General features: G+C 52.8%; 2 long non-coding RNA genes and 3 pseudogenes across 3 annotated transcripts; 3 read left to right on the top strand and 2 right to left on the bottom strand.

The window, feature by feature from the left end:
- The first annotated feature begins 2,290 nt into the window (after window positions 1–2,290).
- On the top strand, window positions 2,291–7,865 carry LOC140695486 (protein sprouty homolog 2-like; annotated as a pseudogene).
- Window positions 7,866–15,199: 7,334 nt separating this feature from the next.
- LOC140695481 (uncharacterized) lies at window positions 15,200–22,005 on the top strand. Of its 2 annotated transcripts, none has more exons than XR_012071161.1 (3): window positions 15,200–15,270; window positions 19,043–19,204; window positions 21,912–22,005. It is a non-coding gene; the product is annotated as an uncharacterized lncRNA (long non-coding RNA). The 2 variants fall into 2 exon arrangements; XR_012071162.1 differs by lacking the exon at window positions 15,200–15,270 and adding an exon at window positions 17,130–17,203.
- Window positions 22,006–41,307: 19,302 nt separating this feature from the next.
- LOC140695485 (protein sprouty homolog 2-like) lies at window positions 41,308–46,882 on the bottom strand (annotated as a pseudogene).
- Window positions 46,883–56,879: 9,997 nt separating this feature from the next.
- Window positions 56,880–69,456, top strand: LOC140695482 (uncharacterized). Its single transcript, XR_012071163.1, has 2 exons — window positions 56,880–58,522; window positions 69,195–69,456. It is a non-coding gene; the product is annotated as an uncharacterized lncRNA (long non-coding RNA).
- Window positions 66,359–69,174, bottom strand: LOC102541968 (olfactory receptor 9G19-like; annotated as a pseudogene).
- Window positions 69,457–70,508: the final 1,052 nt, after the last annotated feature.

Below are 70,508 nucleotides of genomic sequence, written 5' to 3'. Positions count from 1 at the left end.
TGAGGTATCGCTGATCATGTGATGTTCCCTCTGCTCCGGGAGGTGTTGAAGAAAGTGGTTCCCTCTCAATGTCTGGGATTCACCCAGTCCCAGAAAAACAGCCCTGGCAATGAGCACATGGCACCACCATCCATGCCACTATCACTCAGCTGAACAGTGTGGCCAACTGCATCATCACCCCTACCACAAGGACTGAGTGTGGTGGCCCAGGAGCAAGCCTGGGTGGTGGAGCACTGGGTCAAGGCGGCCAGGGTATGGGATGGACCATCCAGTGGAGCCTGTCTCTGGAATCTCGGGAATGGCCTCTTCTCCTCTGCCTGCTTTCTGGATGGAAGTCTGCGATCCAGGCCCCTGCACAGTCCCAGGTCCATCCTGCCGGGGCCGTGCTGACCTTGACTCCCAGCTCTCAGTGGGTGGATGCTTCCTACCTGTCTCCTTCCTTGGGCTGAGCTAACTTCATTCCTGTGGATTTTCAACATCCTGCTGTCTGTCTTACGTATTGTGTGCCTTCTAGGTCCTCCCTGGGCTCTCTGGGGGTGTGTCTCATCCAGGGCAAATTGAGACAGTGAGGGGACTAAAGCAAGAGCAAGCAGGGCAGCAGCTTCCCACCTCCAAGCCTGCTATGTTCCCCTCCCCAAGGGTTCCAGTCCTCAGGAAATTTTGCTCCCTGAATGCAGTCCTCTCTGCTCTGCCTCAAATCACTCTCCGAAGGAGACATGGGGCAGTTTCTACGTGGGTGGGTGTCTCTCCACAGGAAGTTCAAAGTCAACGTGGGGTCACTTATTTGTCTGCCATCCCCAACCCCAGGCAGCTGGCACCTCCTGGGGGAAACAAATTTGACAGGCATGATCTGGGTTGGGGGCCAAGTCTCTAAGCCCCCTTGGGAAATAGGCCATCATTCCTACTGCTTTAGGAATTTATTTTCTTAAACGCCCCAGGGGCTGCAGTCAAATTGGAGAATTTCTAGTGTTCTCTTTATACCAACAGAGCCCTGCCCAGCTGAAACTCAAACTGGTGAAAACAGATCTTCTCAGTAGAAATGGAAATGGAGGCCCCAGGTGACCAACCCCAGGGCTCCATCCCCAGCCCCACAGCACCTTCCTGCCCAGAGAATCCCAGTGAGACCCTCATCCAGGCAGTCTGAACACTCCATGTTCTCAAGTAAAAGGGATTTGCCCTTTAACTCCTCATGCACACATTTTCTCTGAACTTCTCCTTCCTTCTTCCCCTTCCCCTTAGGAAGAGCTTCTGGAAATGTGAAGATCCGTGTAGCAAAGCCGATTCCTGGAGCAGGGGTCTGCTCATCGAGGTAGCGTGGAGGCCTGAGGTCTGGAGGGGGGAGGGTCAAGGAGGGAAGGGGACGGGGTGGGATGTGGTTTTCAGTTGCTCACTAAAGCGTCTGAAAAATCCCCATCTTCTCTGGATCAGCAGGACGAGGGATGTGTTCTGCCCACAGAAAGGTGGAGGGGCAGGAGGCCCGGGGAATGTGGTGTGTCCGTGCTACTCCAGGAGGGGGCACTCGGATGGCAGCGCTAGCGGGTCTCTGGCTCCCATTCTAGTCCCTCCCGCTGGCACGTGGCTTCTTCCAGGCTCCTGGGTGGACGGGGTGGGTAGGGGGAACTTTCTTCTCTGACCAGCCCCATCTGTCCTCAGGAGCCCAGGTCCTTGCTGCCCATTCTGTCTTCACTGCACCTCCGAGGGGAGGGCGCCCTTCTCATCCCAAGGATGAGCACTGCAGGGGCCCTATGGTCTAGGTGTGCATATTGCCGCCCAGTCCTGGGTCCTAGAGGCTGGACCGGAGACAGGTATGTGTGCATTCTGTGACTCCACACTGCGCCCAACTCACCATCAGTGCTGGTCAGTCACGGTCAGGAGTCTCACCCTGGTCCCCAGTCAGCAACGACCCAGGCCCCGGGTGGCCCATGAGAAATGTCTGGGAACTGATGGGAGCTTAGTTGATCCTTCCTGAATGACTTCAGAAGCTTCATGTGAAAGAGGAAGCAAAGTGTCCTGTCCCCTCCGACCTTGTGAGTCAGAGGTGGTGCCTCAGGGGTCACGTTCCTGAGTGCATGAAGAAAGCCTGCTGTGCAGGGGGTGTTCTGAGCTGTTCCCGGGGAGGGCAAGGCTTCAGCATGGCCTTGTTTCCAGCCTGGGTGGCTGAGACTGCAGGGATCCTGGGGCAGGCAGGGGCCGCAACCTGGCCTCCAAGGCCCATGTCCCCTCCATCCACAGCTCCACCCAGATGGGGGCCCGTCACCGCTTGGGAGCCCGAAGGGCACAACTCCCACCGATGGCGGAGCTGGGCTGGGGGAGGGACGCTGCCCCAGGGCCTCTGGCTGAGAAGGGGTTATGGCCTCTCCTCTGTGGGCCCCTGAAGCACCCCACTGCCCCTCGGCGGGCCTCTGCCTCCTCAGCCGGGAAATGGAGGGAGGATGACCCCGTGGGGCCAGCCTCACAGAGCGGCGATGAGGAGAAAGGTAGGAGGGTGCGGGGCTTTCTGTTCTGCTTCAGCAGGAGGTGAGGATAAAAGTGACATGGCCCTGAGACCTCAGGAGAACCTGGCGGGTAAGTGGGCGTCCAGTACTTGCCAGGTGAGGAAACAGGCTCCGGGGGGCTAGGCCGCAGCCCCAAGTCACACACCCAGTGCGTGCCAGCGCTGGGATTGTTCTGGAATCAGAGCATGCTGGAGGGCACGTAGCACAGCTACCAGTGCCCGGGTCAGGTGTCAGGGTCTGCGGTCGGGGGGCTTGGGGAACCGGGTGAGGGGGGCAGGCTCAATGGCTCTGTCCTCCACTCCGGCAAGAGCAGCCTCCAAGCCCAGCGCCCTGGGGCGGGGCCTCCAGAGCCCGGGAGAGGCTGCGGGAGGGGGTGAGCGCCCTGCAGGGGAGGGGCTGCAGGGTCACAGGAGGGCGCTACCCCCAGCTGGAGGCCCCCAAATCAAGGGAGGAGGGGCCTCCCTCCTCCAGCCCCGCCTCCCACTGCCACGTTAGCTAAGATCCTCCTTCCAAGTGACTGCCAGGAAGGCCTGGAAAAGCTGATGCAGGTAGACTTGGTGATGGGAGTAGCCAAGGTTCAAACACCCTGTGATTTGCTGACACAAGTCTTGGGGGTTGACTAGGAGCCAGGGTTCTTGTAGGGCGAGGGGTGTGGAGATCGAGGAGGCTAGTAAGAGTCCCAGACTTCTCCACCTGCAAACAGTGGGGTGGACCCAGAGCTGAGGGTGAGGGGTTTTCACGGAAGGGTCTGTGGGGCCCTGAGATCAGAACCCAGGTTCATCCTCTCCCTCAGCAAAAACATCACCGACCTGGTGATGCTGGACCCAGTGTGGAGGGTGATCTGGATGTGAGTCTGGGGGCTGAGCAGGGGGACCAGGGTCAAGGCCTGGGAAGAGAGAGGCCACACACCAAGGCCTGGGCTGTCAGCATTCAGCAGACCTTTTGTGAGACCCTCATGGCCGGTCCTGTGAGCTGGGGTGTCAGGCCCATTTTAGGGGTGAGGAAAAGGAGGCTCCACATACAACAGTGGTCCAAGTTCCCTGGGCTGGTGGAGCCACAGAACTGGCAAACCACAGAGCTGCAGGGTGTTTTGTTGGAGCTGGACTCAGCCTCTCCCACAGGGGCTTCCATAGGGTGAGAGTGAAATGGGGCCTCGCAGAGTCCAACATCACATAAGTGGCGGAACAGTCCCCTCCTGCCCCAGGCTTCAGCTTCCCTGTGTGTCAGCAGAGAGGGTTCTGCTACAAGCTCCCCAAGACTCAGCCCCAATGTCTTCCCTCCTTTGGTGCCAAGATTTGGTTTGGATCTAAGTCCTGATTTCTGTGCATGCCCGGCCCCCTCCTGGGGCCTGGTCACAGGGCAGCATGAGAAGGAATGGGCATGGGGGCTGGCAATGACAGCAGGGCTCTTCCTGCTGGGCTTCGGCTGCCTGCCTTCCAGGGGCGTGAGTCTCTCCCACGTGTACATGCTATTAAACTTTTGTTTGATTTTCCCCTGTTAACCTCTTTCATGTCAATGTAATTCTTAGACTGGCCAGAAGAACCAAGAAGAATAGAGCAAAACTTCTTCCTCCCCAACAGTCCACAGTGAGGACGAGCTGCAACTTCCCTGGCTAAGCACACCTCACTCACAGCTGCTGCAGGTGGAGAGCCTGGGGCGACTGACAAAAGCCAGCAGTAGGTGAGATTCTTACCAGGTCAATCCCCTGAGTCTCTGCCTGCAGAGTCTTTTGGAAATGAGAAAGGTAAGAATTTTCCTCTTCTAGAATTCTATTAGCAGGAGAAAATATTTGTAGGGTTAGCTCCTTGGGCTCAACAGTTCTTGGTTTGAAATTCAGTGAATTACTCTTGGTTTGTGGATCTTTTCCCAACCAGACATTGTCACTAGTTTTCTTTATCTCTGTCTTCTGTGTCATTTGTCATAAGGAGAACAACCGCTGGTCAAATTAGACTTTCTTTTTGTCTGTCCAGTGTCTTGAGAGCTTGGCCTGTTGGCCAGTGAGGAAACTCCCTGATCTCTCCCACTCAGGAGGGGCATGCGCAGTGTGAATTTGGAGACCAGCTGAACAGACTGGAACTCCAAGCCTCCTCCTGGTCAGTCTGCACCAGTTCTCAAGGGAGCTGGCCATAAGGTGTCCCAGTCCACGAGGGGCCTCTGTTGTCTCAACCTTCGCTGCTTTGTTACTGATATAACAAAGTTCTTTACTTTCTCAGACTTTCTAGGGAATGAACTTTTGGATCATGGGGGCTACATCATGTTTGCCGTCAACAAGGATACCTCCTGCACCCACGGTAGACTGGAAAGTCCCCGCTGGGTCTTTCTGCAAATAGGCTCTTAAGATATTATTCTTCAATGGCCAATGATGGATCCTTTGAGTTGGAAAAACTTCTAAATTGCTAATTTTTTAGAAAGCTCTCATCACTGACAGCTAGTTTATTAGCACTAATGGAAAGACCAAATTTAAAAGTGGATACAACGAAATGGAACAGCTAACCTGTAGAACAGCCTTAGTTAAAAAAAAAAAAAAAAGGAAAAGAAAAAAGAATAGAAAAATAAAGTTTTGAAAGGCCTTACTGAATCTGCAGTCTCAGCTTCCCCAAGTGGGTTTTTCAGATGCTATTTAAAAACTTAGACTAATGTCAGGCACAATTTATTATTTTTTGTCATTGATACGTCTTGATTTATGCAATAAAGCACTAATTATTTCACTGCTCAGGTTAAGTTTTTCTGAACCTTGGCTTTCCTTTGATAAAAATGACTTTCCCTCTTCCCTGAAAAATGAGAACATATCCTGTACCCCTCAGAACCAAGGGTCCTTCCGAGTTGATACGACCCCCACGGAGAGAAAGTGAAAAGCACGCTCAGCGCCTGAGGACCACGGCTCTTCAGTTGCGCCATCGCCCACGGGCGCTTTCAGGAGCTGCAGTGACTGAAGGCCTCGGGACAACATCTAGCCTGGGAGGAGTTTCTCGAGACGCAGGAATAAGGAAAAGCCTCTTCTTCCTCAACGTGATGCTTAAATACTGTCACTGCCTGTCAATACAGGCAAGGGCTTCCAGTGCCAAAGTGCTTTAGAAGTGATGCCTGAACTTGGCCTCCTCACCCCGATGACTGAACTGAGGCTTGAGGGCAGAGTTTTGGGTGAAGCAGAAAAGACTGCTTTATTTCTTTGCCAGGCAAAGGAGCTCACAGTGGGCTAATGCCTCCAAGACTGTGGGCCTGCCAGGGAGAGAAGGAAGGGTGCTTGAATTCAAGGAGTGGCACTGGTTTCCTTAGAGATCACATTCTGGGTGACAAATTGTTGCAAAATTGTCCTTGCTTTTGCTGAAGCAGCTCTTCCTTCCACTGGGCATGTCATTATGGGCACATGGTTGACCTCTGGCTTTGGGAATCTTCTAATATTCTTGTGCTTAGAACAAAGGGTGTGCAGGAAGGGAGGCTGTGGAAAAGCGCTAGAAAAAAAAAGTGTGCAGTTTAAAGTCAGGCTGGTATATGTCTCTAATATCTATGCAGACTGAGACCCAGGGCCTCCTTCTGCAGCACCGGCACAGGCCAGGACCTGCATCTCAAGCAGCAAAACACAAAGAAACCACAAGAGACTACAAACGAGTGCCTGTGTGTGCAGTTGCAGTGAGTTATGAACAGTAAGAGACAGAAAACAGAAACCCAATTGCCACTTCTGAGGTGTCGGGGGCAAAAGCACACAGCCCCACCAGGGGGCTGGGCAGACCACCCAGCCACCCCTCCTCTCCAGCCTCACCCTGGTGGGCCAGAGCAGGAAAAACGCCATCTGAACCCTTGAACACCTAAGCAGTTACAAATACCAGATGGTCGCCAATGACAATATTCCCCACTGCGAATTCCTTCCATATCTATGGAAAGTGGGAAGTGGACGCCATTCTCCCCAAACTGCTTCCTAATGAACTGGGGTTTCATCTGGGTTTTTTTCTGATGGAAAAAATGCACGTGTTCATGCCATTTAGAAAGGGGTCATGTTAGAGATTGTACCGTAGTTTGACAAAGGTAGGATACGTAGCACATCAAAAGCTAAAAAACATCTAAAACCCTGGAATAACATTGATGAGCACAAGCAATAGCTGAAATATTCCTGAAATCATAGAGCACAGCTTTTAGGAATTGAAAACAAACTTGGAAACCAATGAGGGACGTCAGAGCGAACTTCAGGGGCATTTGTGTCAGCGCCGTCAACATTCTGAATCCAGGTTTTCACGTCATCAAGAAGGGAAGGGGCATTTCCAGATTCATCAGGGATGTGAACACAGTGCGTGGCAGGAGTAATCACACTGCTTTCTCCCTGAGAAGCCGGCAGTATGTCTAATGCCCCCTGGCTCTGAAAAGCTGTCTTCCACACTAGGGGGAACTCCGTGCTCAACAGTGTAAAACTCTGCTGGCTATCATTCGGGGCTTTTGTGTGAAGTTAGCCAAGGCCTCTACGTGCAGGGTCACCTTCTCCAATCCTATATTAGGGACAAAGAAGTTGAGTAGACAATCAAACCAGAGCAGCGTGAGGACAAGCCCCAGCAGCAGCCCTTCTGAGAAGAGGCTGCTGGGTCATCCTTCTCCTTGGAGTAACCAGGCGCAGCCCAGATCAGAGCTCAGGCCAGGTGAGCTTAAGCCACTGAGCAAGGAAGACTCGGGGCTGCACACCTACGGGCGTGAGGACTGCGGCAAGTGTAAATGTGAGGAGTGCACCCACCCAAGGCCTGCCATCAGCTTGGATCTGCAACAAGCAGTCCCTGCACTTGGCCCAGAATGTGACTGACTGGGACCTGTGTCTGCATGTGAAAGGTCTCATCTCTCACTTTTCCAATGATGATGAGGACGACTTGTGTCCCTGCTGCCAGTCTCACCACTGTACACACTGGTCGGCCACAGGCGTCATCTCCCTCTTCTTGTCCTGACCATGGTGTTACCTTTCCGCCTAGGGTTGCCCCAGATTGTGCCAGGGGTGTTACGATCTGGTGAACAATTCTTAATGACACTGTAAACATTCACATAGGTTGCTGCAAAACTCCCACTGTTTTTTCCAGACACAATGTGCTGTATCTCTGTTTACACAACACCACCTGTGTCTGAGAAAACCAACCTATGCCCCACTACATGACACAGTCACAAAACACCACACCACTATGTTGCACATTGGGAAGCGTGTGAACCGATCAGCACATTTTCAGCCTGTGTCTTGCCCCACAGAAGCCTTCGCTGCAAGACCCTCACTTCCCTTGGACCCCATGCACACCACACAGTCACAGTAAAACTTAACTTTTACTTTCCAGGCTTCCTGACAAACCGTTCAGTGCAAAGAATATCTATGTGAAGATCCACCACTCTGTAAAAAAGAATATTTTAAGAGGCTATTTTAAATTTGATCTTGTTGGAACTTTTTATAAGGGACCTCAATTTAAACTTTAAAAGGCCTCCCAAGGTCAGGAAAGCCACGCCACCAGCCCTCACCTGCAGTACCTGCAGGCCCAGGTGGATTTTTCTCTTCCTGAGTTCCAAAATACCTTGAGGTTCCTGCAGCTGCCATGAAGTGGCCTTCCTCATTCACTTGGAAAGGTTGCTAGGAACCTAAGAGTTTCCTGGAGGTCTCAGGTAGAAGGAAAAGATAAATGCTTCAATTCTGTCCACAAAGGTGTAATTTACCAAGTTCCTGTAAGCCATAACTAGCTTCAGGGGAAGATTACCTCATATCTGGAAAATAAAGATTAAAAGCCAGGAATAGTTCAGATAAAACCAAAAATTGGAACTATATTCATCAGTTTACTCCATTTCATGTAACTAATATTTCGTTAACAGTTTTATGAAATAAAAAATTCCATTAGATTTCTTTAATTTCTTACCCAGCCCAGTGGTGTGATCTGAAAATCAGAAACCTGTACTTATCAAAAAGTGCTTTCCATAAACCTTTCGGAAAGGAGGCGTTTTGCAAGGGCATCAGAGTAAAAGCCTAACTGTCTATGAGTGACAGAAGGCTCAGGAAGGCATGGTTACAGACCTGATTACAATGCAGCTGATAAAGAAACTTGGTTAATGCTGTGACATACATTTTAAGACAATAACTGGAATTATGATTGATAATATTTTATCAGGACATACCAAATTTTAGGTATTCCATATAACTTCTAGACTCTTTATGCTAATAACATTCACAGGTACCATATAATGTAAGATATTTTGTCATCACTCATTCAATAATGCTTCCTATGTAATTTAACCTATCAAATGAATGCAATCAGTTTGGGATCTCTTTTGGGGATGCTCCAGGGGCTCTTTGAAGCATTCCAAAGTTAGGTGGAGGTCAAAGAAAGTTAGTTAATATTTGATAATTGGGAAGTTTGTCAGAGTTTTAAAATACTTGGTCAGATAAGATCGTAGATCATTGCAAAACAATTCTTATTTGTTTAACCAGAATGACAATAAAATATTTCAAGAGCAGCTAGGGAACAGATTGCCTAAAGACAAAGAAATTCACATACTCTGTTATCAGAAGCCACTCAACAGTTTAAGAAATCTTTCTTTCACTAACAGAGAGTAAAAACAAATGCAACCTTGCATCTGTCTACTCTTAACAAAATCCGTTTACCTAATTACATTTAGTCAAGCCTTAGATTTTCTTAGAAAATCCCGACCATGTACAAAATTGTTTTCTCAGTGTGTCTTTTCCACAAACCTCCTTCAACTTTCTGTATCCATATTGTTTTGTCCCTTATTTTTTTCTGTTCAGAAACAACGAACTCAAGGAGAAAATCATCTTTTTTCTTTTTCCTTTTAACAAAAATCATTTCCATTCCTCACACCTTTATTTACTGAAAACATACTTCCAATTTTTTTCTTACACACTGAAGGGCATACATACGGCATGCGGTATTACAGTAAAATACCACCTTTCCCCTAGTCATGGGTCTGTACCTCGTGTTGAACCAAGCAATCAACATTCTTCCCAAGGGACTGTGATGAAACAGAAATGATGTCACCCATTTTGATCTCTAAGCAAAAGACACGAAGCAGACCTCAGTCAGCAGATGGAAGCCTCAGAAACCAGAAAGAGCAGAAGCTGAAACTGAACTACAGAAATCCAGAATGGGTTCCATGTCCCACTAAGCCCGTGATCACTACCCAGGTGGCACCTTCCAGACCAGGAATTCCAGTTAAGGGGTTCCACCAGATTGAGAATCCCTTTTCCAGAGTCTTACCCAGACATGGGCCCGGAGCCCTGCTGTGCACCCCTAGGGACTTTCGCTAATTCTGGCTGAGGGGTCGTGACTTCTCTGATGTTGCTTTTCTTCTTCTCCACATAACTTCAGTGCAGCAGGAAGTCTAAGCTGGTGCAGGTGAGGGAAAAGGGTGTTTCCCCAAATCAATAGTGGCTTCAGCAGATGCCTGGGTGGTCCCTCCTCCATTCTCCACTCCGTTCCCATAGTCCCTACCACCAGAGACAGAAAAGTATGACCCTGATGAAAGGAATTGGAGAATATGCAAATAAATTGAAAGACATCTCAGGTTCATTGGTTGGAAGAACTATTATTGTTAAGAAATATTTCTACTACTCAGAGCGATATGTATATTCAATGTAATGCCTGTCAAAACTCCAAGGGCATAGTTCCCTTAAACAGAAACACAATTATGCAATTGAAACTTGGGTTTGAACAAATTAATAGAGCGTCAAAGTGTTCAAAAACGCAATAATTAAACTTTCAACTTTGTAAGTTAAAAGAAAATAAAGATAAACACAAGTGAATTAGGTTTGAATCATTTAAAATAAAGTAAATTTTAATAAACATGTAAACATAATTAGGAATTAAGAATGAAATGAAGAATGATTATTTTATTAATAACAATTTTAAAAAGCAAAACTTTCAGGGAAGTAAAATAAAAAAGGACAATTCAGACTTCATTCTCATTCAGGATGTAAAAATTTAGAAGTTTTAACTCTAGCTAACAACAAATGAAAAACTAAGTAAACAAACAAAATCAATGACTCCTGTTGGAAGCCTCAGAGAACTGAGGTTACAGGTCCCATTGCCACCCCCAAACTGGAGAGACAGACAGATGGACACAAAGACATCCACTGACCAGAGTAGAAATGCACAAGCAGAAACCTCCATGGACCCCAGGCAGGAAACCCGAACCGTAGCTGACAAACTGCTGGAGGCGCAGTGCTCCAGTCTGAGAGTTAAAAACGGCAGGGGCCGCAGTTCCAGGAGGCCCCCCAACTTTTGTTCAGGATTCCTACCAGGTTTTCACATTGACAGTTGGAGACAATGTGCCTCACTTCCAGCAGGGGAAACAGAAAGCAACTATTTTGAAATAGGCCCACAACATTTCATTCTTCTCAATGAGGGCTGCCCTCAAGAGACAATGAACAGACCATGAACAACTGGGGACTGAGCAGAGCATAACTGCCCTGAAATACGCAAGTCCAGCCCTCCCTGGAGAAACCATATAAATGTAACAGATGTAAGAAAAGCAGTAGCCAGAGAGCCAATCTTTATGCATACCAAAGAACTCACATGATAGAGAAACTTAATGTTCACAACCAATGTAAAAAAGCTCTCATTGATCATAAGAACATATTCTCATTGCTGAGCAGACAGGTCTATAACGACTCTGGGTGAGCCTTCATTCAAGCTCCAGCCCTGGGTGCACACAAGAAAATGATAAATAGGAATAATCTCTAAAACACAAAAGAAGGAAAAGCATTATTTTATTTGGAGAAGAAAGCTCTTAGCTTGCACAAAATAATTCTTAGTGGAGAATCAATTCAGTCAATTACACGTTGGGTTTCTATTCCTCACACAGTGACACTTGCAGGACATTGGGGGATTCTCGCTGCAGGAAACACTGTCAGTGTCATAAGTGGAAGAGGGTCTTCAGTGATCACTCATTCCTCAGTCAACTTTTGTGATCTCACACTGCAGAGATGGCAATGTTTCAGTCAATGTGACAAGGCCATCAGCTGGAATCCGTGTCAGAAAACATACTGAAAAGACAGGCTACGAAGACTCCTTTAGCATACCGCTGGGCGTTGGACTTTTGCTAATGATCTATTATTTTAACTTATAAGGTAAAGACGGGATTCCAAAATGTTCCTGGAAATGCTGAAGGAAATTTTGGAAACAAGTAATAATCAAGAAGATAAATCAACTGCAATCGATTCATACTTGCTTACATGCCTACAGTAAGAGTTGTTGCTGAATTTGTCTTGTCAAAACCATGGAACATTATGATGAATGAAAATGGAATATTTTTTTCCTTCAATAATATATTACTAGTAATCCTTTAGTCAATTCCTATAGTTAATGAAATAATAAACACTTTTACAAAGATATACATCAATCAGAAGATAACTTTGAATGGTTCTGGAAATTGTGATGCCAAAAATAATGTCTTTAATATTAATTATATATATGGATGTGTGTATGTATATACATATGTATTTAATATTTATGTGTATATACAAAAATAACAAGAATGAGAGATAATTCTGATAAAAGAAAATTGAAGTGTATTTTAAATTTTTGAGGGGCCTTCCACACCAGCCCTCACAGGCTCCCTCTTCCGCCAGCTCCCCCCTGCCCCCTCCACACCCACCCATATACGGGAGCTCAGCCACCGGCCTGGGCATCTGCCTCGGGTTGCCTTGCTGCTGAACAGCACACATGTGAAATTAAAAAAAAAAAATCACCCCAAGAAAATGCCCTCTGTGCAAGCTAAAAATGAATGAATGAATTAATATGTCTGTCTGTCTGTCTGTCTGTCTGTCTATAAATATCTCTCTCTCCCATGTGCTCCTTACACCCCGGGACCCGCGAGGGGGCGCGGGCTCCGGCCGAGGGGCCTCTCCGGCCGGCGCGGCTCCCCCGGCCTCCCCGGGCGCGCTGAGCTCAGCGCCGCAGCCGCTCGCAGCAGCTCCTTCCCCGAAAGCCACGGCGCGGGGGCCGCTGACCGACCGTGTGAGTGGGGACGCGGGCCACCACCGAGGGGTGTGCGGGCTCAAGATCCAAGCCGCAGCGCCACCGCCGCCACCGCGCCCGGGGAGGCGGTTGTGGAGACCGAGCCCGAGACGGCGCAGCGCAGCGACAGCAGACGGCGCGGCCCCGGCCCCGGCCCCGCGCGCCGCCCCGTCCCCGCCGCCGCCTCCGCGCGGCGCCGCCCGCCCGCCCGCCCGCCCGGCGCGCGCCTTCAGAGCCCCGTCCGCACCGCCCTCCCCCGGGTCCCCGGGCCCCCGCCCGGACCCTACGCCTTCTCCTCCGGGGTTGCTCAGCCTAACCCCTTCCCTCCCACCGAGCAGGGCTGCACAAAAGTAAAAGAAAAACAGAATGGGAGAAAGGCTTTGCTTTTCTTGTTCCCTTTGGCCGGGTGGCCGTGCTGAAACGGTCAGGTCTTTTTGTCCCCAGCCCAAGCTCACAGTCACCTGGGGAGCTCCCGAGGGGCTGGAGTCTGTGAGAGCGGGTTGAAAACTAGCAGAGCTCCACAGAGCCCGACCAGGGCGTCTGCACCGCCGCCCGATCCCGCGGAGGGATCGTCCTCCTCCAGCCGCCTCCCTCGCTCTGCGTTTCTCTTCCAACCCCCGACCTCCTCCGCTCTCCGGCCGAGCCCGCTGCCCAGCGCCAGCTCCATCCTCCACCTGCCCCCTGGCTCCTCGGTCCCCGGCCAGACCAGCGATGCGACGTGAGGCAGGAGGGGGATTTGCGAGGGGACCTGCCTGCTTCCCACTCCCGTGGCTCCCTGCCCGCTGCCTCCTCCTGCCTCCTGCTTCCCTCCTGCGCCTTTCTGACGCTCCCTAGTCGCCTCTGGTGTGCGTCTGAGTGTGCTTTTGAAAAATTGCTCCTTGCTTTTGCAACCCTGAAGCCAAAGTGGGGTGATGGGGGCACCTAAAAGAGAAGCGGGATGTTAAAAAGGCAAGAGACTGTAGATTTGCAACACTGGACGACCAGCGGAGCACCCTGGCTCATCTGATCTCTGCGCCAGGTGAGGACCTTCCCGGTTTTACAGCAAGACTCTCATTGTTCTCAGTGCCCCCTATTTCCTCCGGGTTTAGGATCCAAGGAGTCCCAGGAAAATGTTCTCCCCCTGGGCAGTAGCAAGGGGGTATCAGGGTGGTAGCTGGGGGGAACCTCTCAAGAAGAAGCAACCATTGCTCCCATCTCAGTTTTGGTAGCTGGGTGGAGGTCCGGGTTGAAAGCAAAAGTTCCCCAAATCCTGGTGGGTTTAGGTGAAGGGGATTCCAGGGTAAAGTCAGAGCTGGGAGATCCTGCCAAGTGTGCATCCCCTTCAGTATCTGCCTCCCATCCCTTGCCAGCTCCACAAGTTTAATTTTGAAACAGTAACAAGGAGTCAGTCCTAGAGGGTGGAGACTGGTAGTAAAATTTCACAGAACTCTGAGACCGGCAATGAGTCATTCCCTGACTTAACTTGTCATCGTTGTTGCTGAGAGATGAGTGGGAAAGTGGGACATAGAAGACTGTTGCAGAAGTGGGAAGGGTTCCTTTTTCACGACCCCATAGTACAGCAAGGTGTACGTACATACACTTGATCTTGTAACCGCAAAGAATTTCCCCAAGGAGATGCATTTCATAGCTCTTCCCTGAACATGCTCACTCCTTGCTTTTGATGAAATAGTCCTAAGAACAAGCTGGGAGATAGGTGTGTTTGGCAGGGGATCAGAGGTCCCAGCACTACGGTTTCAGAGACGGAAAAGATGAGATTGTGACCCTCAGCAAGGCCTGCCTCCCCTACCTGGGGATCCCCAGAATTCCACATGCTGCTCACATCTGTACCCCTGTGGTGTCTACCACCCCAGGAGGGCAGGACCCTGTGCTGTCGGCATCACTGCTCTACCCTGGGAACCCGGCACACAGTAGGTACTCAGCAAATCATCATTGAATGAACAGTAGTACTGGGTCCAGTTTCTGTGGGTGTCTGTCCCCCCAGTTCAGGGACCCCTCAGGGCCCACCTCACAACTGACATGAAAATAATAGCATCACCAGGAACAACGGCAGTTCCTCAGAATAAGTGGGCTTTTCCAAGCACTCTCCACCTGTTGCAAAGGCCTCCCAGCAGGGAGGTGGGCTGTGAGGGGCAGCACTGCACTCGCCACTGTGACAAGAAGAAAGCCAAGGGCCGCAGAGAGGAGTGCCTTTCCAGTGTCACTGCTCACATTCCCAACTTTTGGGAGACTGGAGGCTTTTCTGCTCTATTCTGGACCTGAAGCCTCAATCCTGAGTGGACATGCCTCCCTCTCTGGAGCAAGGAACCACTAAGTGACCTGTCACTTGTCACCAAGCAGAGGGATTCATCCCAGCTCATCATGCTAACTGCAGATTGGGCTAATAGCAGGATCCTCTGGGAGACATCACACTCTTCCACTGTGGAAACGGGCGGGCGAACAGCCCGTTTTTTCCTGGAGAGGATGGTCACATGGCCTCGATCTGGCCAATCAGCATTTTCCATCCTCCCTGGCCACTGGGATTGGCTTAGGGCTGGGCACCAGCCCAATCAGGCTCCACAGAGGTCAGGCCTTGGTGCTGGAATCCTGGGGGAAGAGAAGTTCTATTTCACTTGGGAGTTGAGGGGTGGTGGTGTCAGCCTGTGGCAGTTGCTGGCTGTCTTGCTCTCATAAAGGCAGAGCCGTGTGAAGATGGCACCAGTGCCAGAGCCCAGAGGTGGGGAAGGATGACTTCTGCTGATGTCACTGAGCACCAGATAAAGCCCTGCCTGAAGCTGTCTCCCTGTGGATGTCTCCGTTAAGTAAGTCATTCTCTCCTGCCCGGTTTGCTTCTTTAAGCCACTTTGGTTTTCTGTCACTGGTTTAAAAAAACAAAAACAAAAACAAAGACAAAAACAAAACTATTCTTTCAAGTTGGCTAAATGGAGACCCTAGAACTGCAACAGTGTGGTGACAGGCAATGATGTGGCTAATAGACTCCAGAGACCTCTGTTCAAATAAAGGATTGTAACTGACAAGGGAGAGTAAACATGGCCTCAGGGAACAGATTTGCTAGTGGCAGCTCCCAGTTCCTGGATATTAGTGCGCACACACTCAGCCGGGTCTCAGCTCTGCTGTCACACCTGCTAACCCACACCTCTCTTCTCCCACCTGCCCGGCCTCGGGGCTGGACACCCCAGGGCACTTGGAACAGCCCAGGGCTTTGTGTTGTCATTTACACAGGGTGCCCCCACGTCTGAGGGTGAGGGTGATTGGTCCCAGTTTACAGAGGAGAAAACAGACTAGAGGGGCTCGCTGGTGAGCTGTGGGGGTGGGTCTCCAACCTACCATCTGACCTATGACTTCAGAGTGGACAGCCTCCCCACCCTTAGCCAGGATGCTTGCTAAGCCTAGGGGCTCAGGAGTCCTGCTCCGTCCAGCACTCCACCTGGAGGAGAGGGTGGGGAGCGGAGGGGTGGGCTCTTCTCTCTACAACACTCACCCCTGCAGGGACTCATGTGTGACACCACAGACTGTAGTTCCTTTCTTATGACCTGGGCCTCCTTGGCCAGGTGTGAGAGGCGCCTTGACATGTGGGCACTGCAGTCCATGGGCGCACATGTGAGCAGGTGCACCTGTGACTGAGGGAACAGCCCCCCAGGTTAAAGCCCCCCATGCTCAGATGATTACATTCTGGAAGTGAGGGGTGCCCAGGGGTCAGGGGGCCAATTCTCACCTTGGGGGCAAATTGTTGTCATCCAGGGGGATGATATTTTAAATTAAATTACACATTTTCAATCCAATAGTCAAGCCCCTTTCTCAGCAGCTTTGTAGCCTCTCAGCTTTTACTCCTCTCTGGGACCACGTTCTTAGCTTCAAATTGAGTCCCATTATGGACATAAACATATCCCTTTCATGTGTCACCTTCAGAGTAAGAGACCACCGCCAACTCCCTTCCCTTCCCCTTGTCAACACCTCCACACAGGAAGTGAGGCTCTTTTGAAGCAGTTGTGCTGATGTGTGAGCTAAAGATTTAGAATGACCAGGCTAGGAGGGGCCTGCCCCACATGTCGGGGGGGTGGGGGTGGGCGGGTAGCTGGTGATGATTTACCTATAAAACCTCAGCTGGTATCAGGCAGTGACAACAGAGTGGCAACCAAGGGCTGAGCAGGTGCAGAATAAGCGGATTCAATGTGTTTACGCAGCCACCTCTGGGATGGCGGCCCCGGAGCATGACTACAAGTGTGGAAGGTGGAGGGCCCCCAGAGCCTGTACCCCTACCTTCTGAAACTCAGGGTTGAGGTGTATCTTTGAAATCAGAAAACTGGGGTTCAAAGCTTCCACCATCACTTGCTCAATTATTCAAAGCAAATGAGCTTCAGTTTTCTCATGTGTGAAATCGGAACATTGAAGCCTCTCCCTCTGTATATATATCACATTTTCTTCATCCATTCGTCTGTCGATGGACACAGGTTGTTTCCATATCTTGGTTATTGTAAAGAATGCTGCAGTGAACATGAGGGCACTATTCTCTCCTTAAAATAGTGATTACATCCCCTTTGGCTATATTCCCAGAAGTGGAATTGCTGGATCATACGGGAGTTCTATTTTTGAATTTTTGAGGGAACTCCATACTGGTTTCCACAGTGATGGCACCAGTTTACATTCCCACCAACAGCGCGTGAGTTTCCCTTTTCCCCACACCCCCGCCAGCACTCGTCATCTCTTGTGTTTTGATGACAGCCATCCTGACAGGTGGGAGGGGATATCGCACTGTGGTTTTGACTTGCATCTCCTTGATGATGAGTGATGTTGAGCGCCTTTTCACGTACCTGTTGGACATGTGTGTGTTTTCTTTAGAAAGATGTATTCAGTTCCTCTGCCCCCTTTTTGACTCAGATTGCTTGTTTCTGCTGTTGAACTGTGAGAGTTCCTTATATGTTTTGGGTGTCAACCCCTTATCAGATATATGGTCTGAAAGTACTTTCTCCTCGTCTGTCTGTTACCCTGACCTCTGCTTTCTGGATGACGGGGCTCCAGGCACTCGGGAATCATCACTTCTCACACGTGTTTCCAGTAGTGGGTGGGTGGGGGCTGTGTTCTGATAAAACTGCAGAGCTGTGGGTCACCATCCCCTCTTCCAGGAGTTGGGCTCTCAGGAGTACAGTGTGGGCAGGGATGTTTCCCTGAAGTCATGTGTCTGATAGTCACGTGGCCTGGAGCTTACATCTTCTGGCCCGGTTGTGATGGGGCAATTTGCAAAGGGAGGACCTTGCAGCTAAAACACTGAGCAGGTGCTTGTGTGCCTTGTTGGAAGGACCTGGAAACCATGTTGTGTGGAACAGGGACTTCCCCAGGTCACAAGGCTCAGTTCAGACTTCTGGGATGCCGAGGCCTGCTCCGAGCCACTGTCGCTGAGGAGGGAAGGGCCTCAGGCCGGAGGGAGGAGCTTCTGGACTGCACTTGCCCTGCTTGTCAAGGGTCAGCTCTGGTGACATGCAGCACCTAGCTTAGCTTTGGGCCTGTAAGAGGAGAGATTCTTGGGGGAGGGCTGGCTTTTTCCTCTGACTGGGGGCCTACTGTGTGCCAAGCACAGCAGTCCTCTGAGTCAGTGCTGGAAAGCCAGGCACAGAGAGGTAGGGGAAAGCCTCCAGGCCACGCGGCGGTAGGGGCAGCACTGGGGTCTAATGCAGACCTGACGCCCAGCCCACACTCTCTCCTTTCCCAGGACCGTGGTGATCCCACATGTTGGGATCCCCTGAGAGGGTGTGGGCCCTGGGACCTTCCCTGCTAACATGCCAGGAGCCTTAAGAGGGGGGTCGGGGTAATTCCTGAGTCCATGATGCCCAGAGGATGCTCTCAGCGAGGGGCCCAGCACACACTGGGCCGAATCCTAGCTCTGTCCTGAGTCACTATCCTCCCTGCCTCAATTCTGCCCACACAGGGCTGGAACAAGCAGCCACTTTACAAGCTTCTAAGGAACCTCCAGGATACTGGAAGCAGCACCCACACACAGGGAGCGCCGTGGGGTCAGCTGCACTTGTCTCCTTGTCTTTTTCTCGCCTCTTTGCTGGATGAGGAGGAGTCCCAGCAGGGCCCTGGCTTGTCCCGATTCTCATGCCCTCTCATGGCCCAGCAGGGGGTGGTGTCCAGGCTGGACTCTGTCCTCTGCTCCTTCTGGGCACCCTCACGCCCTGCACCTTGGCTGCCTGGACACTGTCTTCCAGGGGCCTCTGTGTGCTTCACCACGCACCTGGCATTCCCCAATTCTGGGCTATTCCAGTGCCCTCTGGCCCTGGGCCTCACACCGACTCCATGCTGAGTGGAAGTGCACTGATGGACATGCTGGGCCTCCTGGACTGTCTGGGGGAGCCCGATATCCCCGTCTTGCTCATGGCCCAGAGAGACCAAAGTGGTGAGAGGGTGTGTCTCCATTCACGTGGATTTGCTCAGAGATTCTTAGCAATATGAGGGACAAAAGGATGACATGAACACAGGAGAGCGGGGTGGAGGGGATGTCAGCAGAGCATGAGGAGGGGTCGATCCCGGGCTGGTCTCATAACCCCCTCAGCCTTGGCTTTCTCCTCTTTAAAGTGGGACAGACTATTGTGAGGTGAGCGGGATCCTGACCCATGGCCAGACACTGTCCTACACGCCTAAGAGAAGCTCACTGACTCCTCGTGGAAATCTGTGGTGCAGGGACAGGCGTTATCACCCATTCCTGCAGAAGAAGTAACTGAGGCACAGAGAGGACAGGTGAGGTGACCACCCCAAGTTACACAGCCCAGGCCGTCTGGTTCCAGTGTCCAGGCTCATGGTCGGTGCCCACTCTGGGTGTCCCCCCTCCCTTCACCCTCCAGTGGGACCCATGGCCGCAGCCTCATCTCAGTGTGATTGTTCATGGGGAGCAGGGTGGGGGCACTGAGGGCCCCTTTCTCTGAGCACTGCTTTCCCAGGAGGCTCAAGGGGTTGGTTGTATTCACTGCTGGACCCCCAGGCCTGGCCCCAGGCCAGCCACCCTGCAAGGCCTGAATCAATGATTATTGAGTAAATACCTGAACATCTGCATGTACCTGCGTGGTGCCCCATTTCCTCATCTCCACAGCACACCTGGCTGCACGGCTGATACTTCTTGTCATCAGGCCTCTTCCAGGGAGAGTCAAGGGGACCAGAGCTGTTCAGCTGGGGACAGCTAGCCTCAGGGGCCCTGTGGCTGCCCCAAGCCTCTCCTGGCCTGTCCCAGGACAATCCACAGGGAGGCCCAGCCAGCTTCCAGGAACAGCAATGAGGTCCTCACCCCAGGGGTGTGGAGTAGGTGCTGAGTGACTCTGCATCTGATGGGGCCCTGGGGGTCAGGCTGCTTTCAACATCCATTCCAGGACTACACCCCTGCTGGCAGCACGGAGCTGGTCATAAAGGACACAGGCCCTGGGGCCAAGGTTATAGCAGGTCCCTGCTCCCTCTCTGTGCCTCAGTGTCCTCATCTGTAACAGAGAACTAGTAACAGGGCCATGGAGGGGCTCACTGAGACCCTCCTCTGTGGCCTTGGGTGGACACTGCCCTCCCTGTGCCTCAGTGTCCTTGTCTGTAACACAGAATTAGTAGCATTTTTCTTAGCCCCTTTGGCACATTTTTCTAAGTCACTTTCCATATTGGGCCCAGGGCTCTCACAGAGCTCACAGATTGGAGAGGTAATCAGAGTGAGGTCCCAACCCTGGGGGTGCCAGGGGAGGACAGAGGGGCTGCAGGAGGGACTTGGAATCCAGAAGAGCTTCATGGAGGAGGTGAGGTCTGAGCTGTGTCCCCAAGGATGAGCTGTCATCTGGCTGAGGCCTGGCACAGAGCAGGACCCATGTACATGGTGAATGAGGGTGTGAATGAATGAATGAACATCCCTCTAACAAAGAGTGAGGGGGCAGCCCCCCAGGCCAAAGCAGGAAACACAGGGCACCCTGGGGGAGCAGAGGGCGGGGCTGTACTGTGATGCCTGCCTCACCCTTTATGGGTGTCTTGCCACCACTTTACCCTGTGCTCTGGTGGATTGGGAGCCCTTGCCTCTCCTCTGCTCCAGGATGCTGCTCTTCATTCCCAGCAACACCCGCCTGTGCCACCAAGTGGACCTGGACCTGTCTTGTGGGAGATTGTGAAGAGGGTTTTGGTGTGCAGTCCAAGACTGAAGTGGGAGGGAGAGGTTGATAGGGACCTCCAGAGGGGATCATGGGCTGGGAGACATCGTAGGGGTGGGGAAGGCAGAGCCTCAGGGCGAAGGATCCTGCTAGTGGTGGCTCCTTCACGAGGGGCTTCACAGGGAGGAAGCAATCATGGGGTAAAGGCAGAGCTCAGTTTGGGGCTCACTGACCTGGAAGAGCTCATCACAGAGACGTCCAGAGGAGCTGGATGTAGGGGACAAAGGAGCCACTGATGTCAGGGTCAGAGCCTGAGACCCAGATGAGTGGGGCAGTGGTGCAGAAGAAGGGGCTTGAGGATGTCAAGATGTTCATTCTTTGGGGTCCTCAGGTTGGGGACCTTCATGTTCATTTCACAGCCACCTGCTGCGTGACAGAGCTAGGCTTAGGGAGGTCACTCAGTAGACACGTGCTGACAACCTAGATTCTCCTGTTTCCACATAAAGTCCCTGGTGTGGAGCCAGCTGACACTCTCTAGAGGTATACAGCCCCACCCCTGGACTCTCTGTGTGCCTAGAGCCCAGTGGCCCCTTACCTCCCACTCCCCACTGCATGACCCTTTGCACACCTGCATTTCCACAAGATATAAAACATCTTCTCTTGCTGTGTGTTTACCCTATGAAAACTCATTGCCCCAGGAAGAGAGGCCTCACATCCTGCCCTTATCAAAGTGGTAAAGCCTGTTGTTCAGAGAAGCCCCTGACAGATCTCACAACCAACCAGGTAACTGTGCATGAATTGATCATGCAGCCCCCTCCTCCTTGTGTGCACAGAACCCCCAATAACAGATCCCACACACCTACCCTTGGTGCTCATGCAGGCACCTCTTGTCTGTGGGGCCCGATGTGGCCTATAGCAGTGTCCCTATTAAACTTTCCTAAACCCTTCTCAGACCCTGGTAATTCTTTACCAACCCAAGTAACTAGCTCGCCATTGTGCCCACAACACCTGAGAGAATTGGCTAAATTTTACAGACTAATGATGCAGGTTATTTAGCTAGAAAGGTGAGATTAATGCTTACAAATAAAAAACAACACACATACTCAAGGTGGGACAAAGAACCCACAAGGACACCTAAGACCCTCCACGTGCATCCCACTGTGGCCTCAGGGCTTTTGCACTGGCTGCCCTTTCAGCCAGGAACTCTCTCCCTCTGCTTCTAAAACACCTCCAGGTATCTGCTCAAATGTCCTCCCTGACCTTATTTTTCTCCATGGAACTTATCACCGCCGGATATTGTGTATATTTTACTTATTTTTCTCTGTGTCCCCCACCAGGCTGTCTGCTGCATGAGAATGGAGACCTGCCTGTTTCACTCCCTGCTGTGCCCGGTATCTGGAACCCGCCCAGCATACAGTAGGTCCTCAGCGAATGTATGCCAGGTGTGTGATCACTGTAGGCCACAGACAAATTCTTCCCAGCAGTGATGATAAGAGTCATTCTTTCTCTACTTACTGAGCCCTACTGTGTGCTGGATACTGACCTGGGTGGGAGGCCCACAGTGGGTGAGACATAGTGAGCACACAACATGTTAGGAGGGACACGTGCTCTGGAGAGCACACAGGGCTGGGGGAAGTCAGGAGTGCAGGAGTGGTGGAGAAGAGGGCCGGTGGAGACAGTGGTGGCAGGGGAGACAGAGAGTTGGGGCCCAGGTCGTGCAGGGCTCGATGGCTCCCGTGAGGGCATTTCCTCTGGGCAGCGGAACCACGGCTGGGTGCGGAGCAGGGTGGGTCTCGGGCAGCTCAGACTAAGACACCTCTGGCCTCAGCGTGAGCACATGTGAAGCCTCATCCTGGCTCCTGATGTGGTCAGACCCCTGGACATGAGCTAACAGGTATGAGACTGCTTCCATGACCTCACACACATTCACGCCAGTTTGGAAAGTCATCCTGTTCCTAGTTCTTGTCCTCCCGAGCAGGAAACCAGAGGGCTCTGAACTGCTCCCGCCGCCTGCTGCCCAGTCCATGGTGATGCCACGGACACATGCACACACAGGCATCTTCTGCCTGAGTCCTGTCTACCCCATCTCTGTGTCCTGCATTGCTTCTTCTGTCCTAGGACCAGCAAGGATGCACCATGGGTTTCCCGGGTGTCCTCCGAACGTGCCGTCCTTGGCTTATATGTGACCGTGCTGTCAGCATGTGAGGTGGACTCACACAACACACGACTCCTGGAGCCTGCTCGGGGCCAGGCCCTGCGCTGAGACCCTGCACTCGGGGCTGCCTCACCCACTAGGGAAGGCGCCCTTTCCTCCGGGCACCCAGGTCTGCCTGTAAGCGCCACCCAGGGAGGGGGCTCACAGCCTCACAGTGCACCTTCAGGCAGGTGCTGGGAGAAGCGGCTTTATTGATCAGCCTCTCCAGCCCAGGGGTCCACCTTCTCTCCTTCCACATTCTTGGGGCTCAATCTTCCTGTCACCCCCAGTCCACTGAGGAGGAAATCGAGGCTCCTAGAGGTGGAGTGGCATTCTGAGGTGGCTTGGCAAGCAGTCAGGGGTGGGGTTGGGCAGGGACCAGGAAGGTCTGCTCAGGGTCCATTCTTGTTCGCTGGTGTGTCCTGGCCTCTCACACACGGGGCTTTCCACAGTGATGGGGCCTCTGGCATTGCTGCTTTACTGTGCTTCAGTCTCTGAGCCCGGAGGCCCTGTCAGCCTTAGCTCCAGGGACCTGCAGTGCCCGTGACAGACCCCGTGTCCTCACAGAGGAAGCAGAGGTGGTAAACAGATGAAGATAAGTTCACCTCCACAGCCCCGAGGGGTGGAGAGGCGGGGAGGAGGCGTCGTGTGTTTCTGGTCCCTCGCTGCATCACAGCTCCTGGCAGCAAATATTTATTGTCTTGGTCCCTGGAGGACAGAAGCAGACAGGGCTGGGTGGTTCTGACTTAGGGTCCCTCATGAGGTTGCAGTCAAGACATCAGCTGGGGCCGCACCATCCAAGGGGCTGAGGAGTCACAGACAGTGGAGGAGGTGAGCGTTTCTTACACATGGGCCCCTCTCAGGGCAGCTCACTCAGCAGGACAGGACAGCTCACAGGACAGGACAGGGCAGGACAGGACAGCTCACAGGACAGGACAGGGCAGGACAGGACAGGGTAGGGCAGGGCAGCTCACAGGAAAGGGCAGGGCAGCTCACAGGACAGGACAGGGCAGCTCACAGGACAGGGCCGCTCACAGGACAGGGCCACTGGCTTCCTCCGGGGTGCAAGGTCAAGATGGAGTTAAGAAATACACACACACGCGCTGCCTACTTTTTCTGTCATATCTGTGATAAAATGGAGAAGGAAAACAAAGAGCAAGAGCTCTCTGACTGCTCCAGGCCACCCTTCCTCACCGGCCTGTGCTGGCTTTTGTTTTGGAGAGTCTGGCTGATGGTACTGGGCTGACCTGGTCACTGCCCTGGGGCAGAAGGAGCACAGGGTTCTTTGGCCACTCAGGTCCCTGACATCTGCCAGTGTCCGGGTGGTGTGGCTGTGTCGGTGAGCACTGGTGCCCACCTAGAAGTGCTGGGAGGGAGTCCGGGTCCTTCTGGTCAAGGGGTTTGCACTAAGAGAACTGGGAACCACTGGCTGTTCACTCATTTGCTGCTGGTGGGCCCGAGGGGGTGGCTGGGTGCTGCCAGACATCCAGGCTCATCCAAATGTGGCAATAGGCCGGGGTTTTTGAGGAGCAAACCAGGGGCTCTGTCCCCCCTTCTAAAAATAATAACTTTGTACTTTGTTGAAAAACTGTGGGTTTTTTTCATTAAAAATTATTGATGAACCCACAGGAGACATAAAAAACTCACCTACATAGGGGTATGTGTGTGTGTGTGTGTGTGTGTGTGTTGTTAATAGTTTGAAGATCCACTGTCCTCACTGCTCAAGTCAGTAAAAGAAAACAAACCTCTCCCAGGGGTCCAGTGCCCTGACTTCAGTGACAGTCCTGTGTCTGTTCTGCCTCCTCTTCTGACTCCCCGACAGGCACCTCTCAGCAGCAGCACTGGGCTTTTTTGTTCTACTTCCCTCTTTGGGGACTGGCCATCTGGGCGACGCACTCTGAGGCCGTGGCTGGTGAGTGTCCCCTGTGTGGATGGGCCATGCTCGTCTGTGCCCCTGATGAGGCATGCTGGGAGTGTTCTTGCTCAGGGCCCGGGACTCACTGCTAGGCCGGCTCCCACGTTCCACTGGCATTTACACTGGAAGCAGGATTTCTGGGTCAGAGGGGGCCTTCACTTTCCTGGCCAAGAAAAGCATCTTTCTTAAAAATTGAGCAGGTGGGTGTGCCAGGCCCCGTGCCTACCTGGGAGGATGGGAGCAGCATTGTACGGGGACATCTAAGCCACACTACTGCCTGAGCCGTGCTGTGAGGAAGAGCAGGTGCTTCCAGAGGGGGCAATAAGGAGGGGGGCCTGGCCGATGCCCCTCCTATCCCTCCCCAAGTTAGGAGCACAGTCGCTGAGCAGGAGTGCACAAAGCATCAGGCAGGAGGGAGTGTGTGCAGAGCTGCCAAGGCTGGAAAAGCCGCCACGACCCAGGGTCACCACCCAGGAGGCCTGGACAGCAGAAGTTCATCTTCCTACAGTTCTGGTGGGGGGAGGCCCAGCAAAGTCCAGCGAGGTCGCTTTCTGGTGATGACAATCGTCCTGGCCGCCAGCTGGCTGCCTCCTCGCTGTGTCCACATGGGGCGGGGAGCCAGCTCTGGGGGCTCTCTCTCCTGTAAGGACACCAGACCAACCGGGTGGGGCCACCCTCAGGACCTCACTCAACCTCTGCACCTCCAAACCCTGTCACGTGGGGTGATCTCAGCCTGTGGCTCTGCGGGGCACAAACCCCAATCTGAAAAGGTGAGGGGAGTCTGAGGACCCGGAGCAGGCGGGGGCGAGGGCGGGGCGGCGTTCAGGGACCTGCTGTCCTGAAACCAGCCGCCCCTAAGCTCAGCGGTTTAAAGCAATCTTCATTTACCCCCGCCGGGCTGCACGGGGCGGGCAGGCCCGGGGGCGGCTCCTCTCCGCCGCCGGGACCTCAGCGGAGGCCTTGCCCACAGGGGCCGCCATCCCGGGCGCAGCGCGGCCGGTGGCCAGGCCTCCGCCTCCGTGTGGCTGCCGGGTTTCCGCCCAGCCTGCCGGCTGCTTTCCAAGAACAACGAAGCAAAAGCTGCCACCCTTTGCAGGTCGGGTCTGAGCCTGGCAGGTGTGTCATTTCTGTCTTGTGGAAGTCTGGGACGGTCCAGATGCTGGCCACTCACATCCCACACCGCGTCTTTTTTTTTTTTTTTTACAAGAATTCCGTGAATTTAAGGAGTACAAGATGAAGTTTCGGTGTGTATATACATAGTGAAAAGATTACTACTGGCAAGCTAATTAACACACCCACCTCCTCACTCATTTCTCACGTTGTATGGTGGGGGCATCTCAAGGCTACTCTCCTGGTGAGTGTCCCCGACACGATGCAGTGTCATCAACCATGGTCGTCCTGCTGCACCTGTGTTCGCAGATGCACCTACCCTACAGAACTGTCACTTTTGACCCAGGGCCACCTCTCCCTGTTTCTCTGTTACAGCAGCTGGGCCTTCCTCTAAGCAGGAAGGCCAAGAGATCAGGAGACAACTGCCATTGAAAAGGCAGTGTCTACTCACCGGACTGGCGGCGGGCCGGCACCCCACGCGGGGCCACAGCCCGGGGGGAAGCCCGGGGCCAGGAGCGGAGGCGCAGGGCGCTGTGGACAGGGGCTGTCACGGGGTTTCTGCAGGAGGGAAAGGTGAGGCAGGTGAGCAGCCTGAGGACTGGCCAGTTGAGTAACTTCATGGGTTCTAGGGTGGAATGGCGACCCCAAGTGTCTGGACTTGACTCTGGGTGAGCTGGGCAGGTGGACAGTGGCTTAGTGTGAGTCCAATTCCAGTGGAAAAGGTGGGGGTTAGACCTTGAAGAAGGACTCCTCCTGGGGTGAGAGGGCCCACAAGGGAGTAAGGAGGCCAAGTCCAGGTGACTGAGAACAGGGCGTGTCCCGCCTAGGCCTGCAGGGCAGATGAAGGCATCCAGTCTGCAGAAGGTAGAAACATGGTCCATACAAGGGCTCCCCTCAGATGTCACCTCCTCAGAGGAGCCTTCCCTGCCTGCACAGTCTACAGGGACAGCCTCCTCCACGCACATCTCCCCAGCAGACACCCACTTCATTTCCTGCATCGCATTCAGGATGCGGCCACTGCTCCGCACCCAGCCGTGGTTCCGCTGCCCAGAGGGAAAGCCCTCACAGGAGGCATCAAGCCCTGCACGACCTGGGCCCCACCTTTCTGTCTCCCCTGCCACCACTGGCCCCCCAACCCGGCCCTCTCCTCCTCCACCCTGCACTCCTGACTTATCTGAACCCTGTGTGCTCTCCAGAGCACGTGTCCCTCCCCCACACACTGTGTGTGTTCACTGTGTGTCTCACTCGCTGTGTGCCTCCCACCCAGGTCAGTGCCTAGCACACAGTAGGGCTCAGTAAGTAGTGAATGAACGACTCTTACCATCACTGCTGGGGAGATTATTGTCTGTGGCCTACAGCATTCATACACCCAGCACACATTCACTGATGTCCTACTGTGTGCTGGGCGGGTTCAAGACACCAGGCACAGCAGGGAGTAAAACAGGCAGGTCTCCATTCTCATACAGCAGACAGCCTGGTGGGGGACACAGAGAAAAATAAGTAAAATATACACAATGTCCGGCGGTGATAAGTTCCATGGAGAAAAATAAGGTCAGGGAGGACATTTGAGCAGATACCTGGAGGTGTTTTAGAAGCAGAGGGAGAGAGTTCCTGGCTGAAAGGGCAGCCAGTGCAAAAGCCCTGAGGCCACAGTGGGATGCACGTGGAGGATCTTAGATGTCCTTGTGGGTTCTTTGTCCCACCTTGAGTATGTGTGTTGTTTTTTATTTGTAAGCATTAATCTCACCTTTCTAGCTAAATAACCTGCATCACTAGTCTGTAAAATTTAGCCAATTCTGTCTCAGGTGTTGTGGGCACAATGGCGAGCTAGTTACTTGGGTTGGTAAAGAATTACCAGGGTCTGAGAAGGGTTTAGGAAAGTTTAATAGGGACACTGCTATAGGCCACATCGGGCCCCACAGACAAGAGGTGCCTGCATGAGCACCAAGGGTAGGTGTGTGGGTTCTGTTATTGGGGGTTCTGTGCACACAAGGAGGAGGGGGCTGCATGATCAGTTCATGCACAGGTACCTGGTTGGTTGTGGGATCTGTCAGGGGCTTCCCTGAACAACAGGCTTTACCACTTTGATAAGGGCATTGCCTGTGTTCCTGAGGCAATGAGATTTCATAGAGTAAACACACACTAAGAGAAGATGTTTTATATCTTGTAGAAATGCAGGTGTGCAAAGGGTCATGCAGTGGGGAGTGGGAGGTAAAGTGCCACTAGGCTCCAGGCATACAGAGAGTCCAGGGATGGGACCCTATTCCTCTAGAGAGTGCCAGCTGGCTCCACACCAGGGACTTAATGTGGAAACAGGAGAACCTGGCTTGTCAGCACGTGTCTACTGAATGACCTCCCTAAGCCCTGCTCTGTTAGGCACCAGGCAGCTGTGAAGTGAACACGAAGATCTCCACCCTGAGGTCCCAATGAGTGAGTATCTTGACATCCTCAAGCCCCTTCTTCTGCACCACTGCCCCACTCATCTGGGTCTCAGGCTCTGACCCTGACATCAGTGGCTCCTTTGTCCCCTACATCCAGCTCCTCTGGACGTCTCTGTGATGAGCTCTTCCAGGTCAGTGAGCCCCAAACTGAGCTCTGCCTTTACCCCATGATTGCTTCCTCCCTGTGAAGCCCCTCGTGAAGGAGCCACCACTAGCAGGATCCTTCGCCCTGAGGCTCTGCCTTCCCCACCCCTACGATGTCTCCCAGCCCATGATCCCCTCTGGAGGTCCCTATCAACCTCTCCCTCCCACTTCAGTCTTGGACTGCACACCAAAACCCTCTTCACAATCTCCCACAAGACAGGTCCAGGTCCACTTGGTGGCACAGGCGGGTGTTGCTGGGAATGAAGAGCAGCATCCTGGAGCAGAGGAGAGGCAAGGGCTCCCAATCCACCAGAGCACAGGGTAAAGTGGTGGCAAGACACCCATAAAGGGTGAGGCAGGCATCACAGTACAGCCCCGCCCTCTGCTCCCCCAGGGTGCCCTGTGTTTCCTGCTTTGGCCTGGGGGGCTGCCCCCTCACTCTTTGTTAGAGGGATGTTCATTCATTCATTCACACCCTCATTCACCATGTACATGGGTCCTGCTCTGTGCCAGGCCTCAGCCAGATGACAGCTCATCCTTGGGGACACAGCTCAGACCTCACCTCCTCCATGAAGCTCTTCTGGATTCCAAGTCCCTCCTGCAGCCCCTCTGTCCTCCCCTGGCACCCCCAGGGTTGGGACCTCACTCTGATTACCTCTCCAATCTGTGAGCTCTGTGAGAGCCCTGGGCCCAATATGGAAAGTGACTTAGAAAAATGTGCCAAAGGGGCTAAGAAAAATGCTACTAATTCTGTGTTACAGACAAGGACACTGAGGCACAGGGAGGGCAGTGTCCACCCAAGGCCACAGAGGAGGGTCTCAGTGAGCCCCTCCATGGCCCTGTTACTAGTTCTCTGTTACAGATGAGGACACTGAGGCACAGAGAGGGAGCAGGGACCTGCTATAACCTTGGCCCCAGGGCCTGTGTCCTTTATGACCAGCTCCGTGCTGCCAGCAGGGGTGTAGTCCTGGAATGGATGTTGAAAGCAGCCTGACCCCCAGGGCCCCATCAGATGCAGAGTCACTCAGCACCTACTCCACACCCCTGGGGTGAGGACCTCATTGCTGTTCCTGGAAGCTGGCTGGGCCTCCCTGTGGATTGTCCTGGGACAGGCCAGGAGAGGCTTGGGGCAGCCACAGGGCCCCTGAGGCTAGCTGTCCCCAGCTGAACAGCTCTGGTCCCCTTGACTCTCCCTGGAAGAGGCCTGATGACAAGAAGTATCAGCCGTGCAGCCAGGTGTGCTGTGGAGATGAGGAAATGGGGCACCACGCAGGTACATGCAGATGTTCAGGTATTTACTCAATAATCATTGATTCAGGCCTTGCAGGGTGGCTGGCCTGGGGCCAGGCCTGGGGGTCCAGCAGTGAATACAACCAACCCCTTGAGCCTCCTGGGAAAGCAGTGCTCAGAGAAAGGGGCCCTCAGTGCCCCCACCCTGCTCCCCATGAACAATCACACTGAGATGAGGCTGCGGCCATGGGTCCCACTGGAGGGTGAAGGGAGGGGGGACACCCAGAGTGGGCACCGACCATGAGCCTGGACACTGGAACCAGACGGCCTGGGCTGTGTAACTTGGGGTGGTCACCTCACCTGTCCTCTCTGTGCCTCAGTTACTTCTTCTGCAGGAATGGGTGATAACGCCTGTCCCTGCACCACAGATTTCCACGAGGAGTCAGTGAGCTTCTCTTAGGCGTGTAGGACAGTGTCTGGCCATGGGTCAGGATCCCGCTCACCTCACAATAGTCTGTCCCACTTTAAAGAGGAGAAAGCCAAGGCTGAGGGGGTTATGAGACCAGCCCGGGATCGACCCCTCCTCATGCTCTGCTGACATCCCCTCCACCCCGCTCTCCTGTGTTCATGTCATCCTTTTGTCCCTCATATTGCTAAGAATCTCTGAGCAAATCCACGTGAATGGAGACACACCCTCTCACCACTTTGGTCTCTCTGGGCCATGAGCAAGACGGGGATATCGGGCTCCCCCAGACAGTCCAGGAGGCCCAGCATGTCCATCAGTGCACTTCCACTCAGCATGGAGTCGGTGTGAGGCCCAGGGCCAGAGGGCACTGGAATAGCCCAGAATTGGGGAATGCCAGGTGCGTGGTGAAGCACACAGAGGCCCCTGGAAGACAGTGTCCAGGCAGCCAAGGTGCAGGGCGTGAGGGTGCCCAGAAGGAGCAGAGGACAGAGTCCAGCCTGGACACCACCCCCTGCTGGGCCATGAGAGGGCATGAGAATCGGGACAAGCCAGGGCCCTGCTGGGACTCCTCCTCATCCAGCAAAGAGGCGAGAAAAAGACAAGGAGACAAGTGCAGCTGACCCCACGGCGCTCCCTGTGTGTGGGTGCTGCTTCCAGTATCCTGGAGGTTCCTTAGAAGCTTGTAAAGTGGCTGCTTGTTCCAGCCCTGTGTGGGCAGAATTGAGGCAGGGAGGATAGTGACTCAGGACAGAGCTAGGATTCGGCCCAGTGTGTGCTGGGCCCCTCGCTGAGAGCATCCTCTGGGCATCATGGACTCAGGAATTACCCCGACCCCCCTCTTAAGGCTCCTGGCATGTTAGCAGGGAAGGTCCCAGGGCCCACACCCTCTCAGGGGATCCCAACATGTGGGATCACCACGGTCCTGGGAAAGGAGAGAGTGTGGGCTGGGCGTCAGGTCTGCATTAGACCCCAGTGCTGCCCCTACCGCCGCGTGGCCTGGAGGCTTTCCCCTACCTCTCTGTGCCTGGCTTTCCAGCACTGACTCAGAGGACTGCTGTGCTTGGCACACAGTAGGCCCCCAGTCAGAGGAAAAAGCCAGCCCTCCCCCAAGAATCTCTCCTCTTACAGGCCCAAAGCTAAGCTAGGTGCTGCATGTCACCAGAGCTGACCCTTGACAAGCAGGGCAAGTGCAGTCCAGAAGCTCCTCCCTCCGGCCTGAGGCCCTTCCCTCCTCAGCGACAGTGGCTCGGAGCAGGCCTCGGCATCCCAGAAGTCTGAACTGAGCCTTGTGACCTGGGGAAGTCCCTGTTCCACACAACATGGTTTCCAGGTCCTTCCAACAAGGCACACAAGCACCTGCTCAGTGTTTTAGCTGCAAGGTCCTCCCTTTGCAAATTGCCCCATCACAACCGGGCCAGAAGATGTAAGCTCCAGGCCACGTGACTATCAGACACATGACTTCAGGGAAACATCCCTGCCCACACTGTACTCCTGAGAGCCCAACTCCTGGAAGAGGGGATGGTGACCCACAGCTCTGCAGTTTTATCAGAACACAGCCCCCACCCACCCACTACTGGAAACACGTGTGAGAAGTGATGATTCCCGAGTGCCTGGAGCCCCGTCATCCAGAAAGCAGAGGTCAGGGTAACAGACAGACGAGGAGAAAGTACTTTCAGACCATATATCTGATAAGGGGTTGACACCCAAAACATATAAGGAACTCTCACAGTTCAACAGCAGAAACAAGCAATCTGAGTCAAAAAGGGGGCAGAGGAACTGAATACATCTTTCTAAAGAAAACACACACATGTCCAACAGGTACGTGAAAAGGCGCTCAACATCACTCATCATCAAGGAGATGCAAGTCAAAACCACAGTGCGATATCCCCTCCCACCTGTCAGGATGGCTGTCATCAAAACACAAGAGATGACGAGTGCTGGCGGGGGTGTGGGGAAAAGGGAAACTCACGCGCTGTTGGTGGGAATGTAAACTGGTGCCATCACTGTGGAAACCAGTATGGAGTTCCCTCAAAAATTCAAAAATAGAACTCCCGTATGATCCAGCAATTCCACTTCTGGGAATATAGCCAAAGGGGATGTAATCACTATTTTAAGGAGAGAATAGTGCCCTCATGTTCACTGCAGCATTCTTTACAATAACCAAGATATGGAAACAACCTGTGTCCATCGACAGACGAATGGATGAAGAAAATGTGATATATATACAGAGGGAGAGGCTTCAATGTTCCGATTTCACACATGAGAAAACTGAAGCTCATTTGCTTTGAATAATTGAGCAAGTGATGGTGGAAGCTTTGAACCCCAGTTTTCTGATTTCAAAGATACACCTCAACCCTGAGTTTCAGAAGGTAGGGGTACAGGCTCTGGGGGCCCTCCACCTTCCACACTTGTAGTCATGCTCCGGGGCCGCCATCCCAGAGGTGGCTGCGTAAACACATTGAATCCGCTTATTCTGCACCTGCTCAGCCCTTGGTTGCCACTCTGTTGTCACTGCCTGATACCAGCTGAGGTTTTATAGGTAAATCATCACCAGCTACCCGCCCACCCCCACCCCCCCGACATGTGGGGCAGGCCCCTCCTAGCCTGGTCATTCTAAATCTTTAGCTCACACATCAGCACAACTGCTTCAAAAGAGCCTCACTTCCTGTGTGGAGGTGTTGACAAGGGGAAGGGAAGGGAGTTGGCGGTGGTCTCTTACTCTGAAGGTGACACATGAAAGGGATATGTTTATGTCCATAATGGGACTCAATTTGAAGCTAAGAACGTGGTCCCAGAGAGGAGTAAAAGCTGAGAGGCTACAAAGCTGCTGAGAAAGGGGCTTGACTATTGGATTGAAAATGTGTAATTTAATTTAAAATATCATCCCCCTGGATGACAACAATTTGCCCCCAAGGTGAGAATTGGCCCCCTGACCCCTGGGCACCCCTCACTTCCAGAATGTAATCATCTGAGCATGGGGGGCTTTAACCTGGGGGGCTGTTCCCTCAGTCACAGGTGCACCTGCTCACATGTGCGCCCATGGACTGCAGTGCCCACATGTCAAGGCGCCTCTCACACCTGGCCAAGGAGGCCCAGGTCATAAGAAAGGAACTACAGTCTGTGGTGTCACACATGAGTCCCTGCAGGGGTGAGTGTTGTAGAGAGAAGAGCCCACCCCTCCGCTCCCCACCCTCTCCTCCAGGTGGAGTGCTGGACGGAGCAGGACTCCTGAGCCCCTAGGCTTAGCAAGCATCCTGGCTAAGGGTGGGGAGGCTGTCCACTCTGAAGTCATAGGTCAGATGGTAGGTTGGAGACCCACCCCCACAGCTCACCAGCGAGCCCCTCTAGTCTGTTTTCTCCTCTGTAAACTGGGACCAATCACCCTCACCCTCAGACGTGGGGGCACCCTGTGTAAATGACAACACAAAGCCCTGGGCTGTTCCAAGTGCCCTGGGGTGTCCAGCCCCGAGGCCGGGCAGGTGGGAGAAGAGAGGTGTGGGTTAGCAGGTGTGACAGCAGAGCTGAGACCCGGCTGAGTGTGTGCGCACTAATATCCAGGAACTGGGAGCTGCCACTAGCAAATCTGTTCCCTGAGGCCATGTTTACTCTCCCTTGTCAGTTACAATCCTTTATTTGAACAGAGGTCTCTGGAGTCTATTAGCCACATCATTGCCTGTCACCACACTGTTGCAGTTCTAGGGTCTCCATTTAGCCAACTTGAAAGAATAGTTTTGTTTTTGTCTTTGTTTTTGTTTTTGTTTTTTTAAACCAGTGACAGAAAACCAAAGTGGCTTAAAGAAGCAAACCGGGCAGGAGAGAATGACTTACTTAACGGAGACATCCACAGGGAGACAGCTTCAGGCAGGGCTTTATCTGGTGCTCAGTGACATCAGCAGAAGTCATCCTTCCCCACCTCTGGGCTCTGGCACTGGTGCCATCTTCACACGGCTCTGCCTTTATGAGAGCAAGACAGCCAGCAACTGCCACAGGCTGACACCACCACCCCTCAACTCCCAAGTGAAATAGAACTTCTCTTCCCCCAGGATTCCAGCACCAAGGCCTGACCTCTGTGGAGCCTGATTGGGCTGGTGCCCAGCCCTAAGCCAATCCCAGTGGCCAGGGAGGATGGAAAATGCTGATTGGCCAGATCGAGGCCATGTGACCATCCTCTCCAGGAAAAAACGGGCTGTTCGCCCGCCCGTTTCCACAGTGGAAGAGTGTGATGTCTCCCAGAGGATCCTGCTATTAGCCCAATCTGCAGTTAGCATGATGAGCTGGGATGAATCCCTCTGCTTGGTGACAAGTGACAGGTCACTTAGTGGTTCCTTGCTCCAGAGAGGGAGGCATGTCCACTCAGGATTGAGGCTTCAGGTCCAGAATAGAGCAGAAAAGCCTCCAGTCTCCCAAAAGTTGGGAATGTGAGCAGTGACACTGGAAAGGCACTCCTCTCTGCGGCCCTTGGCTTTCTTCTTGTCACAGTGGCGAGTGCAGTGCTGCCCCTCACAGCCCACCTCCCTGCTGGGAGGCCTTTGCAACAGGTGGAGAGTGCTTGGAAAAGCCCACTTATTCTGAGGAACTGCCGTTGTTCCTGGTGATGCTATTATTTTCATGTCAGTTGTGAGGTGGGCCCTGAGGGGTCCCTGAACTGGGGGGACAGACACCCACAGAAACTGGACCCAGTACTACTGTTCATTCAATGATGATTTGCTGAGTACCTACTGTGTGCCGGGTTCCCAGGGTAGAGCAGTGATGCCGACAGCACAGGGTCCTGCCCTCCTGGGGTGGTAGACACCACAGGGGTACAGATGTGAGCAGCATGTGGAATTCTGGGGATCCCCAGGTAGGGGAGGCAGGCCTTGCTGAGGGTCACAATCTCATCTTTTCCGTCTCTGAAACCGTAGTGCTGGGACCTCTGATCCCCTGCCAAACACACCTATCTCCCAGCTTGTTCTTAGGACTATTTCATCAAAAGCAAGGAGTGAGCATGTTCAGGGAAGAGCTATGAAATGCATCTCCTTGGGGAAATTCTTTGCGGTTACAAGATCAAGTGTATGTACGTACACCTTGCTGTACTATGGGGTCGTGAAAAAGGAACCCTTCCCACTTCTGCAACAGTCTTCTATGTCCCACTTTCCCACTCATCTCTCAGCAACAACGATGACAAGTTAAGTCAGGGAATGACTCATTGCCGGTCTCAGAGTTCTGTGAAATTTTACTGCCAGTCTCCACCCTCTAGGACTGACTCCTTGTTACTGTTTCAAAATTAAACTTGTGGAGCTGGCAAGGGATGGGAGGCAGATACTGAAGGGGATGCACACTTGGCAGGATCTCCCAGCTCTGACTTTACCCTGGAATCCCCTTCACCTAAACCCACCAGGATTTGGGGAACTTTTGCTTTCAACCCGGACCTCCACCCAGCTACCAAAACTGAGATGGGAGCAATGGTTGCTTCTTCTTGAGAGGTTCCCCCCAGCTACCACCCTGATACCCCCTTGCTACTGCCCAGGGGGAGAACATTTTCCTGGGACTCCTTGGATCCTAAACCCGGAGGAAATAGGGGGCACTGAGAACAATGAGAGTCTTGCTGTAAAACCGGGAAGGTCCTCACCTGGCGCAGAGATCAGATGAGCCAGGGTGCTCCGCTGGTCGTCCAGTGTTGCAAATCTACAGTCTCTTGCCTTTTTAACATCCCGCTTCTCTTTTAGGTGCCCCCATCACCCCACTTTGGCTTCAGGGTTGCAAAAGCAAGGAGCAATTTTTCAAAAGCACACTCAGACGCACACCAGAGGCGACTAGGGAGCGTCAGAAAGGCGCAGGAGGGAAGCAGGAGGCAGGAGGAGGCAGCGGGCAGGGAGCCACGGGAGTGGGAAGCAGGCAGGTCCCCTCGCAAATCCCCCTCCTGCCTCACGTCGCATCGCTGGTCTGGCCGGGGACCGAGGAGCCAGGGGGCAGGTGGAGGATGGAGCTGGCGCTGGGCAGCGGGCTCGGCCGGAGAGCGGAGGAGGTCGGGGGTTGGAAGAGAAACGCAGAGCGAGGGAGGCGGCTGGAGGAGGACGATCCCTCCGCGGGATCGGGCGGCGGTGCAGACGCCCTGGTCGGGCTCTGTGGAGCTCTGCTAGTTTTCAACCCGCTCTCACAGACTCCAGCCCCTCGGGAGCTCCCCAGGTGACTGTGAGCTTGGGCTGGGGACAAAAAGACCTGACCGTTTCAGCACGGCCACCCGGCCAAAGGGAACAAGAAAAGCAAAGCCTTTCTCCCATTCTGTTTTTCTTTTACTTTTGTGCAGCCCTGCTCGGTGGGAGGGAAGGGGTTAGGCTGAGCAACCCCGGAGGAGAAGGCGTAGGGTCCGGGCGGGGGCCCGGGGACCCGGGGGAGGGCGGTGCGGACGGGGCTCTGAAGGCGCGCGCCGGGCGGGCGGGCGGGCGGGCGGCGCCGCGCGGAGGCGGCGGCGGGGACGGGGCGGCGCGCGGGGCCGGGGCCGGGGCCGCGCCGTCTGCTGTCGCTGCGCTGCGCCGTCTCGGGCTCGGTCTCCACAACCGCCTCCCCGGGCGCGGTGGCGGCGGTGGCGCTGCGGCTTGGATCTTGAGCCCGCACACCCCTCGGTGGTGGCCCGCGTCCCCACTCACACGGTCGGTCAGCGGCCCCCGCGCCGTGGCTTTCGGGGAAGGAGCTGCTGCGAGCGGCTGCGGCGCTGAGCTCAGCGCGCCCGGGGAGGCCGGGGGAGCCGCGCCGGCCGGAGAGGCCCCTCGGCCGGAGCCCGCGCCCCCTCGCGGGTCCCGGGGTGTAAGGAGCACATGGGAGAGAGAGATATTTATAGACAGACAGACAGACAGACAGACAGACATATTAATTCATTCATTCATTTTTAGCTTGCACAGAGGGCATTTTCTTGGGGTGATTTTTTTTTTTTAATTTCACATGTGTGCTGTTCAGCAGCAAGGCAACCCGAGGCAGATGCCCAGGCCGGTGGCTGAGCTCCCGTATATGGGTGGGTGTGGAGGGGGCAGGGGGGAGCTGGCGGAAGAGGGAGCCTGTGAGGGCTGGTGTGGAAGGCCCCTCAAAAATTTAAAATACACTTCAATTTTCTTTTATCAGAATTATCTCTCATTCTTGTTATTTTTGTATATACACATAAATATTAAATACATATGTATATACATACACACATCCATATATATAATTAATATTAAAGACATTATTTTTGGCATCACAATTTCCAGAACCATTCAAAGTTATCTTCTGATTGATGTATATCTTTGTAAAAGTGTTTATTATTTCATTAACTATAGGAATTGACTAAAGGATTACTAGTAATATATTATTGAAGGAAAAAAATATTCCATTTTCATTCATCATAATGTTCCATGGTTTTGACAAGACAAATTCAGCAACAACTCTTACTGTAGGCATGTAAGCAAGTATGAATCGATTGCAGTTGATTTATCTTCTTGATTATTACTTGTTTCCAAAATTTCCTTCAGCATTTCCAGGAACATTTTGGAATCCCGTCTTTACCTTATAAGTTAAAATAATAGATCATTAGCAAAAGTCCAACGCCCAGCGGTATGCTAAAGGAGTCTTCGTAGCCTGTCTTTTCAGTATGTTTTCTGACACGGATTCCAGCTGATGGCCTTGTCACATTGACTGAAACATTGCCATCTCTGCAGTGTGAGATCACAAAAGTTGACTGAGGAATGAGTGATCACTGAAGACCCTCTTCCACTTATGACACTGACAGTGTTTCCTGCAGCGAGAATCCCCCAATGTCCTGCAAGTGTCACTGTGTGAGGAATAGAAACCCAACGTGTAATTGACTGAATTGATTCTCCACTAAGAATTATTTTGTGCAAGCTAAGAGCTTTCTTCTCCAAATAAAATAATGCTTTTCCTTCTTTTGTGTTTTAGAGATTATTCCTATTTATCATTTTCTTGTGTGCACCCAGGGCTGGAGCTTGAATGAAGGCTCACCCAGAGTCGTTATAGACCTGTCTGCTCAGCAATGAGAATATGTTCTTATGATCAATGAGAGCTTTTTTACATTGGTTGTGAACATTAAGTTTCTCTATCATGTGAGTTCTTTGGTATGCATAAAGATTGGCTCTCTGGCTACTGCTTTTCTTACATCTGTTACATTTATATGGTTTCTCCAGGGAGGGCTGGACTTGCGTATTTCAGGGCAGTTATGCTCTGCTCAGTCCCCAGTTGTTCATGGTCTGTTCATTGTCTCTTGAGGGCAGCCCTCATTGAGAAGAATGAAATGTTGTGGGCCTATTTCAAAATAGTTGCTTTCTGTTTCCCCTGCTGGAAGTGAGGCACATTGTCTCCAACTGTCAATGTGAAAACCTGGTAGGAATCCTGAACAAAAGTTGGGGGGCCTCCTGGAACTGCGGCCCCTGCCGTTTTTAACTCTCAGACTGGAGCACTGCGCCTCCAGCAGTTTGTCAGCTACGGTTCGGGTTTCCTGCCTGGGGTCCATGGAGGTTTCTGCTTGTGCATTTCTACTCTGGTCAGTGGATGTCTTTGTGTCCATCTGTCTGTCTCTCCAGTTTGGGGGTGGCAATGGGACCTGTAACCTCAGTTCTCTGAGGCTTCCAACAGGAGTCATTGATTTTGTTTGTTTACTTAGTTTTTCATTTGTTGTTAGCTAGAGTTAAAACTTCTAAATTTTTACATCCTGAATGAGAATGAAGTCTGAATTGTCCTTTTTTATTTTACTTCCCTGAAAGTTTTGCTTTTTAAAATTGTTATTAATAAAATAATCATTCTTCATTTCATTCTTAATTCCTAATTATGTTTACATGTTTATTAAAATTTACTTTATTTTAAATGATTCAAACCTAATTCACTTGTGTTTATCTTTATTTTCTTTTAACTTACAAAGTTGAAAGTTTAATTATTGCGTTTTTGAACACTTTGACGCTCTATTAATTTGTTCAAACCCAAGTTTCAATTGCATAATTGTGTTTCTGTTTAAGGGAACTATGCCCTTGGAGTTTTGACAGGCATTACATTGAATATACATATCGCTCTGAGTAGTAGAAATATTTCTTAACAATAATAGTTCTTCCAACCAATGAACCTGAGATGTCTTTCAATTTATTTGCATATTCTCCAATTCCTTTCATCAGGGTCATACTTTTCTGTCTCTGGTGGTAGGGACTATGGGAACGGAGTGGAGAATGGAGGAGGGACCACCCAGGCATCTGCTGAAGCCACTATTGATTTGGGGAAACACCCTTTTCCCTCACCTGCACCAGCTTAGACTTCCTGCTGCACTGAAGTTATGTGGAGAAGAAGAAAAGCAACATCAGAGAAGTCACGACCCCTCAGCCAGAATTAGCGAAAGTCCCTAGGGGTGCACAGCAGGGCTCCGGGCCCATGTCTGGGTAAGACTCTGGAAAAGGGATTCTCAATCTGGTGGAACCCCTTAACTGGAATTCCTGGTCTGGAAGGTGCCACCTGGGTAGTGATCACGGGCTTAGTGGGACATGGAACCCATTCTGGATTTCTGTAGTTCAGTTTCAGCTTCTGCTCTTTCTGGTTTCTGAGGCTTCCATCTGCTGACTGAGGTCTGCTTCGTGTCTTTTGCTTAGAGATCAAAATGGGTGACATCATTTCTGTTTCATCACAGTCCCTTGGGAAGAATGTTGATTGCTTGGTTCAACACGAGGTACAGACCCATGACTAGGGGAAAGGTGGTATTTTACTGTAATACCGCATGCCGTATGTATGCCCTTCAGTGTGTAAGAAAAAAATTGGAAGTATGTTTTCAGTAAATAAAGGTGTGAGGAATGGAAATGATTTTTGTTAAAAGGAAAAAGAAAAAAGATGATTTTCTCCTTGAGTTCGTTGTTTCTGAACAGAAAAAAATAAGGGACAAAACAATATGGATACAGAAAGTTGAAGGAGGTTTGTGGAAAAGACACACTGAGAAAACAATTTTGTACATGGTCGGGATTTTCTAAGAAAATCTAAGGCTTGACTAAATGTAATTAGGTAAACGGATTTTGTTAAGAGTAGACAGATGCAAGGTTGCATTTGTTTTTACTCTCTGTTAGTGAAAGAAAGATTTCTTAAACTGTTGAGTGGCTTCTGATAACAGAGTATGTGAATTTCTTTGTCTTTAGGCAATCTGTTCCCTAGCTGCTCTTGAAATATTTTATTGTCATTCTGGTTAAACAAATAAGAATTGTTTTGCAATGATCTACGATCTTATCTGACCAAGTATTTTAAAACTCTGACAAACTTCCCAATTATCAAATATTAACTAACTTTCTTTGACCTCCACCTAACTTTGGAATGCTTCAAAGAGCCCCTGGAGCATCCCCAAAAGAGATCCCAAACTGATTGCATTCATTTGATAGGTTAAATTACATAGGAAGCATTATTGAATGAGTGATGACAAAATATCTTACATTATATGGTACCTGTGAATGTTATTAGCATAAAGAGTCTAGAAGTTATATGGAATACCTAAAATTTGGTATGTCCTGATAAAATATTATCAATCATAATTCCAGTTATTGTCTTAAAATGTATGTCACAGCATTAACCAAGTTTCTTTATCAGCTGCATTGTAATCAGGTCTGTAACCATGCCTTCCTGAGCCTTCTGTCACTCATAGACAGTTAGGCTTTTACTCTGATGCCCTTGCAAAACGCCTCCTTTCCGAAAGGTTTATGGAAAGCACTTTTTGATAAGTACAGGTTTCTGATTTTCAGATCACACCACTGGGCTGGGTAAGAAATTAAAGAAATCTAATGGAATTTTTTATTTCATAAAACTGTTAACGAAATATTAGTTACATGAAATGGAGTAAACTGATGAATATAGTTCCAATTTTTGGTTTTATCTGAACTATTCCTGGCTTTTAATCTTTATTTTCCAGATATGAGGTAATCTTCCCCTGAAGCTAGTTATGGCTTACAGGAACTTGGTAAATTACACCTTTGTGGACAGAATTGAAGCATTTATCTTTTCCTTCTACCTGAGACCTCCAGGAAACTCTTAGGTTCCTAGCAACCTTTCCAAGTGAATGAGGAAGGCCACTTCATGGCAGCTGCAGGAACCTCAAGGTATTTTGGAACTCAGGAAGAGAAAAATCCACCTGGGCCTGCAGGTACTGCAGGTGAGGGCTGGTGGCGTGGCTTTCCTGACCTTGGGAGGCCTTTTAAAGTTTAAATTGAGGTCCCTTATAAAAAGTTCCAACAAGATCAAATTTAAAATAGCCTCTTAAAATATTCTTTTTTACAGAGTGGTGGATCTTCACATAGATATTCTTTGCACTGAACGGTTTGTCAGGAAGCCTGGAAAGTAAAAGTTAAGTTTTACTGTGACTGTGTGGTGTGCATGGGGTCCAAGGGAAGTGAGGGTCTTGCAGCGAAGGCTTCTGTGGGGCAAGACACAGGCTGAAAATGTGCTGATCGGTTCACACGCTTCCCAATGTGCAACATAGTGGTGTGGTGTTTTGTGACTGTGTCATGTAGTGGGGCATAGGTTGGTTTTCTCAGACACAGGTGGTGTTGTGTAAACAGAGATACAGCACATTGTGTCTGGAAAAAACAGTGGGAGTTTTGCAGCAACCTATGTGAATGTTTACAGTGTCATTAAGAATTGTTCACCAGATCGTAACACCCCTGGCACAATCTGGGGCAACCCTAGGCGGAAAGGTAACACCATGGTCAGGACAAGAAGAGGGAGATGACGCCTGTGGCCGACCAGTGTGTACAGTGGTGAGACTGGCAGCAGGGACACAAGTCGTCCTCATCATCATTGGAAAAGTGAGAGATGAGACCTTTCACATGCAGACACAGGTCCCAGTCAGTCACATTCTGGGCCAAGTGCAGGGACTGCTTGTTGCAGATCCAAGCTGATGGCAGGCCTTGGGTGGGTGCACTCCTCACATTTACACTTGCCGCAGTCCTCACGCCCGTAGGTGTGCAGCCCCGAGTCTTCCTTGCTCAGTGGCTTAAGCTCACCTGGCCTGAGCTCTGATCTGGGCTGCGCCTGGTTACTCCAAGGAGAAGGATGACCCAGCAGCCTCTTCTCAGAAGGGCTGCTGCTGGGGCTTGTCCTCACGCTGCTCTGGTTTGATTGTCTACTCAACTTCTTTGTCCCTAATATAGGATTGGAGAAGGTGACCCTGCACGTAGAGGCCTTGGCTAACTTCACACAAAAGCCCCGAATGATAGCCAGCAGAGTTTTACACTGTTGAGCACGGAGTTCCCCCTAGTGTGGAAGACAGCTTTTCAGAGCCAGGGGGCATTAGACATACTGCCGGCTTCTCAGGGAGAAAGCAGTGTGATTACTCCTGCCACGCACTGTGTTCACATCCCTGATGAATCTGGAAATGCCCCTTCCCTTCTTGATGACGTGAAAACCTGGATTCAGAATGTTGACGGCGCTGACACAAATGCCCCTGAAGTTCGCTCTGACGTCCCTCATTGGTTTCCAAGTTTGTTTTCAATTCCTAAAAGCTGTGCTCTATGATTTCAGGAATATTTCAGCTATTGCTTGTGCTCATCAATGTTATTCCAGGGTTTTAGATGTTTTTTAGCTTTTGATGTGCTACGTATCCTACCTTTGTCAAACTACGGTACAATCTCTAACATGACCCCTTTCTAAATGGCATGAACACGTGCATTTTTTCCATCAGAAAAAAACCCAGATGAAACCCCAGTTCATTAGGAAGCAGTTTGGGGAGAATGGCGTCCACTTCCCACTTTCCATAGATATGGAAGGAATTCGCAGTGGGGAATATTGTCATTGGCGACCATCTGGTATTTGTAACTGCTTAGGTGTTCAAGGGTTCAGATGGCGTTTTTCCTGCTCTGGCCCACCAGGGTGAGGCTGGAGAGGAGGGGTGGCTGGGTGGTCTGCCCAGCCCCCTGGTGGGGCTGTGTGCTTTTGCCCCCGACACCTCAGAAGTGGCAATTGGGTTTCTGTTTTCTGTCTCTTACTGTTCATAACTCACTGCAACTGCACACACAGGCACTCGTTTGTAGTCTCTTGTGGTTTCTTTGTGTTTTGCTGCTTGAGATGCAGGTCCTGGCCTGTGCCGGTGCTGCAGAAGGAGGCCCTGGGTCTCAGTCTGCATAGATATTAGAGACATATACCAGCCTGACTTTAAACTGCACACTTTTTTTTTCTAGCGCTTTTCCACAGCCTCCCTTCCTGCACACCCTTTGTTCTAAGCACAAGAATATTAGAAGATTCCCAAAGCCAGAGGTCAACCATGTGCCCATAATGACATGCCCAGTGGAAGGAAGAGCTGCTTCAGCAAAAGCAAGGACAATTTTGCAACAATTTGTCACCCAGAATGTGATCTCTAAGGAAACCAGTGCCACTCCTTGAATTCAAGCACCCTTCCTTCTCTCCCTGGCAGGCCCACAGTCTTGGAGGCATTAGCCCACTGTGAGCTCCTTTGCCTGGCAAAGAAATAAAGCAGTCTTTTCTGCTTCACCCAAAACTCTGCCCTCAAGCCTCAGTTCAGTCATCGGGGTGAGGAGGCCAAGTTCAGGCATCACTTCTAAAGCACTTTGGCACTGGAAGCCCTTGCCTGTATTGACAGGCAGTGACAGTATTTAAGCATCACGTTGAGGAAGAAGAGGCTTTTCCTTATTCCTGCGTCTCGAGAAACTCCTCCCAGGCTAGATGTTGTCCCGAGGCCTTCAGTCACTGCAGCTCCTGAAAGCGCCCGTGGGCGATGGCGCAACTGAAGAGCCGTGGTCCTCAGGCGCTGAGCGTGCTTTTCACTTTCTCTCCGTGGGGGTCGTATCAACTCGGAAGGACCCTTGGTTCTGAGGGGTACAGGATATGTTCTCATTTTTCAGGGAAGAGGGAAAGTCATTTTTATCAAAGGAAAGCCAAGGTTCAGAAAAACTTAACCTGAGCAGTGAAATAATTAGTGCTTTATTGCATAAATCAAGACGTATCAATGACAAAAAATAATAAATTGTGCCTGACATTAGTCTAAGTTTTTAAATAGCATCTGAAAAACCCACTTGGGGAAGCTGAGACTGCAGATTCAGTAAGGCCTTTCAAAACTTTATTTTTCTATTCTTTTTTCTTTTCCTTTTTTTTTTTTTTTTAACTAAGGCTGTTCTACAGGTTAGCTGTTCCATTTCGTTGTATCCACTTTTAAATTTGGTCTTTCCATTAGTGCTAATAAACTAGCTGTCAGTGATGAGAGCTTTCTAAAAAATTAGCAATTTAGAAGTTTTTCCAACTCAAAGGATCCATCATTGGCCATTGAAGAATAATATCTTAAGAGCCTATTTGCAGAAAGACCCAGCGGGGACTTTCCAGTCTACCGTGGGTGCAGGAGGTATCCTTGTTGACGGCAAACATGATGTAGCCCCCATGATCCAAAAGTTCATTCCCTAGAAAGTCTGAGAAAGTAAAGAACTTTGTTATATCAGTAACAAAGCAGCGAAGGTTGAGACAACAGAGGCCCCTCGTGGACTGGGACACCTTATGGCCAGCTCCCTTGAGAACTGGTGCAGACTGACCAGGAGGAGGCTTGGAGTTCCAGTCTGTTCAGCTGGTCTCCAAATTCACACTGCGCATGCCCCTCCTGAGTGGGAGAGATCAGGGAGTTTCCTCACTGGCCAACAGGCCAAGCTCTCAAGACACTGGACAGACAAAAAGAAAGTCTAATTTGACCAGCGGTTGTTCTCCTTATGACAAATGACACAGAAGACAGAGATAAAGAAAACTAGTGACAATGTCTGGTTGGGAAAAGATCCACAAACCAAGAGTAATTCACTGAATTTCAAACCAAGAACTGTTGAGCCCAAGGAGCTAACCCTACAAATATTTTCTCCTGCTAATAGAATTCTAGAAGAGGAAAATTCTTACCTTTCTCATTTCCAAAAGACTCTGCAGGCAGAGACTCAGGGGATTGACCTGGTAAGAATCTCACCTACTGCTGGCTTTTGTCAGTCGCCCCAGGCTCTCCACCTGCAGCAGCTGTGAGTGAGGTGTGCTTAGCCAGGGAAGTTGCAGCTCGTCCTCACTGTGGACTGTTGGGGAGGAAGAAGTTTTGCTCTATTCTTCTTGGTTCTTCTGGCCAGTCTAAGAATTACATTGACATGAAAGAGGTTAACAGGGGAAAATCAAACAAAAGTTTAATAGCATGTACACGTGGGAGAGACTCACGCCCCTGGAAGGCAGGCAGCCGAAGCCCAGCAGGAAGAGCCCTGCTGTCATTGCCAGCCCCCATGCCCATTCCTTCTCATGCTGCCCTGTGACCAGGCCCCAGGAGGGGGCCGGGCATGCACAGAAATCAGGACTTAGATCCAAACCAAATCTTGGCACCAAAGGAGGGAAGACATTGGGGCTGAGTCTTGGGGAGCTTGTAGCAGAACCCTCTCTGCTGACACACAGGGAAGCTGAAGCCTGGGGCAGGAGGGGACTGTTCCGCCACTTATGTGATGTTGGACTCTGCGAGGCCCCATTTCACTCTCACCCTATGGAAGCCCCTGTGGGAGAGGCTGAGTCCAGCTCCAACAAAACACCCTGCAGCTCTGTGGTTTGCCAGTTCTGTGGCTCCACCAGCCCAGGGAACTTGGACCACTGTTGTATGTGGAGCCTCCTTTTCCTCACCCCTAAAATGGGCCTGACACCCCAGCTCACAGGACCGGCCATGAGGGTCTCACAAAAGGTCTGCTGAATGCTGACAGCCCAGGCCTTGGTGTGTGGCCTCTCTCTTCCCAGGCCTTGACCCTGGTCCCCCTGCTCAGCCCCCAGACTCACATCCAGATCACCCTCCACACTGGGTCCAGCATCACCAGGTCGGTGATGTTTTTGCTGAGGGAGAGGATGAACCTGGGTTCTGATCTCAGGGCCCCACAGACCCTTCCGTGAAAACCCCTCACCCTCAGCTCTGGGTCCACCCCACTGTTTGCAGGTGGAGAAGTCTGGGACTCTTACTAGCCTCCTCGATCTCCACACCCCTCGCCCTACAAGAACCCTGGCTCCTAGTCAACCCCCAAGACTTGTGTCAGCAAATCACAGGGTGTTTGAACCTTGGCTACTCCCATCACCAAGTCTACCTGCATCAGCTTTTCCAGGCCTTCCTGGCAGTCACTTGGAAGGAGGATCTTAGCTAACGTGGCAGTGGGAGGCGGGGCTGGAGGAGGGAGGCCCCTCCTCCCTTGATTTGGGGGCCTCCAGCTGGGGGTAGCGCCCTCCTGTGACCCTGCAGCCCCTCCCCTGCAGGGCGCTCACCCCCTCCCGCAGCCTCTCCCGGGCTCTGGAGGCCCCGCCCCAGGGCGCTGGGCTTGGAGGCTGCTCTTGCCGGAGTGGAGGACAGAGCCATTGAGCCTGCCCCCCTCACCCGGTTCCCCAAGCCCCCCGACCGCAGACCCTGACACCTGACCCGGGCACTGGTAGCTGTGCTACGTGCCCTCCAGCATGCTCTGATTCCAGAACAATCCCAGCGCTGGCACGCACTGGGTGTGTGACTTGGGGCTGCGGCCTAGCCCCCCGGAGCCTGTTTCCTCACCTGGCAAGTACTGGACGCCCACTTACCCGCCAGGTTCTCCTGAGGTCTCAGGGCCATGTCACTTTTATCCTCACCTCCTGCTGAAGCAGAACAGAAAGCCCCGCACCCTCCTACCTTTCTCCTCATCGCCGCTCTGTGAGGCTGGCCCCACGGGGTCATCCTCCCTCCATTTCCCGGCTGAGGAGGCAGAGGCCCGCCGAGGGGCAGTGGGGTGCTTCAGGGGCCCACAGAGGAGAGGCCATAACCCCTTCTCAGCCAGAGGCCCTGGGGCAGCGTCCCTCCCCCAGCCCAGCTCCGCCATCGGTGGGAGTTGTGCCCTTCGGGCTCCCAAGCGGTGACGGGCCCCCATCTGGGTGGAGCTGTGGATGGAGGGGACATGGGCCTTGGAGGCCAGGTTGCGGCCCCTGCCTGCCCCAGGATCCCTGCAGTCTCAGCCACCCAGGCTGGAAACAAGGCCATGCTGAAGCCTTGCCCTCCCCGGGAACAGCTCAGAACACCCCCTGCACAGCAGGCTTTCTTCATGCACTCAGGAACGTGACCCCTGAGGCACCACCTCTGACTCACAAGGTCGGAGGGGACAGGACACTTTGCTTCCTCTTTCACATGAAGCTTCTGAAGTCATTCAGGAAGGATCAACTAAGCTCCCATCAGTTCCCAGACATTTCTCATGGGCCACCCGGGGCCTGGGTCGTTGCTGACTGGGGACCAGGGTGAGACTCCTGACCGTGACTGACCAGCACTGATGGTGAGTTGGGCGCAGTGTGGAGTCACAGAATGCACACATACCTGTCTCCGGTCCAGCCTCTAGGACCCAGGACTGGGCGGCAATATGCACACCTAGACCATAGGGCCCCTGCAGTGCTCATCCTTGGGATGAGAAGGGCGCCCTCCCCTCGGAGGTGCAGTGAAGACAGAATGGGCAGCAAGGACCTGGGCTCCTGAGGACAGATGGGGCTGGTCAGAGAAGAAAGTTCCCCCTACCCACCCCGTCCACCCAGGAGCCTGGAAGAAGCCACGTGCCAGCGGGAGGGACTAGAATGGGAGCCAGAGACCCGCTAGCGCTGCCATCCGAGTGCCCCCTCCTGGAGTAGCACGGACACACCACATTCCCCGGGCCTCCTGCCCCTCCACCTTTCTGTGGGCAGAACACATCCCTCGTCCTGCTGATCCAGAGAAGATGGGGATTTTTCAGACGCTTTAGTGAGCAACTGAAAACCACATCCCACCCCGTCCCCTTCCCTCCTTGACCCTCCCCCCTCCAGACCTCAGGCCTCCACGCTACCTCGATGAGCAGACCCCTGCTCCAGGAATCGGCTTTGCTACACGGATCTTCACATTTCCAGAAGCTCTTCCTAAGGGGAAGGGGAAGAAGGAAGGAGAAGTTCAGAGAAAATGTGTGCATGAGGAGTTAAAGGGCAAATCCCTTTTACTTGAGAACATGGAGTGTTCAGACTGCCTGGATGAGGGTCTCACTGGGATTCTCTGGGCAGGAAGGTGCTGTGGGGCTGGGGATGGAGCCCTGGGGTTGGTCACCTGGGGCCTCCATTTCCATTTCTACTGAGAAGATCTGTTTTCACCAGTTTGAGTTTCAGCTGGGCAGGGCTCTGTTGGTATAAAGAGAACACTAGAAATTCTCCAATTTGACTGCAGCCCCTGGGGCGTTTAAGAAAATAAATTCCTAAAGCAGTAGGAATGATGGCCTATTTCCCAAGGGGGCTTAGAGACTTGGCCCCCAACCCAGATCATGCCTGTCAAATTTGTTTCCCCCAGGAGGTGCCAGCTGCCTGGGGTTGGGGATGGCAGACAAATAAGTGACCCCACGTTGACTTTGAACTTCCTGTGGAGAGACACCCACCCACGTAGAAACTGCCCCATGTCTCCTTCGGAGAGTGATTTGAGGCAGAGCAGAGAGGACTGCATTCAGGGAGCAAAATTTCCTGAGGACTGGAACCCTTGGGGAGGGGAACATAGCAGGCTTGGAGGTGGGAAGCTGCTGCCCTGCTTGCTCTTGCTTTAGTCCCCTCACTGTCTCAATTTGCCCTGGATGAGACACACCCCCAGAGAGCCCAGGGAGGACCTAGAAGGCACACAATACGTAAGACAGACAGCAGGATGTTGAAAATCCACAGGAATGAAGTTAGCTCAGCCCGAGGAAGGAGACAGGTAGGAAGCATCCACCCACTGAGAGCTGGGAGTCAAGGTCAGCACGGCCCCGGCAGGATGGACCTGGGACTGTGCAGGGGCCTGGATCGCAGACTTCCATCCAGAAAGCAGGCAGAGGAGAAGAGGCCATTCCCGAGATTCCAGAGACAGGCTCCACTGGATGGTCCATCCCATACCCTGGCCGCCTTGACCCAGTGCTCCACCACCCAGGCTTGCTCCTGGGCCACCACACTCAGTCCTTGTGGTAGGGGTGATGATGCAGTTGGCCACACTGTTCAGCTGAGTGATAGTGGCATGGATGGTGGTGCCATGTGCTCATTGCCAGGGCTGTTTTTCTGGGACTGGGTGAATCCCAGACATTGAGAGGGAACCACTTTCTTCAACACCTCCCGGAGCAGAGGGAACATCACATGATCAGCGATACCTCATCTCTGCATCCCAGGTGGGGGTCACCAGAGTGGGAGTCCAGGAAGTAGAGGACATGGCTGAAGCCTGGGTTTTTCTCTGTGCTGAGGGCACCAGCACCACACCGATTGTGGGACTCAGTACCCACAGGACCCAGCATTGATGGGTAAAGGAGAGGGGAATTTCCACAAGCCCAACCTCACTAACTCCAGGCTCCGGAGGGCAGCTCCACTCTGCTCAACCCCAGGGGGCATCTTCCACCATCCTGATCACATTCTGGTCTGACTCCCCAGATGCATGCTCCCCAGTGGCAGCTACACTCAGGCTGTTTGTTTCTCTCCCTGTGTTTAAGTGCACATCAACTATGTGATAAGTGCTAGGGCAGCTGAACCTCTGGGCATATTTCTGGGTGACCCTTGGACCTGGTTGCACAGGGTGACCTCCCCCCCCCCCCGCAACCAATGGGCCAGGCCCCACCCGCTCTTCTTTCTGTTCTACCTATTTAATCTACACATACACTCTGTGCGGAACATCCTGTTATCCTCCACCTCTGAAGGTGGACAGAGAAGGCTTGGGTTTGAGAGAGTTGCCCCGGTCACATGGTTGATTAGCGGTGGAGCTGCGGTCTTGGATTCTGGTCCCAGAAGTCTGGATCCTGGAAAGGATGGGGTGGGACAGCTTATTTCAAAGGGAAGCCCTGCTCCAGCACCCCCATGAGAGCCCACCCACCAGCACATCCAGGAGAGTCAGCAGTTCTGCCGCCAGCCTTGTGGGGAGGCTGTGAGTTCAGACTGCTCCTTACTTGTCCCCTTCCTCCTGGTCATGTATCAGGGGCAGAGGGGCCCTGGGGCTGGAGCTGGCTCTGTCTCCAGTTTTGAGGCTGGAGATGGAATGCTGAGTGGACGGGCCCCGTTGCTCCGCCTCAGAGTGCGCCCCCACTGGGGCAGATGCTGCTTGTGCCACTACTGGAGCAGCTGGTGGCGGTGACGCTGGCTGCGGCGCCAGGGGTGCTGGTAAAAACAGAGAGGGGTTGTCTCCAGGCCCTAAGTTGACCCTTCCTCTGGCTCTCCAGCAAATTTTCAGGTGTGGGGTTGGCACAAGAGGAGGGTAAAGAGAAAGGTTCACCCACAGAACTGACTTTCCCTGTGTCTTCCCCCCAAAGAAAGCTCTGCTGCCTTCAAAAGGGACACACAGCCTCTGAACCCCAACTCAGACAGCTCCCCCTGCCTGCAGGCCTCCTACCCTCTGGCCCTGCCTCAGTGGGTGCTAGAAGGTTCACGATGACCCGGAAAAGGTGGGGCAGGTGCATCATGTTGGAGGGAACTGTATCTTGTAGCGTGTGGCTTGTGGAGTGTAGGCCAACTGTGCAGGGCTGCCAGGTGAGCTGCAGGTACTGATGCCGCTAGGGTCCCAAGGTACTGGAAAGGGCATGGGAGGTTTCTGCATGAACTAGAGTCAGAGGCCTGGCCTTTCATCCATGCTGAGCTCTCACACTCCCTTCTTTGGCTCTTGGACCCAGGTGGTGGCCTCAGCCCACTTCCACCCCTGTGACAGCCGTCCTTGTAGCGGGAGGGCTGGTCATGCAGTAGGCCTGACAGGGACCCGCTGTGAGTGTGGTCCTACCGACACCCTTCTCTCCAAGGCCATGGGCACAGCCTACCCCATCCTCCACGCACAGGAGCTTCAGGACTGGGCTGAAGGCACTTTTGTGAGTGGGTTGCTCCCCACTCCTCCTGCTCTGGCCCCCAGCTATGGAGGTCATGGAGGTGCATGTAGAGAGAGCAGGTGAGGGAGATGGGGCTGTTGGGGGGATGGGTCTCTCAGGGATCAGCTCAGTCCAACAGTCCTCTGAATCCCAGGGAGGCTGGGACCCCACCCACAGCGCTTTGTGACTCATTTTCTTCTTCAGGGGAATTAATAGATGTGTGAGCTCCAGGTTCTGTCCGTCTTTCCCCAGTACAGCCCCCGAACCTACTTTGTTCTGAGGAGACAGCAGCCCCTGTTGTGGATCCAAAGACCACCTACAGCTTTAGTTTGTCCTGTGATTCATCTGTGCGGGTGAATATGGGAGGTGCACCACGTCTAGAAGAGGCTGTGAGGGCATCATGGTTAAAGTGCTGTGGCATGTTCTTTTGCAAATGCAGAAAGGCCACAGGCCGGGGAAGGATGAGGCTGAGAGTATTTTCACTGGGGAGAGAGAAGGATGAATGTGAAGACACACAGCACGCCCAGTAGCCCTTTCTGCAGAGCCAGCGGCCAGGTGAGCATGTACCATGACTTCCTCCCATAACCCTGTGGGGTCCATGCCTATACAACCCTGTCTTTGAGAAGAGCAAAGTGAAGCTCAGAGAGGTGTGGGAACTTCCAAAGGTAAACAGATTAAGGTGGGATTGTCACCACCATGCTGTGCTGGGACAGGCACTCACCTGTCACACTGCTCATGCAGGACCTGCTGGGAGCAGGGAAGGCCTGATGGGAGCACAGGAACACTGTGATGGAGGTGGCGTTTCTACCTGGGAGAGCTGGTACTGGGGACTCTGTGATTCTTTTTTGTGCTTGCTTTGAGCGTCAGCATGAAACTGTCCCATCTGGGAACAGGGCTGTCCCCTTTCCACACAGATGCACAAGGAGAAACATGTTCACACGGGTATCACCATAAGCCACCAGAAGGATCAGGATCTGGAGCTCAGACCAGATAATCCCAGCACCACAGCAACTGGTACAAGAAGAGGACCTGATTGCCCGCCTGAAAAATTTCTAGCTTTAAAAGTATGTTTAATTAGGGGGAGTGATAAATAATTGCTCCCTTCAAAATATTCTGTTATCTGAAGAACAATAGCACCTCTGCATTATAAGAACAACATTTCAGTTAGCCATCAATAACCATCAATACAGGTATGAGAAAACAGGGTGTTAGGAATTACAAAAGGGTCTCAAGATGATGCAGGTCAGGACTGAGAACTGTCCAAAGCATGGGCTGCATGACATTCCTTCTAAGCTACCTGAGGCTTGGTCTGCTCCTGACATGGAACAGACGGTTCTGAGAAAGCCACGCTCCTCAGAGGACCCCAGGGAGTTGAGAGATTTGGGTTTGGATTCCAGACCAACCCTGATCATCTCTAAATATGGGATTTGAGACTCTTCTGCATCTGATCCAGGCGTGGTTCCAAGGAGTGAGGCATGATCCAGGCAAGAGAGCAGACACGGCTGGATCAGAGCATCACCAGTGACATTAACAAAGAGACCAGGGCACTGAGATTCCCAGTGATTTAGCGTCATGGCTGGGACGGGTCATGTGTTCTCCGGTGAGTTCTGAACATCCAGCACTGCTCCCAAGGATCTGCAGGGGGCGCGCGAAGCCAACAGGGCTTAGGTGGTGGGGCGCATGCGCATTCCGCGACAGCCGTGGTCGGCGTCCTCCCTGAGGGCGACGCTCCTTTTCCTCGGGGCGGAGCGGGCGGCGCCACGGCGGCTTCGGGACCGCGGGGCCCTCGTTCCTGCAGGAGGAGGACGCTCCTCGCTCGCTGTCTGAGGTGATGCCGGTTTCCCCGCATGCTAAGCCAGCTTCACACCGGGGTGTGTGTGGACCTGGCCGAGCTGGGTTCCCAGTCCAGGAGGGAGGGGACGGGCGCGCCGGCGGACCCGCTTCGGCCGTTGTCCTCAGCTGCTGGGACGGGGTGAGGGTTCGCGCCCCTCGTTCTCACTGCCTGGGCCCCCCTTCCCCGTGTGGTCGGAGGTAAACACCACAGGTCACTGGCGGGGACTCGGGAGTAACGTGAAGGGGGCTGAGAAGTTACTGACACGGGGAAAGAGGTGTATGAAAACACATTATGTTGACTTTTCTATTTTAAGTGTGTCAAAGTCAGAGTTTATTATGCTTTTAATTTCCTGCCTTTAAAGGAATACAACTACTTATTTTGTACTTAAAATATTTTATATTTAAAATGTGCTTCTTAGCTTATCTCATTTTCAAGGCAAAATACTGCCACGATCGACATTTTCTCATAATGAGAAGGAAAAGCCAGGCTGGACTAACAAGATAACCCTTAAATCTAAGTGTAATAAGTGTCAGTTTACTGATCTAAGTACTGCTGGGCTAACTCATAAGTCTGAAGTTTAGTAAGTGTTGGTTTACTGGGCTAACAAGTTAACGCATAAGTCCTAGCCCAACAAGTGCCAGTAACTGGGTTCTGGCCAGCAGAAGTCCCACTGAGACGGAATGAATTACTCAAGACTCTGTGGAAAAAGTCAAGAGAGGGAGAGGGAGTCGGGAGCCAACTCCACGAGCCTCTCAAATGCCCCCACATTTATTGTGTACAATCAAAGGAAAAATCACTAACAGTTGTGTGATGGAATGCAGGAATTTAAGGAAAGACAGGGTGGGATTGAGATTGTAGAAATCACAGTGAGTACAAAGGCTTTGTTTATCTTCGGGGAAGTCATGGGAAGAGGGGAACAAGATATATCCCTATAGATATGTTAGAAAAGACCACCAGCCCAGCCAGCTCCTTGTTTTGGGCAAAGAAGACTATCTAACAGCAGAGACACCCAGGGTTTATAGGTGAGGGCCTGGGTGGTTGCTTTGCAATGAGCAGAGTTCTATCTAAAACCTCAACTATGCAAGCAAGGCATTGTCTCTGCTTTTTATGGCCAGGAGACTGGCGTGCGGATGCACAGGTGCCTGGTTGCAAGGCAGTCAACTAAGCACATTTGCTCTTCTTTAAGGAGACGAATGGCTGGGGTCTGTTACAATTTGTTAACCCAATCATGGGCTCCCAAAAGTAGCATGATCTGTTCCTAATAGATAAATTCCAGTGTACTGATTCCCTGCTTTTGCTGTTCACACCTTACTGGCTATAGCCCCATGCTTGCAATTAACTCTACAAAACCTAATGCACAAGGTTTGGAGGTGCTCAGAGCTTCAGAGCAGAAGCCCCTCTGAGCCCGCCAGTGTAATAAATCTGAGTATTCCAACCCTCCGAGTGGTGCTTGTCTCTTGTGATGCTGACTTTGTCCACACGTCTGGTAATGGACATCTGAGGTGTGTAGTTATTAGAGAATCTGCACCTGCTAGCCCCAAGATCTGCGTGAATCCTCTTCAGTCATGTGCAGGGCTGGGCATCTGAATTCTCTGTGATTGAAGTGAGTAATAGACATTGACAATTAATTCACTGATTTCTATACAGAACACTTTAAACATGACCTCAGTTTAAAAATCAATACTCCTAAGCACTTAGTAAAATGTTTCACATGAGAGGTGTTCTGTTCCATGTAGAGGTATCATTTGCCATTAGTCACAGTTCATAAGTCCTAAGTAACAGACATCCGCCTTGTGATGAGTCTAGTTTTATCTAAAAGTCTTAGAGAGAAGAGGTGAGTTATGACTTCTCAAATTCAAATTTTATTATCGGCAGTTCTCTTGATTTTGCCTTTGACCCAGTGGTTTTTGAGATTGTGTTAGTTAGTTTCCTCGTATTTGTGGAGTTTTTTAATTTTGTGCTGTAATTGATTTCTAGTTTCATTTCATGGTGCAACAAAAGATTCTTGGTATGATGTCAATCTTCTTCAATTTGTGACATAACATGTGATGTATCCTGGAGAATGTTTTGTTTTCACTTGAAAAGAGTGTGAATTATTCTGCAACTGGATGAAAAGTTCTGTGTATGTCTGTTAGGTCCATTTGTCTAAAGTGTTGTTTAGGTCCAGTGGTTGTTTATTGATTTCTGTCTCAATGTGCTATCCGCTGTTGATAATCAGATAGAGAGATGCTAACTATTGTACTGCATTAAATTTCTCCTTTCAGGTCTGTCAATGTTTGCGTCACATATTTAGACGATCTGCTATTAGATGTGTATAAGTAGTTGCAATTGTTATAACTTCCTAGTGAACTGACATGTTTATAATTACATAACACATTTTTTTTGTCGCATTTTTGGCTAAACGTCACATTTGTCTGGGACAAGTATAATAGCCACTCCTGCTTTGTTTCGGTCACCATTTTCATGGAATATCTTTTACCTTCACTTTACTTTCAGCCTATGTGTGTCCTTAAATCTAAGATGAATTCTTGCAGACAGCATATAGGTGGATCTTGGCTTTTTAATCCGTTCAGCCACTATGTATCTTTTTATTAGGGAGTTTAGCCCATTTACAGCTAAAATAATGTTTGATCAAGAATGACTTACTGCTGTCATTTTTGAACTTTCTGTTTGTCTTGCAGTTTTTCTCTCTTTTTCTTTTTTCTTTCTTTTTTCTTTTGTGGACAGGTGTAGTATTCTTAGTGGGCAGTGTTTCTTTACCTTGCAATATTTTGGCTTATGTTATCCCAGTCTTTTCTGGCCTCCAAAACACCGGCGGTGACAGTCCCCGTGGCGCTGAGCCGCGGGCGCGTCCTGCTCTCGGCACAGATTGGACTCGCAGGCCGATGAGGGGGTGACTGTCTCCGCGCTCCCAGGATCTCGTGTGTTGGGGGAAGCCGTGTGGCCTGGCCTGGTCGAACAGCATCCGCCTGTGCCCCTCCAGCCGCGGGGACCGACCCGAGCCGATCGGACGCGGCCTGCGCCATGCCGCCGCGGGGGAAAGGGACAGGGTGTCCCGCGCCCGGGCCGCCGGCGGCTAGGTGGTCCGGCCCTCGTCTGCGTCCCTTGGACGACTGCTCCTGAGGCGAGGAGCGGCCCGGGCCCAGTGCGGTGAGGCCGGGGATTGGCGCGCTGGGGTTCCCGGTCGGTCGTCGGAGGCGCCTCCTTGGATGAAATGTTTTCTGAGTCCCGATGGATCCGGAGACGTGGCTGGGCCGGCCCCTGTTGGCGCGGGAGGCCAGGGAGGGCGCCCCCCGGCCCGTAAGCCTGCCCGCGTGGGTTCCGGTGGCATTTGAGGGACCGAGACTTCATCCGGACTCGGGGACCGGCACGGGGGCGTCCTGCGAGGGATGTGGGGGAGGCAGGCTTTCCCCGGCCCGGGGCCCGGGGCCCGGTGCTCGGGAGCGGCCCCTCGTGGGGGGGCCCTCTCGTCGGAGGCGCCTCTGTGGCATCTCCCCAAGTCCCCGGCCACGCGGGCGAGAAACGGGCAGGGCGTCCCCGGCCCGATCCCGATCCCGTCTCCCTCTCGTCCCTTCCCATTCCCACTGCTCCTCCTCCTCCTCCTCCTCCTCCTCCTCCTCTTCCTCTTCCTCCTCCTCCTCCTCAACCCCTCCCCTCGCCCCTCCCCCTAAACCCTCCCTCGCCCCTCCCCCTAAACCCCTCCCCTCGCCCCTCCCCCTACCACCCCCCCCCCGACGGTCGATCAGATGGCCCCCGAGAGCTTCGGGTCTGCCATTAATGGGGGTAGGGTTGGGGGCAGGTGGCCGGACCGAGATCCGGGCCCCCCCCCTGCAAATCGTGGACCCGACCCGTTTCCGGGCGCTGTCATTTTTTCTGTCGTGTCGGGCATTTTGTGCCAGCAGATAGGTGGTGACACGGTCTTCCTCGGTGTCTGTCACCGATTGTTGGGTCTCCGGACGCGTGTGGGGTTCTGGGCTTTTTCTCTGCGTGAGGCCTGGCCTGGCAGCATCCGATTCTGCTTCTGACACTCGAGCCGCCCGCCCGGGCCTGCGCGCCGGCTCTCGTGTGTGCGTCCGGCTGACGTGGCCCGTGGTGCGGCCTCCGGACTCCGGTGGCCCGAGGGCGGTGGGGTGAGGTGGCGACGTGGGTCTTTTATACCCTGTGTGCTCCCCGTCGCAGGCACCCGGTGGTGGCTGGCACGAGCCCACCCTCATACGCTCCGTGCCGCGTGTCAGGCATTCTCCGCCTGGGGTCGTTGGCCGCTCTCCTTGGAGAGGACCGAGGAGTGGGTGGCGCCTGGTGAGGCTGAAGCAGGCCCCCTCTGGTGGTTGTCCTCGCCGCGCCCTCCCCTGTGGGGCTTCCCTGCCCCATGGCTCGCTCGCTCGCTCACCTGACTGATGCGGTGGTGTCATGCTCTCCCGGGCCGGGCCTAAGCCGCGCCAGACGAGGGGCGGGACGTTCATGGTAAACGTGGCCTTTCTTCTCGCTCTGCCTGCGGGCCCCTCGCCTCTCCTCCGCCGCCCGTGGGTGGCGGGGCAAGGAAGGGGTGCGGACTCCGGCCCGACCTCGGTCTCCCGTGCCTTGTGGTGTTGGCGGGGCCGGGGTCTTGTGACGCGGCAGACACTCTCGCCTCCTGGCCTGCTCGGCGTCTTGTCTCGCGAGGGGCCCTCCCCCGCAGTGGGGGAGGGCTGCCCCGCCGCCACGCCACGTTATCCCCTGGTCGGGGTGTGAGCGTGTGTCTCGCCTTGGCCCTCTGTGGTGCCCCTGGAGCGCTCCAGGTTGTCCCTCAGGTGCCCGAGGCCGAGCGGTGGCATCGCTCCCGGTCCCCAGCGAGTCCTCTCGGGTAACCCCTGTGGTGGTCGTGTGTCCCGAGCGACTCTTGAGGAGCGCGGAGGGGTCGAGATGGTAAGCGAGGCGTGGCCGCTCCCCACCCGCGGTGGGGCCCGGGCCGCCTCCTGATCGTCGCCCTCACGCCGTACCGTGGGGGACTGATGTGGCCGGGCGCACGCCGGGTGGGTCCCCCTCTGCGGGGTTCGCGCCCGGGCGTGGGAGCGAACGTGCTGGGGCCGGGTGATGGGCCGTTGTGGGCGCGCGTGTGTCTCGTCCCCACGCGGTCTTGGGTGCGCCTCCTCGCGAGGCGGCACGGGCTTTCCCCGGTCCCGACCGCGAACGCTCGCTTTTCGGCCCACCGCTTACCCCTCCCGCAGACCCCTCCCGCCCAGCCGAGCGCTGGCGTCCACCTTGGCGGACTGCCGTAGGCCTGAAGGGGGCACGCTGGGTAGGGGGCGATGTGCCCTCGGTGAGAGGAAGCCTTCTCTAGCGATCCGAGAGGGGAGCCTTGGGGTACCGGACAACCCCCAGCCGCCGCTCCTCCATCCAGAGCGTGCAGTCACCACGGGGGTGACTGCCACAGCGTGTGGGCAGGGCCCCGTCGCTTTGGCGTGTGGGTTGCGCGGGCCCCGCGGTGGGGCCGTGTGCTGCTCTCTGCCTGCTGTGGCGCGCGCCTCCCCCCTCCGAGTCGGGGGAGGGTTCTGCCGGGACGGGCCCGGCGTCTGGCGCGGGGCCGTGTGTGCGCGCGGCCTTTGCCTCACCGGCGCGTGCCGTGGGGGAGGGGGAAGGCGGTCCACCCCGACTCTGTGCCCCCCCCGTCTCCCCGCCGCGAGGAGCCACCCCACCTGTTCTGGTCCCGAGGCGCAGCCACCGGTGGCGATGCGTGGGCTACGGGTCGGGCCGCCTCGCTCGGGAGCGTTTCCCCGGGCCGCGAGGCCTGGGGGCGAGCCAGACGAAGCTGGATGATGTGGCGTGGTGGACGGACAGACGAGACAGACGGACGAGTGAGCGAGCGGAAGGGGCTATCCTCTCGAGTTGGGGGTTAGCCTGCTGCGCGCGAGTCCCGGCGGCGGGGCCGGGGTGTGGGACGAACCGCCGAGGGTTGGCGGAGGCCGGCCGGCGTCCTGGGCGTCGTGGGGCCGCCCCCACGTGTGGGGGCGGTGGGATCCTGCGGTTGTTTCCCCGGCGGCCCGGTCGTGTCTCGGGATTTCCTCTTCCCTGGGCTGGTGCCCGCCCACACCCCCCACCCCTGCTGCGTCCGTCGCTCTTGCGCGCGAGCGGCCCCTCCCCGTCGTCGGCGGCCCTCCCCTGCCCGGACCGATGGCCACCCGCGCCGAGCCTTCCCCCGCCGACCCCGCGCCCTGGACCAGAACGTGGCCTCACCGCGTGTGGGTGCTGTCCCTCCACTGGAGGTGGCCCCGGGTGAAGCGTCGTCGGACCCGCCGGGGTAGGCGGGGTGCTTCAGCACGGCACGGCACGAACGTTTGGGTGTGCGTCGGGGCAGGGCAGCGCCGGCCCGTGCGGCGGGAGAGCCTTGCGGTGGGCCGTTCTGAGGCTCTGCGGTGTCGGGCGAGGGCGAGGGTGGCCCTGAGCCCCCGTGAGGGTGCCGTGGGGTGCCGAGGAGAGAGCCAGTCGGCGCCTTGGGTGCCGCGGGGCCGCCCCCGTGCCGGAGGGCCTGTGGCGCTGAGACCCCGTGTCGCACCCCGGCGGCCGACTCGCGTCTGCGTTGCTGGCGCGGGCCCCTGGCGGTGGCTCCACGGCCCTCCTCTCCTGCTTGCCGGCTTCCAGGCCGCTGCTTCCTCGCTCGTCCTGTCCTCTCTCCGTCCGTCCGTCCGTCCTCTTCCCCCGTCCGCCCGTCCCTTGGGGCCGCGCCACGGCGCGTTACGCTTCCCTCCGCGCCGCGGCCTTGCGCTGTCTGCGTCCCCGGGCCCGTGGCGGTCGGCCCCCTCGCCGCGGTGGCGGCTCGGGGGGCCTTCGGGGCCGGCTCCGTCCTCCGCCACCTCCCCTCGCGCCGCGCCCCGCGCCCCCGCTGGCGTCTCGCGCACCCCGCGTCCGGCACGGACGGTCCCGTTTCCGCCCCGCCGCGCCGCGCGCTCCCCCACCCCTGGGCGTGCGCGCGCGTGTGCGCGCGCGCGGTCTCGCCTACCTCGCCTACCTGGTTGATCCTGCCAGTAAGTAGCATATGCTTGTCTCGAAGACGAAGCCGTGCATGCCTAAGTACGCACGGGCCGGTACAGTGAAACTGCGAATGGCTCAGTCAATCAGTTATGGTTCCTTCGGTCGCTCGCTCCTCTCCTACTTGGCTAACTGTGGTAATTCTAGAGCTAATACATGCCGACGGGCGCTGACCCCCTTCGCGGGGGGGATGCGTGCATTTATCAGATCAAAACCAACCCGGTCAGCCTCCCCCCGGCCCCGGACGGGGGTGGGGGGCGGGCGCCGGCGGCTTTGGTGACTCTAGAGAACCTCGGGCCGATCGATCGATCGATCGCACGCCCCCCGTGGCGGCGGCGACGACCCATTGGAACGTCTGCCCTATCAACTTTGGATGGTAGTCGCCGTGCCTACCATGGTGACCACGGGTGACGGGGAATCAGGGTTCGATTCCGGAGAGGGAGCCTGAGAAACGGCTACCACATCCAAGGAAGGCAGCAGGCGCGCCAATTACCCACTCCCGACCCGGGGAGGTAGTGACGGCAAACCCTACAGGACTCTTTCGAGGCCCTGTAATTGGAATGAGTCCACTGGAACTCCTTTGGCGAGCATCCGTTGGAGGGCAAGTCTGGTGCCAGCAGCCGCGGTAATTCCAGCTCCAAGAGCGTATACGAAAGTTGCTGCGGCTGGAAAGCTCGGAGTTGGCTCTTGGGAGCGAGCGGGCGGGCGGGCGGGCGTTCCGCCGCGAGGCGAGCCGCCGGCCGTCCCCGCCCCTCGCCTCCCGGCGCCCCCTCGATGCTCTTAGGCGAGTGTCCCGCGGGGCCCGTAGCGTTTACTTGGAAACAATGAGCGTGTTCAAAGCAGGCCCGAGCCGCCTGGATACCGCAGCTAGGAAGAATGGAATAGGACCGCGGTTCTATTCTGTTGGTTTCCGGAACTGAGGCCGTGATTAAGAGGGACGGCCGGGGGCATTCGTATCGCGCCGCTAGAGGTGAAATTCTTGGACCGGCGCAAGACGGACCAGAGCGAAAGCATTTGCCAAGAATGTTTCCGTTAATCAAGAACGAAAGTCCGGAGGTTCGAAGACGGTCGGATACCGTCGTGGTTCCGACCATAAACGATGCCGGCTGGCGAGGCGGCGGCGTTAGTCCCATGACCCGCCGGGCAGCTTCCGGGAAACCAAAGCCTTTGGGTTGCGGGGGGAGTATGGTTGCAAAGCTGACACTTGAAGGAATTGACGGAAGGGCACCGGCAGGAGTGGAGCCTGCGGCTTAATTGAACTCAACACGGGAACCCTCGCCCGGCCCGGACACGGACAGGATTGACAGACTGCTGGCTCTTTCTCGGGTCCGTGGGTGGCGGTGCATGGCCCTTCTTAGTCGGTGGAGCGATTTGTCCGGTTAATTCCGACAACGAGCGAGACTCTGGCATGCTAACTCGTTACGCGACCCCCGAGCGGTCGGCGTCCCCCAACTTCTCAGAGGGACAAGTGGCGTTCAGCCAGGCGAGCTTGAGCAACAACAGGTCTGTGATGCCCTTAGGTGTCCGGGGCTGCACGCGCGCTACACTGACTGGCTCAGCGTGCGCCTACCCTACGCCGGCAGGCGCGGGTAGCCCGTTGAACCCCATTCGTGATGGGGATCGGGGATTGCAACTCTTCCCCAGGAACGAGGAATTCCCAGGAAGTGCGGGTCATAAGCTTGCGTTGATGAAGTCCCTGCCCTTGGGAGGCCCTCGGATCGGCCCCGCCGGGGTGGGCCCACGGCCCTGGCGGAGCGCCGAGAAGACGGTCGAACTTGACTATCGGGAGGAAGTCAAAGTCGTAACAAGGTTTCCGTTAGGTGAGCCTGCGGAAGGATCATTAACGCGCGTGCGCAGCAGAGCGGCGCGAAGCGAAGCGAGGGCGCCTGGCCAGCGCCTTCGCCCGCCCCGCCCGCTCGCTCGCTCGCTCGCTCGCTCGCTTTTCCCACCCGTGCGGCGCGGGACGGTCGGACGGACGGACGGGAGAGGGAGGAGAGGGCGGCCGGAGGTGTGCCGCGGGCGGGCCTGCCCCGCCTGCCCGGGCGGGCGGGTGGCCTGGCCGGTCCGGACCGGGCCGGGCCGGCGGTCGTCCCGGAGGGGAGGGGAGAGGGAAACAGTGGCGGGTTGGCGTGCAAGGGACGGCTTGTGGGGCGGCTCTCGTTCGCCTCCCTTCCCCGCCCGTCTCCCCCCGCCCGCCCCCTCCTCCTCCTGCGCACCGCGTGCCCCCCCACCCGTGGTCTCGGCCGGACGGCCTCCTGTCCCGAGGCGACGCCGCGTCTGCCCGCGGCGCCTCCGGCGACCGTGTCTCTCTCTCTCTCTCCCCGCCCGGCCTCCCCGCCACTTGCCGAGAGGAGGGTCCGAGGGCTCTGTGGGCTGTGCCAGTCCCCCTCCGCACGCCGCGCCCTCGTCTTTCCGGCGCCGGCCGCTCCTCGCGGCCGCGGCCGCCTCCGGCTGCTCGCCGCCCTGGGCCGGTCCCCACGGGTCGTCGTCGGCCCTCTGCTCCTCCGATCCCGCCGCCCCGCCTTGCCACGTGCCTCTCGGCTTCCCCCCCACCCGAGCGAGCTTCGGGCCTCTTTTCCCCGGCCGGGCCTGCCGGCCGGCTCACGCCTCTCGCCTCTCGCTTCCCGCCCCACACGCCCAAGGCGCCCCGCCCGTTGTGCTCCGCGTCGCATCGTGGGCCCCCCTCGTCCCCCGTGGCGAGAAGGGGAACCCCGGAACGCGGGTGCGGGTTGGTGGCCCTGCAGGGCCTTGGGGTTTGGGGGTGGAGGTGGGAAGGAGGGCGGGCGGGTCTGTCTGGACGCGGGGGGAACGGGGTAATACGGTTGCCGCCGGCACGCGTTGGCGGTGTGGGACCCGGTGGTGGGGCGGGGGCCGGCCGGTGCCCGGTGTGGCCCCGTGTCGTTGGCCGGAGTGTGGCGGTCGGCGTCGGGGCGGTGGCCGACGGTTGGGGCCGGGGGGTCCTGCCGTCCACGACTCGCCCGCCTCGCCCTCTCCAGGTACCTAGCGCGTCCCGGCGCGGAGGTTTAAAGACCCTTAGGGGGGAGTCGCCCGTCCGCCTTGGGGTCGGGGCGGTCGGGCCCGTGGGGACTCGGGGGGTCCGTCCCTCGTCGTCCCCCAGACTCCGCCTCCCCGGGGCCGGGGCACCGCGCCACGTGGCTCGCCGCCGCCGCGGGCGTCGGGTGGGGCCTCGCCCGGCGGCCCGGCGGACGGTCGGTGGCCGCGTGTTTGGCGCGCCCCCAACGCGTCCCTGCGGGAGGCGGGAACCCCCGGGCGCCTGTGGGGTGTCCGAGCCGGCACGCGCCGTGTCGGTGCCGGCTGCGCCCCGTTGTGAAACCTCGCCGGCCCGAGGCGACCCACCGGCGCACGGGCCTCTGTGGGTGGTCGCGGCCCCTAGGCAGGCCGCCTTCCCCTTCTTTTTCCGGGTCGACGTGCGGTCGACCAGAAGCAGAGGCTCCACACGGCTCCAGCGGGCCCTGAGGGGGATCCCTGAGTGTCCCATGTGGTTCGTGTCCCAGTCGCTCCCGCGGCCACGTTGGATCCCATTGTGTCCTGCGGGCTACGCGGCCCCCTCCGCCCTTGTGGATCTCCGAGTGGATCCCCCTACCGAGGACGACCAGCCGTCGCAGCCCTGTCGTCTCCACCTGTGCATCGCCGAGCGTATCCCCCCCCCCCTGAGGTCGACCAGCCGTCGCGGGCCTCTCGGTTCCCCGCGGCTCATGGGGATTCCCTAGTGTCCCCTGGGGTTCGCGGACCACTCGCTCCCCTCGGGCCTTGGGATTGTGCTCCGTGTGCCTATGCGGCTTACCTGTCCTCCTGTGGCCCCAAGGATCTCTAGTCGACCGGGCGTCCTTGGGTTATTGAAGGGTCTGGTTTGCTTCACGTCATGTAGGGATTTTTATTTGGCATGCTTGGCTTAAGTCTGTCTGTCTGTAGGGATGTGTGGTGTGTGTAATGCATGCGTGTACGTCTCTATGGACTTTATATATATAGTACAGTAGTCCATGAGGTCCTTTACGAACACACAAACAGAAAGTAAGTCATTTCACTCCTGCTCTTAAAACAACCCTACAAATCTATCAACTTATTCTAAGTTAAATTCCATACAGTGGCCTCAAGTTCCTCTATGAGTAAACCCTCTATTACCTACAAGTTCTTATCTCCTAAGACTCCCCCATCCTTCACTCTCTTCCAGCCTTGCTTTCTATTTCTCAAAAGCAGCAGCCCTGCCCCAGCATCAAAATACTTGAACTGTCTTCCCTTGAGACACTCTTCCCCAGATATTTGCCAGGCTCACACTCTCGTCTCTCGTAAGTCCCAATCAAATGTCATTTTCTGACATTTCTGCCCATTCTTATCACTCTCTTTTAAAGTCCATATCCTCTTCTGACCAACCATCCCCATCTTTATTATTCTGCTCAGACCCGGCTCTGTTTTCCCCAAGACTTACAGTCATCTTCTAACTCTAGTTTATTAAGTTGTATATTTTTCCCCACTAGAATGCATTAACCACGGACCAAAAAGATTTCTTTGCTTTTTGTTGACTGCTGAATCCCAAAGTAGAAAACTGTTCCTAACATCCAATTGGCACTTAATTAATATTTCTTAAGTTAATTAATGGGTAATTACTTTTATCATTTGAGGCAGGTTTTCCCCGAAGTATCATCTACTTCTATCCGAGCTCCAACTGCTCAGGACAAACCTTCCTTCAAGTGGACGCCCCGGGTCATGTCTGAGGTCACAACTCAGATCACAGAGAAGCCAAACCACTTAGTTGCCCCTGAGGCCAGCTGCTTACCTTGGTCAGGAAGGACACTCCGGGAAGCGATACGCTCTACCCCCTCCTCTGATGCCTTGGCCTGTTCTGTTGGACCCAACAGATGTATTTCCTCAGCAGCCCTTGGGGACCCCTCCCACAGAATAGCCCAGAACCAGACACCTCAGTCTCCAGAGACACAATTAAAGTTCATTTGGATTATGGGAGTAATCTAGTCATTAGGATATGATGAAATGAGGAGCATTTCTTTAGAAGTGGACTCGCAACATGGACGTAAGTCACAGTGTAATCGTATATGTGGTCACATGTATCTGATAATAGGAACCCCAAATTGTGCCAATTAGGCTTTTCCAGGAATTATCTGGGGAGCTATAAGGTTTTCCCTTCATATGCGCCTCTGTCTGTCCAGGCCATGCTGCCCTGTCTTGCTTTTCAGGAAACCCCCTATCAATCCTTGGTGCTACAGCCTCCGTTGTAACCCTCCAAAATCCTCATGTCAAAGCCCTACCCTCCAGTGGCCTGGGAGGTGGCTGCATCTGGGGACAGAGCCGTCACAAAGGTAACTGGCTTAAAATGAGGTGGTTAGGAGGAGCCCTAGTCCCATCTCAGTGGTGTCTTTACAAAAACAAAGATCGGAAACTTGGACACACGGAGAAATACCAGGGATGCTTGTGTACAGAAAACAGACCCCGTGAGGATGAAGCCAGAAGCTGACCGTGTGTGTGCAGCGGGGAGAGGCGTCAAAACAGATCGGCCCTGACGGCCCCTCATCCTGGCCTTTTAGCCACCAGAACCGTGAGGAGTACAGTTCCTCTGTTTACGACACCAGCCTGCGGCGTTTTGTTACAGCAGCCTTAGCAAAATGATGTACCGCTTATCAGCACCAGGGCTTGTTTATTTTGGTAAACTCCATGTTCTGTAAGTATAAAGACTACTTGAATTAGGAAATGTGATCCATCAAAATAAAGCATCCTTTCATTTTTCATTAAGTCATACATAAACCGAACAAAGAAATCCGAACATTCATATGACCTTGTGTCAATGATTGGTTTAGCTCAGAGTTTCACTCTGAATTCTCTCTTCGATGTAAAGCTTTTTGAAGTCTGTCTCTCTGCTCATCTATCTCTATCTATATGTCCATTTCTGTCTGCTTCATGCAGCAGTTCTTTTGTCCTTGGTTCTTTTAATTCTTGGTGAAAATATTCTTTTATTGGAATCCTTCAGTGACTCTAAATAAAGATGTTTGTTCTTTCCTACATACATTGTCAAGGAAATCTTTGTATCATAGCAAGCAAAAGTGTGAAGATAAGAAAAGAAATATAAATGTATTTTGCAGGGCGTTTTACAGTAGGTAGTTCACTTATGACCTCATAAGTACCTCTCCCTCCTAACAAATAACTATGTGCCTCTGGAGCCAGAATCCCTGGGCTTGCTTCTTGTCTCCTCACCCATGAGTTGCTTGACTAGAAGCAAGCCATTTCATCCACCTAAACATGACAGTGAGTCCATAACTCGAATCAGTATTCCATATAAGAGATTGAAATATTATATACTTACAAGCAGCTTACAAACTGTCAAGTAATATTAAAAACTGGAAAAAAAAAAACACTTTCAACTTACACTTACAACTTACACTTACAACTTCCCCAGAATCCCAGTAGTACTACAGACTGTTCCCATCTAGCATGCATAGCAGTTTTCCAGCAGTTGCTTATTTTATTTATTTCTGAGACCACAGGCTCTTATCAATGACATAAAGACTATCCTAAAAAAATAATAATAATAATAACAACAGCAGCAGCAGCAGCAACAACAACAACAACAACAACAACAACAATAATAATAATAATAATAATAATAATAATAATAATAATAATAATACATCCTTTGTTTACCAAAGCCTTTGTTTGAGAAACTCGGCTCTATCTATCGTTTTCCTCAGGGCATCTTTAACATCTTTATTCTTAAGCTGCAGATCAAGGGATTCAACATGGGAATCACCACCATGTAGAACACCAACACCACTTTATCCCTTTCCAGGGCATAGCTAGTACTTGGCCGGGAGTGAATGAAGAGAATGGAACCATAGTACAAGGTGACAGCTGTCAAGTGAGAGCCACAGGTGGAGAAGGCCTTGAGGTGGCCTTGGGTGGGGCGGATCTTCAGGATGGCAGCAATGATGAAGAGATAGCAGGCCAGGATAAGCACAGAGGGAGTGATGACATTGGAGGCAAGCATAAAATAGAGCACCACCTGGTCACTCTCCTCCACATCACTAGCCAACTTGACAAGTGGAGGCAAATCACAGAAAAAATCATCAATGAGGTTGTCCCCACTGAAGCTCAGGGCAAATGTTTCACTGGTGATGATGGCTGAGTTCAGAAAGCCACAAAAGTATGAAGCTACAATGAGACTGGCACATAACCATGGGGACATCACCTGGGAATAAAGCGAGGGGTTGGAGATGGCCACAAAGTGGTCATAAGCCATGGCGACCAACAGATGACACTCACTGTAGGTGAGACCAGCTGAGAAGAAGAACTGAGCTGCACAGCCAGCAAAGGAGATGCTTTTGTCATCAGAAATGCAGGTTATCAGGATTTTGGGGGCATAGACGAAAGCATACCAGAGATCCAGGAATGAAAGTTTCCAATGAATAAATACATGGGCATATGGAGCTCAGAATCCGCACAGATCAGAGAAATCAGGATGATATTCCCTAAGAGACTGAAGATGTAAATGATGAGGAAAATGCCAAAGAGAGCTCTCTGTAACCAGAGATCTGTCGTGAACCCTAAAAGCATGAACTCCTTCACTGTGGTGAAGTTTCTCTCGTCCGCTGATTTTGGGTCTCTTTGGTTCCTTCCTGTGAAAAGATTAGTCAACAAATCATGATTTAAGATACAGCGATGTCAGCTCCCCATCATCTGTCATTGTAGATCACTGAAGAACTCAACTGATGTGCAGACACATTGTTCATTATAGGACATGTTTATACTGAGCTGGGTGTCATTTTTGTCAGATAACTGAGGATTATTCTATGCTGTCTTGAAAGATATAGTCATTATGCACAGAACATAGTATGTGTCAAACATGTATTTTTAATCTAATTGTCCTCCTTTTGAGAGATGGTGACTTGTTCATCTTCTCTTCTGTTTGCACTTAGGGTGATTAGGGACCATGTGGAAGATAGGAAAAAGGGACTTTGTTTTCTCTTCACATCCTTGAATCTTTTGTCTTTACTAGAGAATTACATGGAGAAACATACTTTTATTATTCTAACCATATTCTGGAATATCCTTCGAAGTGCATTTACTATAATTTTCTTGAAGACAACACTTATATTTTATTCAATATTTTCTCCACAAAGTCAAGAAGACAGCTATACATAAAGTCAAAAAAAATGTGTAACTTGAGAATAGAGTTTCTTATATTATAGGAATTTGAGACCATAGTCACCAGTATGACACTCAAATGTATGCTGAAAGGAAGCAAAAATATTAATCCATGGGTAATTGTGTTCAAAATGTGGTTGAATTGCTGATAGAATCAGAGGTTTAAAATAAAATAAAATAAAATAAAATAAAATAAACTGGCCAAACTGAATGATTTAGGGGAATATGGTAGGCTGTATATGATCCATAAAGATATTCAAGTTCTTTTTTTAAATTGAAGTACAGTTGATTTACAAAGTTATATTAATTTAAGATGTACAACATAGTGATTCAGTATTTTTACAGTTTGTACTCTATCTAAAGTTATGACAAGACATTTGCTATAATTCTCTGTGCTGTATAATATATCCTTGTTGATAATCTATTTTATACGTAGTAATTTGTATCTCAGTCTCATAACCCTAATTTGCCCCTCCTCCTTCCTTTTCCCTGTTGGTAACCACCAGCTTGTTTCCTGTACCTGTGAGTCTATTTCTGTTTTGCATATATATTCACTTGTATTATTTTTTAAATTCCACATATAAGTGATCTCATACAGTATTTGAATGTCTCTGTCTGAGTTAGTTCACTAAGCATAATATTCTCTAGGTCCATCTACATTGCCACAAATGGCAGAATTTCATTCTTTTTTATGGTTGAGTAGTAGTCCATTGTGTGTGTGTGTGTGTGTGTGTGTGTGTGTGTGTGTGTGAGCATGCGCACACGTGAGCATGTGTATACATCTTTATCGATTCATCTGTTGATGGGCACTTAGGGTGTTTCCACACCATGGCTAAACAATGCTGCTGTGAACACTGGGGTGCATGTATTTTTTCAAGTCCATATTTTCCTAATTCCTGGAACCTAGGGCTGTTACTTAATGGAGAGAGTTATTAAGTTAAAAAATAAGAGTTTTCAGAAAAGAATATTATCAGGGTGAGCCCTGAATACAACTGTAAATGTCCCTGTAAGCAGGAGGGAGAGGGAGTTCTGACTTCAGACGCCAGAGAAGGAAGCAGTATGACCACAGACGCAGAGATTTGGTGACTCAACCATGAGGAATGCCAGCCCCCACAGAAAGCTTGAGAGGGAAGAGAAGGGTTCTCCTGTAGAGCCTCTGGGTAGAGTGTGATCCTGCCAACACCTTGGTTTTAGCCCCTGATACTGAGTTCTGACTTCCAGAACTGTGAGGGAATACATTTTTGTTGCTTTAAGCCACCAAGTTTATGGCAGTTTGTTAATACAGGATGTATGGAATTCAACCTCTAACCATCTTCTTTCCTTCAAAATTAGAAGCAGGAGACTGGACTGCTGCCTGCAATGGAGGAAGGAAGCACCATCTCTGCTTGTCTATGTCACAACCCACAGGGACCGTCCAGCCACCCAGCACAATCCAAAAAGGAGTAAATTACAATTGTCAGGGTTTTGAATATAACATTTCTGCTATTAGATCCAAGGCTTTCAAAATCTCTTATGCTTGGGGAGAAAGAAAATATTCTTTTTAAGTGATAGACTTAAAAGTAAGCTAGAAAAATAAAGGATTGCTCTCTTGGAACTTATCTGTTTGATGGATGGATGGAATCTACAACTTTTAGCTTTAAAATAAATGCCAATGCTACATTTATTATCAAAGTAGAAATGATTCGTAATAAGCAAAAGAAGACTGGAATAAGTAACGTTTCAAAACCTTAGACTTTCAAGGCTGTCAGGGGCTAAGATCTTTTTTCATGCAGCACATTCTTAGAGGCAGCTTAAGATCAGGAGTCAATAGACCCGGGTTCTCATCTGAGTCAGCTGCTGTCAATTTTAAATAAAATTATAACCTCTAAAACTTTATTTCCTCACCTACCTTGCTTAGTTCAGTGAGACTTACATGAGATCACCAATGTGATTTTGCACTTTGAAAACTGGAAGTTAAAACTACATGTTGCATTCTGTATAACTTCATGATTTCTTCATCTCTGTAACCTATCATTCAGTTCTATATACTTTACAACTGTATTCTTTAATGCATGGCTTTTGTGCAAGCTGGGAAAACGCTGAGCTCACTTGCAGAACTGCAATTGGGAATGTAAACTGCAAAATATATTTCTTCCCTAATCTCTCTCATTTTCCTCTACAGGTATTAAAACATGAAATAGACATACATGTGAATGTCTACATATATGGCATCTCTATCAATGCTTTTACAAATAAAAATGGGTTGAAGATATCTTAATGCTAGACACAGGGCACGATAAATGGCACAAATTTTAAAAATGGAAAAAGAGAAACAAGCTCCAGACATAGCGTGGAGGCAAGGATAAAACTTACTTACACACCATCAGGTCCTGCCCACTGCTCTGGGCAAGCCACGAATCTGACCCAAAACTTTCGAGCAGCCCATATACACAGTTAGTAGCATCCAAAAGACAAGCAAATCAACCAAAAGGTTGCTGTTCTTGCTACCAACTTCAAAATCATTTCTCCCAAAGATCCTTGTACAGAGAATGATTACAGTGTAATGAATAAGCTAATATATTGAATAGTAGTCTTATATATGTAGACACCAAAAACCAGAGTTTTCTTGAGATACCTTGACTTGTCATTCATTCACAGATTTAAAGC

The sequence above is a fragment of the Vicugna pacos genome, unplaced genomic scaffold, assembly GCF_048564905.1.
Source record: "Vicugna pacos unplaced genomic scaffold, VicPac4 scaffold_240, whole genome shotgun sequence".
Classification (NCBI taxonomy): domain Eukaryota; kingdom Metazoa; phylum Chordata; class Mammalia; order Artiodactyla; family Camelidae; genus Vicugna; species Vicugna pacos.
Note: the sequence above shows the minus strand (reverse complement) of the source record. Positions and strands in the feature narration are given on the sequence as shown.